This window comes from Coloeus monedula (genome assembly GCF_965178545.1).
Source record: "Coloeus monedula genome assembly, chromosome: 10".
Lineage (NCBI taxonomy): Eukaryota > Metazoa > Chordata > Aves > Passeriformes > Corvidae > Coloeus > Coloeus monedula.
Genome location: NC_138790.1, coordinates 22,516,805 through 22,588,893, shown reverse-complemented (window position 1 = coordinate 22,588,893; position 72,089 = coordinate 22,516,805). Strand labels below are relative to the sequence as shown.

General features: G+C 42.5%; 3 protein-coding genes across 3 annotated transcripts; 1 reads left to right on the top strand and 2 right to left on the bottom strand.

Moving 5' to 3' along the window:
* Positions 1-19,536: 19,536 nt before the first annotated feature.
* On the top strand, positions 19,537-31,525 carry MYNN (myoneurin). The gene is made up of 8 exons (XM_082288445.1): positions 19,537-19,585; positions 20,248-20,543; positions 22,404-23,218; positions 24,855-25,014; positions 25,661-25,839; positions 26,068-26,151; positions 26,579-26,665; positions 27,814-31,525. Exons 2-8 carry the CDS (start codon positions 20,278-20,280, stop codon positions 28,080-28,082), a joined length of 1,860 nt encoding a protein of 619 aa, XP_082144571.1. The 5' UTR covers positions 19,537-19,585; positions 20,248-20,277; the 3' UTR covers positions 28,083-31,525.
* Positions 31,526-33,988: 2,463 nt separating this feature from the next.
* LRRC34 (leucine rich repeat containing 34) lies at positions 33,989-42,210 on the bottom strand (the record flags this gene model as incomplete). The annotated part of the gene is made up of 10 exons (XM_082287702.1): positions 33,989-34,192; positions 34,459-34,585; positions 35,728-35,883; positions 35,988-36,142; positions 37,528-37,623; positions 38,882-39,010; positions 40,027-40,110; positions 40,870-40,934; positions 41,093-41,214; positions 42,095-42,210. The coding sequence occupies 10 exons, from the start codon at positions 42,208-42,210 to the stop codon at positions 33,989-33,991; spliced, it is 1,254 nt and encodes a 417-aa protein (XP_082143828.1).
* A 5,845-nt stretch (positions 42,211-48,055) lies between these two features.
* Positions 48,056-58,788, bottom strand: LRRC31 (leucine rich repeat containing 31; the record flags this gene model as incomplete). The annotated part of the gene is made up of 10 exons (XM_082288042.1): positions 48,056-48,375; positions 49,537-49,704; positions 50,844-51,011; positions 52,068-52,235; positions 52,989-53,156; positions 54,022-54,189; positions 56,628-56,795; positions 57,175-57,324; positions 58,176-58,430; positions 58,776-58,788. 10 exons carry the CDS (start codon positions 58,786-58,788, stop codon positions 48,056-48,058), a joined length of 1,746 nt encoding a protein of 581 aa, XP_082144168.1.
* Between the last annotated feature and the right edge of the window lie 13,301 nt (positions 58,789-72,089).

The following is a 72,089-nucleotide window of genomic DNA, read 5'->3' as shown; positions in this document are numbered from 1 at the left end:
TGAACTGGGCAAGGCTGGAAAATCCCTGTAGAGGATGAAAGGGGATTTTCCAGTATGTCCCATAACCTTCCACTTCCTCCCTGGCCTCCCCAGTGGCTTCCCAGAAGGACAGAGCTGGGGACCAGTGAGATCTGGGCTTTGAGGAGCTGTTGTCCCCTTTGGCCAAAGCAAAGATGAACAACAGGGGCTGCTTAGCTCTAGCAAGTCAGTAAAACACTCTGGTGAAGTACATTTCCTTTGGCTGAAGCCACATTCTCAAACAGGCCATGAAGGCTGGGGAAAAAATTGGATATTAAGCTGTTTAAAGATAATACCAAAAAATATGAGGAGTACAATTGTAATGGGGTGATGGCAGACAGGCTCCCAGAGCTCGTAGTGCTGAAATAAATGGAATTTTGAAACGAAAAAATCAAATCATCTCTTCATGCGGTAAAAGCTGTGTCATGACCAAGGATTGTCATCACAAACGTGGGGCTCCCCTTTGTTCAGGGCATTATCTGCCTTCACTCACGGTGTCACTCCCAGGCAAGAGTGGGCTTCTTGCTGCTTGTCTTTAAAGGAACCACAAAGGCAGGTTAACACATCAGCCTTTATAAAATCCACAGCCCCATTTTTCCCTTTAAAGCATAAGGAACACATTCATATTTCACTCTCATTTCTCTCCAGTACAAAAGCACGGGGTCGGAATTAATGAGCAAAGTATTTGTGTGACGTTTTATATTGTATTGGCATTTATATAGTGCTTTTCACAGGCTTCGTGTCAAAACCCTTTACAGGGCAATAAATCATATACCTTTCCTGATGAAATTGTATGTAGGCAATTGGGCACCTATCCTGCCCTCAGCAATGTCCCACGTGTGAGACACGGGGAGTGTGATGAAACCTGCAGAAGTGGGTCTGAAAAAAATGGATGTAGGTCAAACCTTCCCCCCTTAATATCCTGCAACATGTTAAAAAGTCTTTAGAGCCCACTTGAACAGCCACAGGAAAGACCTAACCTTAACATGACAAAGCTTCTATTACAGTCTGAATTACTCAACATGCAAATCGAATTGTGGGTCTTACACTTAACCCCAGGTTTTTTTGCCTCTGAATTTAAACAAGTTGTCCATTTACATGGAAAATAAGGATTTTTCAATTGAATTCATTTCTAAAAATAGTGTCCATTCACAAGGCTGAACCCAAGCGCAGAATTTTGGATGTTAGGCTTTCTGTTAGCATTCACAACTATCCCTCCTAACACGAAAGTCTGCAATGTCACAATGCATCTCTGCCCTGCTGGCGTTTCCCTTCTTATGTGCAGTTTTTCAGATAACGAAGAGTAATGAAGTTCTGAGAACTGTATGCCCGATTAGACTGACTCTTTTACACGTTTATTTGCATTCCTGCCGTGTTTCCAAAGCCACTTCGGGGTAAGAAAAAAATGGAAAGTCACTTAAAGTCTTTTGGGGGTTGGGAAGCAGGAGCCGAAGTTCTGCTCCCCTGTCTGTCTGGGGGAATCACAGCACTTTGCCCAGTTAAGGGATTTTGGATTCCATTGGTGCCAAAGGAAGCTCTGTGGAGAGTCCCTCCTGGCAGATCGTAGCCCCTCCCTTTCAACCCAATCGTTCTGAGACGGCACAAAGGCAATGGCTCAGAAGCAAATGGAAAATCTTCGCAGTAGCTAACACCATTTGAAAACCACTTTTCCACCTCCCCTATCTGTAACACAAGAAAACTGATAACATTCTGCACATACTGGCTGATAGTTCAAATACATTAGAAGCAACCTAGTTATGATTTATGAGCCGGAAGAGCTGTTAGAATAATTTATAAATGTGAAAGAATACAAAAAAAAAAAAAAAGTGCTGTTCTCCACCAAACAGACATTTAGATTACTTAATCTAAAATCAAAGTAACGCAGAACTAGAACAAAAGGTAAAGGCACATCGCCCGGCTCCATTAACTGCCGTGGGCTGGGTTAGAACTGGAGGGTTCTTGCATCTTTGCAGAGGTGATTAATGCCCTGTGAGACCTGAGCACTCACTGTGCAGATGCACAGCCAAGGAACAAACTAACCTGGCCTCTGCTTTCTTTTGAGTTTTGTGTCAGGAGCTCTGCACCCACAGGACCTCAAATTCACACACTGTTGTTGTGCTCTAATGGTAGCAGAGCCTAATTTTATCTCTTGTTCCCATCTGGGTGTATATCTTATTTAGCAGTTTAAAGAATGATCTGTAAATAATACACATGCACGGACTTCACTGAGATGGATGACAACAATAATTAAAATGGTCTTTGCAGTGGGAGACACAACCAGCACCAGTAGCTAAAGCCGAAGTTCAAGAGTAACCAACACATTACAGCCTGAAAGTTCTATTCTTTCTGGCAGTAATACATTTGAAGATTAAATTAGATAAAATGTTGTTACAACAAACAGACTTCTGTTAGCATTCGGGATTATGCTCCCAGTCAATGTTTATTATGCTTTTGGTCCTATATGTTCTAAAGGTCTCAATTTCCTACTTCCATAATTTTTTGATCAGTTTTGTTTAAACTGGGAGCCTTTTACTTTTCGCTTTAAAAATTACTGCTTCTTCTTAAAACTTCTAACAGGTTATGGTATCTGGAATGAGTACTAAGGAAAAGGAAACAAGCTAAAATAAATTACTATCTAATCTAACCCATCTGACTACTTCTAAGGTACCTATTATTGTGGTATCAAAGTACTGGATCTCTGATAGCATGTGATCTTTGATCTTAAATTGGACCTCCAATAACATTTTTAATTAAACATCTTATTTGATGCCTGCTGGAGCTAAAATGCAAATAGTGTCACATAAAGAATGAAAGTTAAGAGAGCAGGGAACAGAAAACGATGGCTGCTTATAGTGTTGTTACTGTGCCAAAGCAAAGGACCCCATCCTCCAGACCCTGTGGAATTAAAACAATCACCCTCAAGGCTCAAAGACTGAGTAGAAACTACCTAGAAATGAAAAATGCTTTCAATTTATTAAAATTAATAGTGAATAAAACAGTTTGTCAGAAGCAAATTTGAGGTACACACAAGAATAATTTAGAAAAATTGTAAAATTTTTTGGCTTCCTTTGCCCTTCAGCACCCAGCAAATATTCCATTCTGTTGCAATCCTTCACTAGGAATTTTGTGGGACTTCCACACTGGATGAGACAAACCGTGTTTGTCCTCTTTGAAAGGTGTTTCCAAATCACTTTGTGCACAGAAATCACTGGTATTAAAGCACGAATTCACTGCCAGACTTTATTCAACTACATTCAGAGATGATTTGGAAGTGATTTCTAAGAGACATGAAGAAGGAAAGCATCCTCAGAGCACTGCTCTGTCAGTCTGTGGAGGCTTTTATGAGGGCACACATCGACCCACACCTTCTATCACTGCAGGGCACACACAGACAGAGCCTGCAGCTGACAGCAGCCCAGGGTGTTCAGTTCCTCCCACAGCAGATCAGAATTACTCCCTCGTATGTTATGTGCTACTACTTCTGCTTGGGACATAAGTACAGATAGCACTGCTCAGAACTTTCTGCTAGATATGGAATCCCCAAAGAATTCCATGGCACTTAAACCCAGCGTATATTAAAAGCCCATCAAGTGCAGTGTCACAATACTTTGATTACAGAGTAATTCTTTTTTTTAAATGTATTTGTAAGTTTTTCTAAAATATTCCCGTTTCTTTCTTTCATTCTGCACTCATCACCATAATAAGAGCACACTAAACAGCTCTTAGAACATTTTTTTTCCTGAGAGGAGGATGAGTATATGTGAAGTGATTTATAAGATTCAAACTTTTCACTTTGATACAGCTATGTGTGAAGATATGACTACTCTGAGAGCCCTGAAGCCTGGAGGAGCAGCCTCTTGGCATCTGCTGCCTGGAAGACGGCAGAGTATAAGCACTGGTTGTCCACACTTATCTGAGGTCAAAATTCAGCTCTTTTCTTTTAACTGTCACACAGATAACAACAAAAAAAATTACAGCCACGACCACAGCAAGCAGTAAGTAACAATAGATATCAGATTCCAGAAAGAACAGTGATGGAATTTACATTTATTTTACAATGCAGGTAGCATTCCTAACTGCAGGAACCGAAAAAGCCCATGAAGGTGAAGAGCCAATTTGTGATTTCCTTCATATGAAGCATCAGGGCTGGTGTTGATGACGGGATCAGTTCCAGCAGAGCCATGCCACTGCCTGCCAGTCCCCCGAGATCCCAGCAGACCCTCTCTGATCACACAGCAATGCCCCACCCACATCTCGTTTGAGCAGGAGCAGCCAGTTCTGCACAGGAGAATCTGCCTGAAGAACAGGTGACAAAACCCTACAGAAGAGGCAGGAGAGCGAAGATTGCATTTTTCTCCTTCTTCACATTTCATAAGGTAATTGTGGTTTAGTCTTTTGGCTTTCATTTTCCAGGGAAGTCCTTAAGCTTAGTTCACAGCAGTCTTTATGGCTGAGAGCTCATTCATCAAGAGCAAAATCTCAGATGCAAAGTTCATGACGGAGTGGTGAGGTGCAACGTTGAAAGAGAAGGAAAATATTTTTTCCCATCCCAGAAATCCTTTCAGTATTTGAGAAGCACTTTCAATGACAACAAGATGACCTCAGAAGTGGGATTTGCTTGTTGTTGGGGGGTTTTGTTTGTTTTTACAGAAGACTAGGAAAACAAAGCACCCTAACATCCTCATAACCAAGAATTTGGACTCTCTTGGAATGTGAAGACTTTGGGGGTTAAATCCTTCTTCTCAGAGAGTCAGATCAGGGTTAGAGCACACCCCCCTCTAGATCCTATCCTGAAAACAAAGTTCTATTACAGAAGTTTCACTGAAACTGGCGTGTTCCCACAAAATGTTTCAGTGGTGAGAAATAAAGAGTTCCCAAGTGCAAAGCACTGCCAAAAAATTCCCAATCATTTCCAGCCAGTGAGCAAGGAAATGTGTTGTTTTGCCATCAGTGGAGAAGGAAGCCCCTGTCCCAGTGGTGCTGTAAGGTCACGCTTCATCTTGTCCCCAGCAATTTGTGTGGGCACCCACAATTGCAGGTACCTGGAATAATGTAGGGCCATTTTCTAATGCATGTCGGCAGTTTGTATTGCAAATGCCTGTATAAAAACAATAAACATGGCTAAAGAAGACAGGTAGAAAGGTACAGCGACCTCTTTTCTATCCTTTTACAGCAATCTCTCTTCCCTGCATATACACATACACACCCCTTCATGATGTATGAAGAGACTTTGGAAATAAATCTTCCAAAAATATTTACTCTTCAAACCTATATGCTTTCAAAAGAGAGGTGGGATCCAGGTTTCACCTCTGGCACTTAGCACTTGCCTCTTGCCCACATATGGGGAAAGGCTGGGAAAGAGAAGCCCTTACACTGCCTGAAACTGAGTGCAAGGTGATACCTCCCTGATTTGTCAGAACTCAAACTCTTTCTGGAGAACAAACTAATCAACCCATGCTAGCTCCATCTTTTCCCAAGTTTCCTTTGCTATCCCCAAACAGGCAACACAACACCTGCTGTTACCCGAACAAAGCAAGTGCTACCAGAGAGGAAAGGCACTTTATGTCACAAGCAAAGAACTCCTCCACTGGCTGCTCTCAAACAAAATCCAGCTGAGAAAAAGAAATCCTGCTTTCTCACTGAAGAAGTCCTCATGTGCTCAAAACAACCCTGAAAGAAGTCAAATGCTTCATAACATTTTTAATTAATACTATCTAGACACACAGCAGTCTGAGAAGCTGTAGTGTTATATATATAACCTCCTTATGTTTCACTGTTTACATTGTGTTATTCTCTGGCTATTTCCCAACTTTATTCACTCACCCTAGAGATCAATTTAGGCACCAAAATAAAATATGATCTTATCTTTGCACTGCACAGAAAAGCGAAACAAAATTTCTCACGGGAGACAGGGGTTAAGGCACTGGACTGGGTGTCAGAGAAGTGGTGTTCTATTCTTGGCTCTACCACTCACTTGCTGTGGGAGCTTGTAGAGCAAGATACAGAGCAGGAATGGAGACTCCAGCCAAGAAATTTCTCCTCTGTAACTTTTCCTCTTTCATTATGCATGAGAGTGAGTTTTGCCAGTGTTCAAGCATACATCTGAAAGCTGGGGAAACACGATTCTAGCAAAATACAGAACCAGCAGAGAAAGAAAGTGAGTGGAAAACATCAATTACAAAGTTTCCTTGGGCACCTCTGAAGAACTGAAACAGAATATCTACTGACGCAGCAAAGATAGAGAAGAAATTCAGCCCCAGTTTCAGCAGGCAGTGCTCCAAGGACTGCACTGGACCTGCACGTGGGCTGACTTTGGTCTGTTGTACTGCTACTCCTTGATCTATTTGCTGCTTCAGACAAGTTTTCTGAGACAGTGAACAACAAAGAATCAGGCCAGGGTGGGAGAGGGTTTGCTTTGGGATGTTTTTTTACAAAAATAGGAATCTACACTTTGCTTTTGAAATAAGCAATCTGACTTTTAAAAACTAAATATAGACTTTATTGAGACAATTTTTGTTCTAAAGCCACAGCCAGGACTATATCCAGACCTGGAGTAACTAACTAACTGCCTAAATTAAGAATGACAAACTCCCAGTTAACTCCTGCTGGAAGCAGTATTTCCTTCCATAGGAACAGGGCGGGCTGTACTTCTTGCTTTAGGGAATAGCTGTGGTCTGATACACAAAATTGAAACATTTCTAATCATGTTGGGAGAACTGAAGAAACAGTTAACATGTAGGTCCTCACTTGGCATGGCTGCATCCTGTTCTACCCTGCCAGCTGATGAGTGAAGGGAGAGATTTTTGCATCTGCTCTGTTCTGTGTGTAAAATGTATCACGCAGCTGATTTACCCTGGCCATATACCGCCTACCCAGAGAATCTGCACCACATTCTGCTTTGAGCCATGTTCAAGATGTTCACTGCACACTCAACTCATTTGCTGACAGTTTTACAGCTGGGTCTCAGACCCTTTAGGTTCACAGAAACAGAAAACTAATCCAGTCATAGAATATTCTTCAATATTAACCTTTTTCTTAAACTTTGTATAAGATATATGGTAATAGTATATACCTTGTTTTAACATTTTAAGAGTCATATGAAATCAAAGGCTGACCAATAACCTCACAAACGCAGCTGCTGTGTAGTGTCAGTTCTCAAACACAGGTGACCCTGGTTCTACTGTATAATAAAATAGAATGTCTTGGCCAACAAGAAGAAAATTTCTTATTCAGCCAATACCTCAAAATGCCAGGTTCTCAGAAACTTTTGGTCTGAGAGTCAGGCACACCTGGACTCCTTTAAGGAGTCCAAATATAGAATATATCCACTCATAAGTGATTTATTTAAAATGTTAGCAGGGAATATTGGTCTCCTTACATACAAAGTGTTTCTTCCCTCTTCTTTGTTTGATGTCAAACCTCTAATATTTCTGATTTTTCAGGGCATGTAACAAACTGTCCCAGGCAGTTCCTCAGGAAAGTGAACTAGCTCCTTGATACATGAGAAAAATCCTTCCAAATTCCCACTTTTTAAAATTTTCTATATTTTAATTGCTGAAATATTAGGTAACCACAGCCTTTAATCTTTAATCTAAGTGCAAGCCACACTTGATATATAACAATTATTTCTTAATAAAATGTAATTATAAAAAATTCAAGGCAGTCTCAGGGAATGTGCAACTGAATCTGTTAATACACCTGGGGGATTATTTCCACACTTATGTATATGAGGCACTATATAAAACATAGGATTTCTTGGGACATTATCAACAAAGGAGAACATTTTTTTTAAAACCTGCTTCTTACTGATTGCATTATCGAGTTCAATTTTATTAGCTTGAATCTTCTGGGAAGGATATGATTTTAATAATGTACAAAAGGTTTGCCTGGTAGTTGGCTGTTGGCTTTTACTGGGTACTTAATGTAATCTGTAATTACTGTAGCAGCTCCTATGTTGGCCAGTGTGTTAAGGTCACTGGAAAGCTCTGCTGGGTTGCACTTGGTGTACAAGAACATCCCCCTGCTGATTGATGGCTGCACGCTATGGAAATGTTTTCATTTTGTCCTTGAAGCATTCCTTGGAGGAACACTGACGGTATATATTCCTCCTTGTCAAGCAGCGACCTGGGGACAGCCCAAGATCTGCCTCTCTACCAATGAGCACTCAGTAACATCTCCTTTGGCTTTCACTCTGGTTCCCAAATCTTCAACCAATGATGTACATATCTCTTAAATATTAGAAAGGGCTCATTTAAAAAGCACAATTTGCCTTGCACAAACATGAAGATGGAAAACACTTGAAGCCCTCACTATACTGTTTTTAAAAAGGAAAATAAAGTGTTGCAGGACTTGTCTTAGAGAAAGTAGATTTTCACCTTTTTAAACACTGTTCCTTCTTGCATATTTTTTCTTTAAGCTGAAAAATCCTGAAATGTCTGACACAATTGGCCAGAACTTGGAGTTGAGATACACACTTAAAACATGATGTGAACGGGTTTTATTACAATGCTAAACTGAATTTTAAAGTGTAACATTGCCAAGCCAGCGAGTCACCTGTGGCTTCATGTGTCACCTGCTTTGGTGGTACTACCAAGATAAACCTGGAAATAGAAGTAAAATACTGGAAATACTCCAGAACTACTGTATCCCTGAGCTTATTAAGATTGAACTTTCTACTCACAAGATTTCCATTAAATAGGTTGACCACTAAACCACTGTATTAATCACAGAATCAGCAATTTAACTATTAGTCCACAAGTGTTTATGATCCTCACTGGATGTAAACCAACTTTTCATCCTGGTGGTGTAAGTTTGCTAAATTAAAAATGGCATTTCTGAGGAAAAAAATCCTTACAGGAAGTTCTTGTGATTGGAGAAGGAAAAATCAACTTGGTAGAAAAACGGATGATATCAAAAAGCTTATTAGTGGGTAATTTTTTTTCTGTATTACATAACAATTTTTGTACTGCCTAACACTACCTATAGATTCTATACATTTATTTCTGGGAAATTGTTCACATAAAGGTTCCTGTGCTTTCACAAGGAAAATCAGGAGAAAGAGTGTACTGTCATTTTTCAGAAATTACCATTTATTTAGTTTCAAATTCATGGTGGTTGCTCTCTCTGAAGACAAATAGAACATGGACTCATAAGCCATAGGAATAGAAAGCTCTAAAATACTTTATCAATAGTATTTTGGTATTAAAAACACCAATAAAGAATCATTATCTTAATTTCCAATAAAACAAACAAAGGCTCCCTGAAATGGGTTTTAAAGATTTTTTCAGTATAGAACGTCATGTTTTAGTGAGTTTGTTACCTGTTTTCTCAGGGAAATTCTTTCATTTCATCTTCACAAAACAACCTGCTGCTCATCTCCAGTTCTAGCCTGTAGTTTTTCTGCATCTCACAGCTCACAGGACAAGGGTTTCCTCTCAGGACAAGATCAATTTAAACTGTAGATAAGAGCCAAATGGATTTTTTTTCCTTATACCAAATCTACTTAGCTCTTATTGCAAGTTTAAACCTGCTGCAAGATCAACACAGGTGGAAACTAAACATATTGTCCTTCATGTCTAATGAAAGAACAGAGAACTTGAAACATCATTCTCTGTAACTGCTAAATCGTTCACATACACACACCAACAGATCTCTGCCTTTGGACAAGTCTTGTGATAGTTCACTGAAAATTAGTTTTGTTTTACTCACCAGCTGAGTTGCATCATTCTTATTATCAGAAGAAAAAAAAACAACCAACAAACAAACACAACCAACTGGGTGACAAACCAGCCAATATTTCTGTATCCTGCCTGGCTAAGTCTGTGGGCTTATCTTCTTGCTATAAATAAAAACAATTTAAAATCAACATTAATAGAGAAGAAAGCTGCTATTCAAGACATCAGTCAGAACCCCTGTTACCTGTAAGGCCACTACTGTAATCCCTGATAATTTCTTGGGACCACAATCAAAGGACTACAGCATGCAACTTCAATTAAAAAATCCAGCCAGAATAACTTGAGAAAACATGAAAACAGTGATTTTTCTGGCACTCCGTTTGAAAGGAAGAGTTAAATTAATACATGAAAAGATCCTATCAGCTCTGACTTGTCTGAGTTATTAATTGAACACCTTCTTGGAAACGCATAGATAAAGACGTGTACCTTAGAGAATATGAGATAAGAGTGAAAGGAAAGGGAGAGAAATTAGCAGTTTTGCCAGTTCACTCCCTTAATTGTCAAGCTAAGGCTGTTCAAAGCTGCCTGGAGCAGCGCAATATGAAATGGTAACGAAAGTGTGGGCTGGTGATGCAGAAGATAAAAACTTCAGGATTATCCTTAAACGTACTTATCTTTAGACACAGAAGAGGCTGTAAAGCCAGCTGAACGATATAAAGCTGTTCTAAAACAAGACAAATATCTGCTCCATGTGTTATAAGCAGTTCAAGCTGCTTCCTGTGATGAAAAACATGGGCTGTATGGTAGACATACTACAGCTAAGTACAATAGATCCCATGATACAGTTGTTTAAAGGAATATTAGAGTGATGAAAGAAGCGATGGAATTCTGCTCTTTAGGAGGCTCAGAGGCTGAACCGGAGAGAAAAAAAAAAGTTGAAGCATGCTGATTTGGTAAATGTTGCTGATGCTGGAAGTTTGAGAGCGAGAGGACAGTTTTATGCCCGGGTTTTCCGGAAACAATAGAGCTCGATGGGTCTCTTGCCCCGGGCAGGGGGAGAGCAGGAGAGCGCAGCTCAGCACTTCCATCCTCAGCCTCCAAAGGGCGGCGGGATCCTTCCCACAGTGCTACACAGGACGAATCCAAGCAGCTCAGAAGGGCACATCTGGAGTCAGTAGCAGTCCTGGGACCAAACCGCCCTCATCACTTCGTTTCAGTCCGTTCTCATTCTTTCTGCCTTGTTTTGTCCCCCGTGGAGCGCAGTGAAGCGCCCAAGTGTACAATTCAGATAATACCAAATACAGTAATAAGAAACAACCTTATTAAAATACTAATTGCCACTCTAAAATGTTTCATATGAAATTATCATAGCTGCCAATATCCCATCATTAATGTACAAAAGTCTGATTATCTTTTCAATAAAAACAGAGAAATTCCAGCCTTTAAACTCGTTATCGTGGCAAACCAGAATGCTATGACAATGCATGAGAACTTCGGTTTGCAGCTGTAAAATTCCCAGAAGTCCTGTGACTTGGTTATAACTTTGTTATAGATGATTACCTTCCTCACTCACACAACTCCCACGTTTGCTTTTGGGAAACAGAGTGTATATTCCACAAAAGCAAGCAGTATATTTATTTAAATAAACGAGAAATATGGAAAGCAATTTACCCTACAACATATTGCTATGTACTGGAAAGCCTGACGTCTGCACATCTAGTTTCAAATCATACAATGCATCCTTAGAGGCAAAAGTAAAATCGAAGATTTGCAAATGCTGATCTCTGACACTATTTTCAATGGAGTCAAATTGTCAAAATGCTTCACCAAGGTGAATCCTAAACAGGATAGACAGGAAATAAAATTCTTTAATTTTTGCAAAAATATGTTTTAATTATTTTCTCAACCAAATGCAAACTGAAAATTAGAAGTGTTTTGAGAAAACTCGAAAGGGAATAAAAATCTAGTGTAAATCAACATTTCTTAATCGGTTTATCAGAATATACATTGAAAAGTGCATTTTTAAATACCTTTTCACATAGCGATGACAGTTCATTTTAGTACCTTCCTGCGAGGCTTAAATAACATTTTTAAAATTTTTGCTTTGAATTGGATTCCATAAGAAGAATTTATTTAAATTGCAAACGTTTCCATTTAATGGCAGTTTGTCTGTACTTTAAAAAAAAAAAAAAAAACAAACACAAAAAAACCCCCCCAAAACAACCAACTATTTGCACATAGTTTCACTTAAATTCCCCTCTTTGCACATTAGACTGTGTAATGCACCGAGTTCCACTCCGGTGTTTTACAAATGAATGGCTGTTGCCATCTACCGTTGGAAAAATAGGATCAACAGCAAGAGATAACAGCACAGATAAGACGTGCGAAACAAAGGCTTCAGCAGCCACAGAGGATAAGCTCTCCCTAGTGAAATCTTTGAAATACAAAATTCAAGTGACCAAAGAGAGGTAGAAAAAAGTCCCTTCCACTCATAAGCCACTGTGACTCTTAGGTCTGATCCAGCTGGGAAGTAAACACGAATCCAAACATGGACAACTTCTTTATGTACAGATCTGAGGGTTTGGAAGGCTTCACCCAGAACTTCAGCTAGAGTACACACAAATTTTAAAAAATTAACTAATAAAGCGTTATTTTAAAATTAGGCCCAAGCTCCAATCGTGCCTCTGCAGCCTGAAAAGTGTAAATACGGGAGGTAGAAGCTGTGCCCCGGCTGCCGGAGCACAGCCAGGCAACGCAGAGCCTTGGCTTGAAAATGGACCTGACCTGACCCATGGAGCAGGGCAGAGCCACCAAGCACAGCACCAGGACCCAGAGCAGTTCTCCCAGGCTCTCGTGCCAGAGGTTTAGCACTGCCTGGGGTTGGTTTTTCCAAACTTCTGTTGGATAAAACAACTTCCCAGCTGAGCTGAATGCAGAGAACTGGGCAAAGAAAGGCAAAGAAAATTATTATATTCTTGCACCATCTTTAGTCCGCGGTTTTTAGCATTTACAAAGATTTGATTGCATGTCTTCACCATTAAATTACTTATGTAAAAATGATTGAGACTTATGCTTCTTCCGTTCCCTTTCCTGATAAATATCCTTAGATACCACATCCAACCACATTTTGAAGGTACCCCTTGTCTAGGCAATCTACAAACAGAATTAGGGTAGGGTTCTATTAATGTTTGCCAGACCTGTCGGAGGTTAAACAGCCTTTGAATTAAACCATTCTTTACTCTTTGATAATTATTATTTTTCCTTAAGACACTTTTTGTTGCCTCATAAGCAAGGTCAACTTGAACTGTTTTCTTAGACTCAATATCTCAGTACAACGTTAACTCTGCTCGTGCTGTTCTTACAAACTCTGCGTGTGCTGTCACCTCTGCCAACAACTTTGGGAAGTGTTTAGCAGAACTCTCAGTAACTGAAAAAACTCCAGCTTTTCTCTTGGTCATTTCAAGGGCATTGCTAAGTGGACTTTAAATTTGCACACAAAGTCACACCAACATGTGAATTTATACTTGTCCATCTTTGCATATAAACCTCTTGCACTGGTTTAAATCTTCCTTGGTTTTTTTGTTGTGCCCTGACACATCTCATCCAACCCAAACAACCATGATTAGCTTTCTCGCGTTAGTTTGAAAACAAAACCTAAACTGGGAACAGATTAATGAAAGCAGTGTAAGATAAAATCCTGCTGCTTTCATGTACAGGGAGTGAAAAAGGGCAACGACATTGAGAGGTGACTGAAAGCAGAGGCCAAGGTAGAGCCAGGAGTGGAGAACAGCTCAGGACCGTGCCTGCTGCACAGCACCACAGCTGGAATCAACCCGGCTGAGACCTCATCCTGAGAAATGTGCGCTTGGAAATGTGGTAATGGGGGAGGTGTGCTCGTCCCCTCAGGGGCCCCAGGTCTGTCGGCTCCCAAAACACCCTCAGAGCTGTTTGCACAAGCACTGTAATGTTACCCCTCCTGCTATCCCGCCAGTTCTATGGCATCTCCTAAGGGATTTCATCCGTGGCCTGCTGGTTTTTTTTCCTAGGTTCTCCACAGAAGAGGATCAATTTTCCCACAGGGACAGAAAGCTCTGGGGTGTTCATAAACAGCACACGAGAAGATGACCGTGCAAAAGGAAGGCAACCCCAGGCACAAAGGGGTGCAGTGAAGCCACTTCATCCTGCTGGGAGGGCAGACAGGTCTGGGTCACCTTTGGCCAGAGCACTGTCCCCGTACCCAGCCTGATACAGCAAATATCGTGTGACTGACCTCAAACAGCCACAATGCTCACCTTAAACAGAGCTGAACCACCCGTCCTTCAAAGCTCAGCCTAAACATCTGCTACAGAAGCTCCTGAGCACTCGGTGTTAGCTCCTGAGCATCTGGTGCTCCACAAGTCACCCAGGATGTGCAACCCTAAATCCCAAGCTAACAGAACGTCAGCCCAGAGTGTGAACCTCAATAACACCCTATCATAACTACTGAGCACAAGTGCTCCTCTCCTCCCAAACATAATCATAAACAGGATTTTTAAAAGATTTATAAATCAAACAAATCTGGAGACATTAAGATGAGCACTTAGGTCCTGAGGGAAGAAAATTGACTTCATGCCGAATGATACAAGAAGGAGCTGCTGACTGGGGCAGGTAACTACTGCTGGATGCCGGGTGACTTTATTTTCCTATCTTCTCCTAGGAGAGACATTGAATACAATTCCTTTGATACACTTGCAAATGGTTTTAAACACTTCAGGGGTGAAGTAGCTGAGAGCTTCTGTTTGCATTCCTAAAAAGCCACATTAGCACGTTTTTTGGCCTGTTTCACTGGGGCAGGTAGGGCAGCTTGCAGGCTGTTCGGAAACAGTAGCAAGCTGTACCTACAGCTCCGTTTGTTGTCCTCTCTGCAACAATACCACGTTGCACAGTTTTCCTTGTTTCCATAAATAAATAGAAACAAAAGTAGACCACGTTCTGAGCATTTTCGCTCTGACATGGGGATCTGCAGAGTACATACTTTTTTATGACTACAGAAACGTGGCAGTTTAAGCTTATCACTTCTTTCAGAAGGGACAGCTTTAAAAAATCATTTAAAATGCCACCAAACCAGGTATATTTGGGAGACTTTTTTTCAGAGAGACAATTTAAGTCGAGTTTCATTCGAAAAACAATGTCCTAAGCACATGAAATATCTTGGCTCTGCACGTTTAGTTGAGTTTGAAATGAAGTATTTGATGCTAAAGTGAAAGCTGTTGCTTGGAAACAAGATAAAACAGTGAAAACACAATTGTTTGAACCAAGAAAGAACATTACTATCAGCAGAGCCAGCACTAGTTTTAGCTGGATCAGATTTATTGAGCAAGTTCAGATTCCAGTACCACGAAGGCCCTACATATCTTCAAGTGTGTGCGGTCAGCCTCTCCTGTTTCTGTTTATTCTGGCTGCAGAAGGTTTCTTTCAAACAGAATCAAAAAATTATGTACCCAAGTTCACTCCCATCCTCTGTGCAAAGGAAAAAAACAGAAGGCCACAAGATGGCACTGGTCAAACGCTCAGGATATTAAAGTTGGTAAATGAGCACTGATGATGCCCAAGCGCAGTTTGTAGGGCTGTGTCTGTGTTCCACACGTGCACCCGCAGGTCTGGTGAACCTTCTGTAAATGGTTGATGCCAGATACAGAAATATCAAAGAGGTTTGGCAATGGTCAGAACTGACAGCAGAGGTAATCAAACAGCCAGTTCCTGTGATGGTGATGGCACAGGATGGGCCCTGGGCATTCCTCCCTCAGGCGGGCAGGGCTGGGGCTCAGCACATCACTGCAGGTTTGGTGCTGTACCCCTGGCACAAAATAGGCAGGTTTGGTGCTGTGCCCTGGCACGCATTGGAGAGTTTCTCTTCATGGCAGTGCCAAAGCCTGAGCACAGGGAGAGGAATTGCTAAGGGAAGACAAGCTACAACACCTTCCCCTCACAACCTTTGCTCCACACTGCAGCGAAGTATCTGTCCCCAGCTTCCCGTGCTCCATCTCTCACGTTTTCACAAATTCAGCTCTTTGCCGCCAAAATCGATGAGTGAAACTCAACATTTCTTGAACTCGATGAATAAAATTCAGCATTTGTGAGCTTCCATCACCGCAGGGCTCTCCTAGATAAGATCTCGGCGGCGGCGAGCGCATCCGTCCCACCGCCCGCACTCCGAGGGGAGCACACGACAAATCTCGGCGGGGACCGACGCTTCGGGAGCTCTGTTCGGGGTCCCCGGCCGGCCCAGCAGCGCCGGGGGCCGCCTGGACACCCCGACCCCGAGAGGCCGTGTCCTCCCGGCGGGGATGGGGGTTTGGGGGGTGTCGGGGCGGCGCCGGCCGCGCACCCCACGTCTGAGGGAGCCGCGGCTGCTCAGCGCCCGGCGGCGCCGCGCCCGTTTTGTTCTGTTGGGGTCCCCCGGCTGCCCAAGGTGGGCGGGCCGGCCCTCCGGTCCCAGCCGCCGCCGAGGCTGACAGAGACGAGCTCTTCGCGGCGGTAGTGGCGCTGAGCCTGCCGACCGCGGCCTCCACGAGGGGCGACGGCGAGAGCATCCCCGGTTGCGGAGGAGAGATAGGGACCCCAGAGTGGGCCGGGGTGTGGATCCCCCTCGCTGGCTTTTTTTGAGGCCGTACCTCTTTCCCCCCCACCCCCCCTTTGCTTAGGCCGCTCCCTTTGCCCGCTGAAAGTCAGCGAGTAAAACAGCGGGCGGGCGTGAGGGGCGCAGCCGCCATTAGGGTTAGTTGGCCGCAGGACCTGCCCACCCCGGCACGGGGCGCGGGCGCGCCGTGCCTTGCGTATTATAACCCGTGGCCACGCCCCCCGCGTCCCCATTGGTCAGAGAGGCGACCCCCTCCGCTTCTATTGGCTGCGGCGGGGTGAGGGGGCGGGGCGCGGCAGGTGGCGGGAGTTTGGAACGCTCCGCGTGCTCTCGGGAGCGCGCCTGGGAGGGAGCGCGCCTTCCGTGCCCCGCGGCCGCGGTCCGGGAGATGCGGCCTGGGTCTAGGACGGGGACCGGCGACCCGGAGCCCGGCCTGGGGCTTGCAGCGGGATTTGGGGGCTGGTGCCTGGGGTTTGGAAATCAGTGCCTACGGTTTGGGGGCGGGTACCGGGATTTGGGGGCTGGTATCAGGATTTGGGAGCTGGTGCCCGGGATTTGGGGGCTGGTACCAGGATTTGGGAGCTGGTGCCTGGGATTTGGGGGCTGGTATCAGGATTTGGGGGCTGGTGCCTGGGATTTGGGGGCTGGTATCAGGATTTGGGAGCTGGTGCCTGGGGCTTAGGGCCGTGACCCGGTGTTTGTGAGCTGGATTGAGGGAGCCTGAGCCTGCGTTCAGGTCCATCCCGTCCCAGGTGAGGATCCCTGGATGAGGAACCAGGCCATCCCTCTCCCACCGTTCCCCCAAGGCAGGGCTGTGCCAACCCCAGCAGCCCCCTCCTCCCCCTCCCATGCTGTGTTGGATGATGGTTTTTATTCATCTCTGCTGTGACCTCTCTTTGTGCAAGGCGGATGCTCCCTGCGGTGCTCCCTGGAGCATTCACCTCGGACCCCTCTGCTGCCTCATGTTCCCCAGAGAGGCTTTTGTGCTTTTCAACGCTGAGATTTCCATGGAAAAGCAAGGCGTTCTGCAAGTGCAAAGGAGTGTGAAACAATAGTGTAGAGCTCTTGGTCTTCCCAACTTTAGTCGTACGTATGCTGTGCAGGGTTGTTCTGGTGAAGAGCCTCTCAAAAAAAGTATTTTATACCTATTCAGAAAGATGTACTCACAGACTAAGAAGGAATAAATTGTGTGAGATATTATGATTTTTACTGGTGTGCTACAGACACAGACTTCTCCCTGATTGCTCCCAGGTAGCTGTAATCTTGGGTTCTTTTACATGAAGTGCCAAGGAAAATCTGTTGTAAGAACATGTGTTTTAGAAACATTTTCTGTGCACTGTGTTAGGCTCAGCCTCCCTGTGCTCTGTCACAGTAATCTATATGGGCTGGAAGGCACCCAGGGAAGCAAGGAGCCTTCTGTCCAAACTGAAATCTTATTAGCAGAAGCTTTGACTTTCGCCTCAACACCTGGGACAATGTATTGAGCTTAATTCCAGGGAAGAGGCCACCAGAAAACATAAGAAAGGAATTAAGTGGAAGCCCTTATGCCAACATGGTGATGATTTATTCATGACAGAATTGGAGCAGAACTTGCCACTCCCTGCTTACTGTGCCAAAATCAGGAGGGTGAAAGAGGCTTTTAAGACAATTAAACCCTTGATACTGAACTGTAATGTCATGGAATGTGGAAAGTTTTTTCCACGTGGGGTTTTTAGCCATCCCTTCCCTAAGCCTGAGGCACACATAACATTGTATTTCTTTAATGCCTTGTGCAAGCAGCTTCTCAGCTCCAGTGACTTGTGAAGTGCCACTTTCAGAATCCATGTTACATGAATTGTAAGCTCACAGCTGTCCAGGTCAAACTGGAAAATACCAGGGGGAAAGCAGCAGCCTTTAGAGATTGCTGTCACTGATTGTCACTGTGGGTGACACCGTGATTGGAGTCTGTCACACAGCCTGTGCTGAGACTGGAGCCAGAGTGAGAGCACAGCCTGGACTGACACACAGAGCTGGCACAGCAGCCTGCTCAGGGGAGATCTCTGCCATTTCTTCCCACAGCCTCCCATCTCCCCAGGACATGACAATCCCATGCTTTTATTGATAAGTACAGGAATCAAACAAAATGCAGTGGTATTGGATAAGCACTTTGCCACGTCTCTGTGGCAACACCAGCATCTCTGGCATCTCACCAGCATCTTTGGTCAAGGTATTTTGGGGATGTCCCAGGTAAAGGACATTGGGAATGTGTACACTTCAATTATGTGTTTTGTTTTGAAAAGAATACTGGGAATGCATTTGACCTGTCACAATCGAGACAACTTCAGCATCTTGGAAAATGTTATAGGTTGTATCTTTCCACTGGTTGGAGTTTGGCTCATGTTTCCCTTTGCAAAGAGTGGCAAAACCACATTCCCTTCTGTGGCTCCTGCCAAGATATGTTATTTTAGCTCCTAGTGCGCTAGAAAATCCAGGAGGATTAGTCACTTCCCCATTCTCCAACTCCGGCTGTAGCGAGAGGCCTGCGGAGCAGACGCTGACGGGCGTCACACGCTCCGTGTCCAGCTCCCAGCTCTCCTGTGCGCTGCTTCATCCCTGCCCTGCCCTGTCAGCAGTGCCAAACATTCCCTTTCTCCTTGAAGTTTCTCGTTCCCACCGACGCTGTCATTCCTGGTGCGCGTGGGGAGCGCATGGCGCCCCTGGAGAGACCCGCACTCGGGGGTGACCTGCCGGCGCTGCAAGGGGACAGGAGGCAGGGGGAGGATGCGGGCTCCGGGGGCGTTCGGCGGTGTCCGTGGGGTGCAGGTCCCGCCCGAGCGCGGGATGCGGGCGCGGTGCGGGGCAGGAGGGGACGCGGAGGTCGCGGAAGGGACAGCGGGGACAGGCAGGGCCGGACAGCGGGGACAGACGGGGTAGGAGGGCATTAGGGAAGTAGCTGGAGAAGGCCGCCGCAGCGGTGTTTCCGTAGTGTAGTGGTTATCACGTTCGCCTAACACGCGAAAGGTCCCCGGTTCGAAACCGGGCGGAAACACGAGCCAGGCTGGCTTTTTATTTCGCTTTCTGCCGGGCCGCGGCACCATTCTCAGTTTTTCAACCCCCTTGCCCGAGTTATTTTAATGAAAGCCGTGGTCCGGCAGGAACATTAAACCCGTTTTATTCCCCAATTTCCCAAGCCGCCCCCGGCGCGGAGGCCGGAACTCGCGTCCCGGAAGCGGCGGCGGCGTCACCGGGACATGGCGGCCTGAGCGCAGCGCTCGCCTCTCTCTCCCCTCCGCAGGTGCGCGGGGGCCGCGGCGCTCGGGCCGGGCCGGGGCGGGCTGGCGGCGCCGGGGGGGCGCGGGGGGACGAGGGGCGGCGGGGCCCCGGCGGGGCCGGGCCGGGAGCGGCGGGGCGGGGAGGGCGCTGCGGGCTCCGTCCCGTCCGGCGTCAGGGCTGGGCCGGGGGCGCCGCGGGGCTGCGGCTTCCGCGCCCCGTTCGCTGCCGAGGCGGCCCAAACCCCGGGCCCGGAGGCCGCGCCCGCACCGAGTGGCGACCGCGCCCGACCCCCGGTGCCGGTGCCCAGGAGCGGCCGCCCCGCGGGCTGAGCGCTGCCCGGTTCGAGACGCGCGTTCCGAGCCTCGGGCCGCTCCCTGAGCCCGGGTTTGACACCGTGTGACAGGTCCCGGGCTTAGCCGGGCTAATCCCGGGGGCCCGGGAGCGCACGGCCTCCGCCCGCGCCCCCGCGCTCCGCCGCTGCATCGCAGCGCCCCGGGTCGAGCAGCAGCCAGCATCGCGCTGTCCCTCGCACCGCTGCCAGACTGTCCTGAGTGAGCACGGGCAGGGTCGGACTTCGACTGCTCTGTAATCATTAACTCTGTTAAGGAGAGAAAAAAAGTAAAACGTTGCATGTAAATTGATTTTTTGTTTTGGTTTGGTTTTTTTTTTTTTTTGCTTTCGCAGATCAGAAAGCGGCTGCAGCGCGTTCTCAAAATGCAGTATTCCCATCACTGTGAGCACCTGCTGGAGAGGCTGAACAAGCAGCGAGAGGCCGGATTCCTCTGCGACTGTACCGTGGTCATCGGGGAATTCCAGTTCAAAGCACACAGGAATGTGCTTGCCTCCTTCAGCGAGTACTTCGGGGCCTTTTACAGAGATGCATCTGACAACAACGTTGTGTTGGATCAGACTCAAGTGAAAGCTGATGGATTCCAAAAGCTCCTGGAATTTATTTATACAGGAAACTTAAACCTTGACAGGTAACGCACTATTAAAGGGGGAAAGGGAATAGGGAAATAAACTTTGTGGTAAGGCAGAACTGGATCTTTCATAATAAGCTGTGGAGAAACAAGTAGCACTGGATGTGATACATATTGACAACTTGAAGTTCATCTGTACGCTTTAAGATACCCCGGGACATGTGAGTGCGAAAATAAAGATGTGCTGTCTGATATTTCACTGATTGATAGTTTCAGTCTCCTGCTGTTTCTGTGTGGGTTGGGAGAGATTAAACGTCGTGCATGATTACCAGGAGAGGGAAGGACAAGTGTGTGTCTGGGGGTGAATTACAGTAGTTCTTTTTTTCAAAAGCACCCAGGAACTGTGAATGTGGTAGAGACTAAAGTCTGAGGGATGGATGAGGATAGGCACGATTTTTAAATTTGCATGATCTATTACTTAAAATTTTATATTACATTGCCCAAAAGGAGTCACAGAAAAGTGTGTCCCATCATTACTGCATTGGTTTTGTGCCTGTTGTGCTGCTTCACATACAGTGAGGGTGTTTTTTTCTTTGCAGTGCTTTTTTCTCAGTGAAAGAGATTTTATCTCTCATTAGGGAAGTGTGGCTACTTAGAAGTACCAAGTCCAGGATTTTTACTTCTTTCTCAATGTCCGATGTCAAATGCAGGCTTAAACACTCTTCATTTCTACTGAAGTGTGGAAACTCATGCTCAATAATTTTAAGTGCATAGATGCTGAGTATTTTTTTTTTAATTAGCTACAAACTGTATCAGCAGCAGAGCTGAAGTTAGTGATTGGTGCTTTGCCAATTACAAAAGAGCAGAATTGTGCAGAGTTCTTGATGTCCATCTGGAACTGCAGCAGGAGAGTTTCTGGATTTTCTGAGCAGGTGGATCTCTGCAGGAGGAGGAAGGTGAAAGTACCGTTCTTGCCCAGAGAGAACTATTTGGCTACAGGTGACACCTGTCATGTTGTCCTGTGTCCCTTTGGGGCTGCTGCAGCTGCCTGCAAGGTGTGTTATCCTCAGAGGCAGTGGGTGCATGGGTACCCCAGGAGGGTACTTTGAACCCAGCACTCCCATGGTACAAGATACTGAAACAGTTGCATTCATATGGAGAGTAACTGTGGCAAGTTGTTTATTGTTCAATTACATTTACTGTGTAATAGATTGTTAGAATGAGTTTGTTTACCATTAATTTCTCTTCAAAGTGCTGTAAATCCATAAATGCACTCATGGTATGTGTTGCCACCTTTTCCATATCATTTTTTCCTAAACCATCCTGCCTGTGTGGCAGGAACTGAAAAATAGAGTGTAGTGGTTTAAATGAGGACTTCCTTGGTGTTAGTGATGTCTGTGTGCAGCTAATACAGAATTAAGACTGTTTACAAATCGTTTTATAAAACAAGATTAATACCTGCTGCAGAAGTGCTGAGGTGAATGCACTGCTAGGGAATTACCTGAGACTTTGGCCAGATGTTTATGAAATGGTATTTTATGTATTTTATTTTCCAGTGTTTTATCTCTTCATGCTGTTATTTCTGAGCTGTTTGGACCAACAAGCCCACATCTGGCTTCATCACCTTACAAGTTGACTTTTAACTTAAAATTCTACAAGAGGCATGTGACTAAAATAAAATCCTCAGTTTGAGGGTCTGCAGACCTCACTAGACACGGACCTTCAGTTCAGAAATAATTGACATTCTAGAGCCTTGTGGCACTACAGCACGGAGAAATTAAATGTTGCTGTATGTTCTCAAAGTTACATTTTCTGGCAGTATAACTCTTCTGTAGCTCTGTGTCCATGTGTGATACAGTCGGTGCAGAGCAAATGTTTGCTTTGTCCAGAATGTTTCACCCAAGTTCTGTTTCTTTGCAGCTGGAATGTTAAAGAGATTCACCAGGCTGCTGACTATCTCAAAGTAGAAGAAGTGGTCACTAAATGCAAGATCAAGATGGAGGACTTTGCTTTCATTGCTAATCCCTCTTCCACAGAGACATCCAGTATCACTGGGAATGTTGAAATGAATCAGCAGACTTGCCTCCTGACTCTCCGAGATTACAATAATCGGGAGGAGAAGGAAGATGCTGCTGCTGCTGCTGCTGCAGAGCTGGTTCAACCACAGGCAAAGAAGGCAGCTCTAGAAAAGAAATCACCTCAACCCAAAAAGCGAAAGAAGAATTTCAGCCCCCCCAAAAGCATGGAGAATAAATCCCTACAATATGAGAACGAAGTGGCCGGGAACACATCCTTTGAGATGTTTTTAGATGCCAATAAGCTGGCCACCCACATAACAGAACAGGCTGCCCAGGGCAGTGATAACTCTGAGCTGCAGCTGGCAGCAGTGGTGGAGAGCGAAACACTGGCGGCACAGGATATCCTGGCCCAGACCATGGCAGTCAAACAGAAACGGGGAAAGCCTCAGCAGAGCTGTGCCCTGAAGGAGCACTGCATGTCCAACATAGCCACTGACAAGGGCACTTACCAGCTGGAGAGCTCGGGAGAGGAGCTGGACCAGAAGTTCTCCAAGGCCAAGCCAGTGTGCAACACCTGTGGGAAGGTGTTCTCCGAAGCGAGCAGCCTCCGTCGGCACATGAGGATACACAAGGGGGTGAAGCCCTACGTGTGCCAGCTCTGTGGGAAGGCCTTCACCCAGTGCAATCAGCTGAAAACGCATGTAAGAACTCACACAGGTAAGCCACTGGCTTCAGTGTCTCGTGGGCTGTGGAGGCTTGGGGTCACACACAGCCTGGGAGTGCAGAACTGGAAAGACTCTGACTTCTTCCTCTTGAAATGTTGTCTGCTGTCGCTGTGCATGCAGGGGTAGTGCCAGTATCCTGATAACATGAAACGTTTCAGCATTTTTCAGTACAAAATCATAGTTTGTACTTTCAATAGCTAGAGAGGACTGTATTAGTCTGAGCATTTTGATTTGTCTGAGCATCTCAGTTTCTGGAAAGACTCAGGAGAGCTGGCTGTCCTTCAGCTCTGTGGAGTGGCCAAAAACTACTGTCAGTAGAGCATGAAAAGCAAGCTGTACTTGATACTAGAATTCCTGTTGCTTTTTTTTAAACTTCAAAACATAGTATATGAGAACAAGAGTGGGGAAAAAAATCAGCCTTATAACTTATCCTATAGGGTCTTCAAAAAAAGGTAGGAAGGTTGGCTGAATTACTACAACGTTTGGGATTTTATTTAGTAGATGTGCAGCTGAAAAGTGCGATGGTGTTACGATCTCTGCATTCAGTAACATTACCAGGAGCTTGGGTCATATCAAGCATCCAAGAGAAATCACTTAGGAACACTGAAACAATTTAATCCAGCGTGTCTGACTTAAAATGATGATGAGCAACAAATTGCTGGAGCCTGGGAAGATGCAGGGGAGAAGTCCTGTGCTTGTCTTTCCATACATTCTGTATGTTGCAAAGCTCTGAGCAGAGGTCACAGTGGAGCTTTTTCCCAGGAAGCTGTGAAGAGGTAGGAGATGTGGAACAGCTGCAGGAGAACACCTTGCTCTTCCTGTGACCTAGGGAGAGAGTTTCAAATACTGTCAGCCAGGGTCTAACCAAAGATTTGCACATGAGGTGGAGCTTGACTGCAGAATTCAGGGACAGTGCTGGGAGGAATGTCAGCTGTACTTTGTACCTTTGAGGGTATTGTCCTGGGAATTTTTGCAAGAGTGGGGAGGAAATTCCATGGTGTTGGTTGCTAAATGGCATGCTAGATGTCTAATACTTTTACTTTTGAAGTTCTTATGCACATTATTTATTCATGAGGTTTGATTGTGCACTGCCACAGAGTGGCAGAGAAAGGCATTTTTATACTTCATAGAAATGCAGAGTTGCACAAGCCCTTACAGGAGAGAGTTCACCACTAAGAGAACATGGATAGTCAGAGAAGTACTTGTAACATTCTGCAGCAGACACTGATGAGAAATTAGGGAGCACTAGACTGTATGTTGAAGACCTGTTGCTGTTAGACAAGCAAGAAAATGCAGATGATTTGTTCATTTTAAATATTCAGAATGGTGAACAGACATAGCTAGCAACGAGTCTGAAACTGAAGTAGCAGCATTCTTAAAATAATGTGGAGAAGGTGGCACTATTAAAAACATTATTACTTTTGCTTTTTACCCAAACATAATGTGTTAAAAAATAGTCCTGTTATGGTCTGTGTTCTGTCACGTTCCTCTTCAGTGGACTGATTACAGGATGTTCCAAGATGTTATTTGTAAGAAGCATTAGAACAGACGCCTGATCTTTGGTCAGGTCATGGATTGCAAAGCTTTCTTATGTAAATAGAGAGCACAAGGGTGTTGTCTTTCACCAGGGGAGAAGCCATACAAGTGTGAACTGTGCGACAAAGGCTTTGCCCAGAAGTGCCAGCTGGTGTTCCACAGCCGGATGCACCATGGAGAGGAGAAGCCTTACAAATGTGATGTCTGCAACCTGCAGTTTGCAACCTCGAGCAACCTGAAGATCCATGCCAGGTAGGCACAAGTGAGACCCTGCAAATGCTTATCCTTGGCTTTATTTAAATAGAAACGTTTACTACGGTGCGAGCAAGAGTTACACATTCACGTGATTGTGGCATTGCTACTCCTTTTCCCATGGGACTTCTCTCACAATGCCTAATGGAAAAATTGCATGGATGTACTTGCTCATTAGGGAGAAGACTTGTGCTGGGTGTATGGTACAGGCTGGGTCTGGTGTCCTTGTTTTAAACTGCTTGTAGCACCAGAGAGGAGAGAGTTCCATGGTGGGAAGTGAGAGACGTTCTCACTTCTGTCTGTGTGGGGCTTTTGGCATTTTTGGCAGGAGCAGGAATGCTATTCCCATGCTAGGAATCATCATCTTATATTTCAGTACCCTAGAGTGCAAAGCACACTGAGTTCCCATGGTGCACGTCACCTGTGCAGGGCCTGTGGTTCGGCTCAGCTGCCCTGGAAATCACGGATGTGCCGATCCCAGAGGGACCAGGCCGCGAGTTTCCCACCAGACTCAGCAGTAACCTCTTTGCTGTACCCCAGAGCAGTAGCAGGAGGAGCTCTGGGAATCCAGCGCTCCCTGAGTCCGGTTCCTCAGCCGTGGCTGCTGCTGCCCGTGCCCGAGGGTGACTGGGGCGCGTTGTTGCAGGAAGCACAGCGGGGAGAAGCCGTACGTGTGCGACCGCTGCGGGCAGCGCTTCGCCCAGGCCAGCACGCTGACCTACCACGTGCGGCGGCACACGGGCGAGAAGCCCTACGTGTGCGACAGCTGCGGCAAAGCCTTCGCCGTGTCCAGCTCGCTCATCACGCACTCCCGCAAGCACACAGGTACGGGGCACGGAGCGCTGCGGGCGCTGGCGGGGCTGCAGAGGGGGAACGTCTCGGGAATCCGCGTTGGGAGTTGTCGTCCAGCTCCCTGCTCGTGTTTTTGTGTCTTTGATTCCTGTTTAGGGAGCGCTTTCTCGCGGTGGGTGTTATCTCGGTTTCGTTTTAGTTGTTCTTGGTGTGTATTCTGGTTTGTATATTGAAATAACAGCGTGCTCTTGTTTCCTTTAGGAGAGAAGCCATATATCTGTGGCATTTGTGAAAAGAGTTTTATTTCCTCTGGAGAGCTCAATAAACATTTTCGGTCCCATACAGGTCAGTTTTCAGACAAGCTGCTTCCTGCACTATAAATTATAATCTACTTTTACTCTTTTGCCTTTGAAATACACTGTATTGGGCTGTACTTGAAAGTAGAACAGTTTCTTAATTTATGTATCTCTGGGTTAACATAATATAAAGAAAATATTCATTAATTTTGTTTAATTGCCTTTTTCAGAGTAGTATCTGTGCCACAGCGTAGGTATTGATGTATGATGGAGGTTTTACTTAAAATGTTTGGGTCTTGTTGCTTTGTTTTAAACTATTATTCTGGAAATAATTTTATTCGGAATAGAGAGACAGACAAAATAAGAGTTACAAAGTTGTATTTCAAAATAGAACATTGAAATCTGTTATCCTATGTCTCTAACTGTATTTTTTTCAACACCAAGATTGTTCTCACTGCCAAACCAATTTTTTTCAGGTGAAAGACCATTTATCTGTGAAATGTGTGGAAATTCTTACACAGATATAAAAAATCTTAAGAAGCACAAAACGAAAGTTCACACAGGTGAGTTCCTTGTGCAAAGAAAGGTTAAGAAACCACATCAGCTCTTTTGCTTGCCACGCTGAATAAATCTTCTTGCTCATCCAGGCCTGAAATTAGAAAACAAAAGAATTTTGGATAGTAGTTGTTTTTAGGGCCAAAAGCATCTGTATCCAGCCTTGTTCAACACTGGCTCCATACTCCTTGTCCTCTGTCCATCCTTGTGTATTGACCATAAATCCCTTGCTCCTGTCATATGAAAAAGGGAATAATTGGTGTCTGTGTACATCTGGATCAGGAGGGAGAGGGTGAGAAAATGAGCCACATGCAGAGACAGCTTTGAATTTAGAAAGGCCCCAGTGCAGCAGGAAGGCAGTGGTGAGGGCAGAGCAGCACTGAGTGTGGAGAGCACCTGGCAGAGCTGGAGGGGTGAGCTGGGAGAGCTGCCAAGGCAGGCCAGCTCTCATGGAGAGACAGCAGGCAGCCACAAGTCCCTCAGCACTGAAGTAGTAGGCTTTGGAGCATGCTTTGGTCGAGGAAGGGTCAGATACCCAATGTGGCTTTATCAGAGAGCCATCCAAGAGCAGTGGCCGGCTGCATTCCAGCAGGAAGGCAGCAAGGAACCTGCTAACAGGCATTTCAGTTCTGAATAGAAAGTAATTTTTCAAGTGACTGGGTAAAATCTGGCTGGCTGGAATGAAGTTAACAAATGTTGTCTTCCAAAGAAGTTTACAGACAGATGATACTTCGTACACTGCTATCTCAGTTAAAGGAGATGCTTGGGTGTGGCTCTGCTTCTGAGACTTTCTGGGGTGGAAAATCTCAAGGAAACTTTCATGATTCCAAAGATCCTTTGTTCACTGTGATGTTAAGGGTTTGTTATCTTCTGTACCATGCCAAGTAGAGATCAGGTTGGAATGCATCATCCTTCCAGTTGTCACACTACAAGCAGCAGCAGATGTGATTCCCAGTGCTGACATTGTACTTACAGCTGGTCTGGCTTTGCAGCACATGGAAGCACCAATATCCCAGCTGCCCAGGCAGCCTGTGACACACCAGGTGTTGGCTCTGACAGTCTTTGGAAAGGGAATTTGCAGAATTTGTGCACAAGCTTTTGAACATTTCTTTCTGGGGTTTTGTTGGTTTTTTTTTTTTTTTTTTTGTTTCCACAGGACCTGAAACTCCCCCTGATTCTACTGCACTTGATAATTCTTTCAATGAACAAGAATCCATTCAGAGTCAGAAAAGTCCATTATCAGAGTCCATAGATGTGAAACCCTCTGAGATGTCTTTAGCTCTTCCTCTCCCCATTGGGACTGAAGACCATCAGATGCTGCTCCCTGTGACAGGGAGCCAGTCCCCTTCATCAGAAACATTACTGAGATCTGCTGTGACTGGATATTCAGAACCTCAGTTTATTTTCCTGCAGCAGTTGTACTGACAGAGCAGTGCAGAGCTATCCAGGTAGTTTGGTAGTGAACTTGGAAATGTTTGGTAAGATGAACACAATCAAACAACCAGTCATGCTCTCTGAATTGGACTTGTTCTTTGTTTTCCTCTGTGTAAAGACACCTGTAAGGCATTTCCATTGTGCAGTGCTGAATTGTGCTAATCTACAATCAAATTTCTGTTTGTGATTAACACTGATTTCCAGGAGATGATTCCTTTCCAGCAACACCTGCCTTAAGAATTCTCTGTTACATATGTTAATGTATTTTGGAGTTCTCTTCCCATGTTCCTGCTGATTTGATGTGTCACAATGCCATTTGAGAACAGATGTTTTAAGCCATATTTGATAGTTTAGGAAGATCAACCCAGAGGTGTAGGGGGAAATCATAATTTGGATGTATTAGTAAGCCTGCACTCCAAGGTGTTCGAATGGTGCATGATGAGTGGTCAGTGCTCTGCTGAGGTGCTTGCATAGGTTTGCTGCTGGCTGCCAGAAGTGCCATCTTCAGGGGAAGCCTGACCAGAGGGAAAGAAAGGTTTGGGTGTATTTTCCTGACAAGGAAAGTAAAGGAGCATTAATTTTTGTCTGTAGTGTGGCAAGTTGGAGGGTCCTAATGGCATAGATACTACTGGGTCTTCTTTCCAACAAGTTGCCTTTGTTTGTTTGTTTAAGTGAATCCAGCATTGTTGTATCTTGTCCCACAGTTATTTTTCACATCCCTGAAACATCCTGGGTTTGGCACAAATAGCAACAAAAGGGGAGCTGGGACATGCATGCTGTAGATGAGACGGAAAGATGCAGTGAGTTAATTAGTGAGGCATGAATCAGAGCTTTGTAATCCTTTCTTTGCTGTAGTGCTGCTTCTTGTGCTAGAGAGGAAGTACAAAAGAGGAAATAAACCCTGCCCTTCACTGTGAAAATAATAAGTGAACACTACATGAGGGGGCATTAAAGAATAATACAACAGAGCAGATTGATGTTCTTCCAGGCAAGGATTTGTTAGAGTTTAACTGATTTGTTCTAACTGAAGTTTTTGTGTATTGCTTTACCTCTCATGTCACTTGTCCACAGTAACTGCACAAAACTGGTACCTAGCGAGGCCCATGTAAAGATAGGTTTTATTACTAGCAACAGACATATTTAAAAAGCAACATTTTAATGTCTTGATAGGGTCATAAAAGACTAGATGACAATAGAAGTACTTTTCTACTCCATTGTGCCAGTTTGTGCCATTAACAGTTGTAAGCATTATTTATGTAATCATCAAACAATAATGAAACAGTCATGATACTGTACCAACAATGCATTTAAAGCTGTCCTTTGTTGGTTATTTACTTGGTGCTAGCATTTATTTCCACTGATGCCTTGTGTCCAGACACTGATAAATAGAAGAGCATAGAAGATACCTCTTAACTGATTCTGTTCTACATGGAGTAATAATTAATCTGCACCTTAATTAAACAGACTTGTGAAAAATTTCCTGGAGGATTTCATTTAAAGAGTCTGAAAATGGTCCCTTGACTCCTGAGTGTGACTATAATTTTTTTTTTTCTCTTCTTACATGTTTGTATTTGTCAAGTAATAGACCTTTTGCTGCTGTGTGTTGATCATTTTAGTATTTGGTACATCTCTAACCTGTTGCTTGGTCACATTTTATGCTTTAATATATGGTAGATTTGCTGATGAAGCCTACCATGGACAGCAGGAGTACAGCCATGTTCAACAGGAACATCCCTAATGCAGGAATCTCTCACACTGTCCCCACTGGAGCTAATTATTGCTGGGCCTTTAATTTCTGTGCTTGTCTATCCCGCTATGCTTATGAACAGCTGATGTTCATAAAGCTGGCAAAAGACAAAGGATTAAGTTCTCTGCTATTTTTTTTTTTTTGGCATTTCCCTTTGTCTCCCCTCTTGTCTCTTTCAGCTTCTGTTGTTGGTGTAGCCCCCAAGGGATTCCTCAGCCTTGCCATTTAAGACTGAAGAACCACAAAATCAGGATCTTGACTGTGTGTAGCTTGTACTAAGCTTCCTCTTTACTGTCTCTCTCTGAAAGTAGAGCAGAAATCTTGGGATAGACATAGGTTTAGTCATGAATACTGAGAAAGAAAACATCATACAACTTCCATATTTGAGCAGCTTTGGAAGACAAACTGATGATATGCTGCTGGTACCCGAGGAAAAGCAGCTCAAGGTAAACATAGCCAGGATAAACGACCAGGAGAGAGAACTAGCTCTGGAAAGAAACCTAAACAATAAGTACATTCCTACATAGAAAATGCATTCCATAGCAGTGTTTGTTTGGACTGTTTTTATATTTCTAAAATTATAGCTTATTACTGTATTCTTAGATTTCAGACTTTTTTAAAAAATACAGTGCTTAGATTTATACAGGATTTGTTTAGATACTTATAACAGTAACAGTTGCTTTATTAGTCATTTAGTTTTCTTTATAGACAAGAAGATATTCATTATTTTTTACAAGACAACAATTTTAACCTTTCTTAATAGAATACACAGGCTTGTAGTTTTGTCTTGGAGCAATAATTTAGTGACCTGCACTCTTGAGTCCCCATCTGAGAATCTTGATTTTTATCCTCATCTTTCATGAAGATATCTCAGCTGCTGAGGTATGATCTCTGCCAACTGTATTCATTTACTAGAATATAGATTTTAAATAAATAAATATATATATTTGTAGGTGTGTTCAGGCTGTAGGTCTGGACTGTACCTTTTGCCAATAGATGCATGGAAATCAGCTGCACATCTAAGTCCTAGGCTTAAGGATTCTGGATTCATTTTGAAGTACAAGGTTTATAACAGTACTGGTAATTTCTGTAAGGGATTAATATGGAACAGCATGGAATCTTTTTAGGCATACATGTCCTTTCAAAAGAAAAGAAAAGAAGGAATTTCAATAATTCTATTAAGAGTAATACAGAGAAAATGACGTGATTTGTCACACTGCTGTTTCAGTCAATTTTGCACTGAGGTTGGTGCAAGTTTTGTCTGAATAGCTTATCTGCATCTCTAAATCTCTGAATTGACTGTTTGGAAGTAGTTAGGTGAGATTAGCTCCTTGTATCACATTTACTTCTAAATTCATGCCTCTAAGTGGGCACAAAGCATGACAACCTTTCTGAAATCATGTGCTACAAAACAATTTTCAAGTACAGACAAGTTCCACATGAAGGATTTCAAGGCTGTGATCCTGGAGAGGCTCAATAAGCCTTGCAGAATTAAGTTCAGATAAGGACTAATAACTGATTTTTTTGGTTAAATTATTTTTAAAGTATCTGTCATGTATATACAATTTTTTCTCTGTTATTTGTATATACCTCAACTCTCAATTTTATAATCCCTTGGGAAGGGAGGGAGTTGTACATATTTAGCCTGAAGTGTTTTATGTTAGACTTTAATAAACTTGTTTTATAATTTTCCCTCACCTTGTGTCTCCTGTTCATAACTGCAAGGGGTAGCAACAAAAGCAGGAGGGAACCAATCAGACACAACCCCTGTCACCACCCTGGCACGAGGACATGGTAGGATTTGGGGGATCTGCTGCACCCCTGCCCTGCTGGATCAGTCATTTGCCTCTCCTCTAAAATTGGGGCAAAAATGCTGCCTTTCAGCAAGGTACAGTGAGGTCTAAAAGCTGAAAAAAATGGTTTTCAGGGCAGGATTATGCTTGCTTTAGCTACTAGAATAACTCAGAAGGACATGGCAAAAAATTTCTAGCCTATGTAAATTCTCTCATTCCAAAGAACACAAGATGCATCTTCTAAGAATTTCAAGGTCAGAAAAAGGAAGCAGTAAAAGTCTGGCACAGGCCTCTTTAAGCAATACAGGGTTTTGCACAAATAATTGTCTTAGTTTTCAGGAAGCTGTTTATACAGAATTTGGTAGGAATTGCTCTGCAATCCTTTCTTAAAAAGGAGTATCAGAGAAAACTGTAACACATGAACTGTTTCTATGGATATTGTCAATAATGGAGAGTGCTTTATGGGCTGAACAAGTAGCTGTTAAACAGGGGTTCAGGTAGAGTGCAAGTACTTCAAACACATACACCAGCACTCTTTAAAGTAGATGCCATTTATCCTTGATCTATATGATAGTGCTGCCATCTTACCACATCACTAAAAACAAAATACTGCTGTTGGTAAAGTTGGGTACCTGTGACCACCTCAGATTAACAAATGTCATTCCTACAAGTAAATTAAGACTTAATTTGAGCATTGAATTAGCCTGAACTTCATATACCTGACAAGGGAAAGAAAGATACACTGAAAAAATACCTGTCTGAATCTTGCAGTGGTTTTTCTGGCAAGAAATTCTGTCACCAGTGTGTCAGTACTGAGACTATCAGAGTGTAGCCTGCAGTGATCCAGAGCAGCAGCACTCAGAAAAGCACCAACACAGGCTTACCTAATTATTTCAAAATTTAGGAATGTTCATAGGGTGCAGATTCTTCTCAAACCACCACATTCAGTGTATCCCCAACTTTCATTTTCATTGCTCCATCCTTCCTGTTGAGCAAGAGTTAAAATATAAGCTCCTCTCTAGAGCTGGGTGTTCACAGGGTGATGTATGGACTTTGTGCTCAACACAGTGACTGCAGGCTGGGAGGGCCCTGTGCAGGTGTGCAGAACAAACATACCTGCCCTGGGCTTAGCTCTAAGTCCTCTCAGGATACCAGGGGCTCTTGGAGCACCAGAGCCTGAATAAGTTGTGTTTGGGGGTGGGGACAATGACAGAAAAACAACGACAACCAAACAACAACAAACCTCCACCAGCTCTTGGAACTGCCCTGGTCATTTCAGCTGCAGAAGAGTTTCCAAATGTCTTCCTGTTCCTACACTACCACAGTGATAGTACAGAGTCAGAATAGCAGCAGTTACATTGCTGCTTCCCAGCTATTTTTACTGAAAAACATTCTTACCTTTTTCCCCTCATGCTTTGATCTGGTACATACAGTCACAGATCATTCTGGCACTTCATGCTAATATTTAACAGGCACATTTAGAGGGGCAGAGGATTGCATTAATGAAAGGCTTGGAGCAAACCTCTGCTGTCTAGTTTGGTGACTTTTTCTGTTTAGGAGCATAAATTAAGTCACTTCTGCAGGGATGAGCAGAGTGAATGGAAAAAGGAAACAAGCAGAGTGATTCCCAAACTTACACAAAGTCTGTATCCAAACCATTAAACAATGTTTAACTACCATTACATGCATATGTTGCCTTACTCGTGTGTAGGAATTGCCAGAGAGCTATCATTATAGAAATGTTTTTAGGCAGTTTTCATGAGATGAGAAGAAATGATGGCAGCAAGTTTGGTAGTGGTTTCCATTTGTACTACAAGAAACATGTGCTACAATTTAATCAAAATTCCATGTATATCCCAGCAAACTGGGGTCACCAGCTTTAAGTTCTAGCATGGCTGTGGCTTAATGCTTAAGTTCACTTATGTTGGTTTTAAAAAAGTCACTACTGGAAGAAGATCAAAAGGATGCAATTATTAAGGAAAAGGAGAGAGTACATGGAGAGCAGTGCTAACAAATGGATTTACCCAGAGCTCTCAACTTCAGCGGGAATCTGACTGCAGGATACCTGAACTGCTGCCCAGCAGCAGTCCTGGGTGTTGCTTTTGTCAGTGTGCTCTGCCTGGGTGTGAATCTTTTCATAGTTACAGACTCTTAATAGATGGGGCATTATTTAGTAATGAATTTCAAGGTCATTTTTTTCAGTATTTTCTCTCTGTTGCCATTTCAAGCTGGTTTCGATTCCTCTAGGCTCAAACCCCAAAGAAACAACGTGCAGCAAGTCTGATACTGATATAACCTATTTTACTAGAAACAGTAGGAAAGCTCAGGCACAGGAGTGCCCTGGGGTGCAGCCTCACTCACAAATACTCCGAGACAGCGACAATGTCCAGGCTGGCGTTGGCGGCGCCGGGGGCCACGGCGGAGCCGTGCGGGGCCCAGTAGCGGTGCTTGGCCAGCCCGTGGGACAGCTCTGCCAGGAAAACCTTCCCGTCCACCTTGTAGGGAGCCACGTCGGTGCAGCCCAGCTGCAGGCGGCCCGTCTCGATCAGCTCCGAGAATTCCTGGAACAAATAAAACCAGGAATATGACACGTGGTACTGCTTTGGACTGCGGTGAAGGCTCTGCAGGATACCACGTGGCACTCAGTCCCTTCAGGGTGCAGAGCTCCAGGGAGTCTCATTCCAACTCCATCATATTTTAACCACAATAAAAAAAGACCAGATAAATCAGGTGTCTTCTTATTGCTGTAGTCTTCCCAACAGTGGAAAGACAAATTAGAACAAGCAAACCCCAACCTTCTCAGGCGAGTTCAGAACCAAACACTTACCACACAGGTGCTTCTATCAAATTTGTTCCCCCAGATGTAAATATGGGAAAGTTGCGTGTTGAATTGCATTGTGTGTGCAAGAGCTACAAGTCCTTTGCCAGTTATATTGTTGCTTACTATGGACAACCTAGAAAACAGGGAAAATGTGTGCCAAACCATGGAACTCCCATCTCTTAGTTAAAAATAAGAATTTAACTATTATTTAGTCTTATTATTACATATATAATGTTAATAATATTTTATTATAATATACAATAATATTATATATAATTATATGTATTATATATTAATAATTATATATAATAGTAATAATATTTTTATTAATAACATTTATTTGTATCAAGGCCAGTCCTACTCTAATATCAGGTGGCCAAAGGCAGTTGGCCTATTCTGTTTCTCAAGGCATTTCCATGACTCATGCAGCCAGGTTGTTCACTACTGAGCTCTTCAGTGTCAGTGACTTTGCTGCATGGTGGCCAGGTCTCATCTCTAGTCTGCTTTGAAGCCCAAACCTTGGCGTTTATCCAGATTAAGCTTTGATCTTTGTGGAATGGCAGTTATTTTTATATTAGTGAATATAAAATATGAACCTGCAAGGCTTTTTCAGAGGCACCTCGCAGCCGCCACCTCCTCAGTCTGCTACTTAAAACTAATGGCTTCAGGTAACACCTTTGATCGGCTTTTACATCCTGCCGGCGGGGGTTTACCGCGGCTGCAAAAGACACCCTGATGAAGAGATTACAGCTCTTCTGGGTTCACCTGAAGCGAACTTAAACAGAGGATTTTCTTAAGTGTTGAAGATCAGAACCAACAAATATAGTGCCTTATCCCAGCGTGGAATCTGATTATCTCAAAATTCTGAAGACCTACAGCTCTTGTTTTCGTTTGTGCGCCACAGGGACCTGCACTTCAGAGACACGGAAAGAACTAACAGATCAATTTCCTTTCCCCTCACCCTCTTAGGGTGACTGTGAAAGCTGGGAGGGCTCTGAGCAGACCTGGCACTCACCTCCAGAACCCCAGGGTGTCTCACAGGTCTTGGGGCATCTCACATGGCAGCAGACACCTATGCTTAGTAAAGAAATCCCACCCAATCTCTCACTCATGGGTTTTTTTTCCCCAAGAAGGAAAAATTGGCCAAAACATTTGAAACTTCCTGACTTTCCTGTTTTGATCAACATCAAGGCTCAGAGCTTTGATGCCATTTCAGCCACTGCAAAGTCCAGGTTTCTTACCTGCAGTCTCTGGGGAATCTGTGCAAATACTTACGCCTGCAGAGTCCTGTTCCATGTAAGCAAGGCCTCACTCAGGTAAATGGCTCCAACATCTTCTATTCGGTTTGCATTAAGATCCAGGATCTCCAGGGTTTGGTTCCTTTTTAGTAGCTCTCCCAAAAATTTTACACCATCACAGGTTATGTTATTACTGAAAGAGAGATGCATATTTGTAATTTTTGGGGTTTTTTAAAGTTGCCAAGAAAATGAGTTACTAATGTTAGTCAGGGCTGTGTCACGTTTAATCACTCTCACCAGCTAAGGTCAAGGTATCTCAGGCTGGAGTTTTCATACAGGGCCTCACACAGTCGCTCCACACCAAAGTTTTTCATTTCATGCTTGCCCAAGTGTAGTTCCAGAAGAGAAGAGTTACTCCTCAACATCCGAGCTATATGAACTGTGGTCTCTTCCTAAAAACATACACTCCGTTTTACTAATCTGGTCTTTAGGATAAGATACAGTCTTGCTTCAGTAGAAGGCAGATACACAACTAACTGCAAGATCTAGTCATCAGTAGTGTTCTATTTTGTATAGTGTAGAAAAATAATCACAAAACAACATCTTATGATAAAGCTAAAAATGAAAAAAAAAAAAGAAAAATACTACAGAGATATTTGCAGATTTACAGTATTACCTACATCCCTGCAAATATCCGTGAAGCGTCAATGTTTAATTATGTCTAATCAGTTTCCCTCCCCATTACTGCTCTTAAAAAACTGAATGTTTGAGTCAGTCTTTGCTAACATTTGAAAGTATTTTGTCATGATGCTAATTCTTTCATACGAGAACGAATTGGTGAAAGTTTTTACTTGATCTTGGAGATCTTTTTCAACCTTAACGATTCTGTTAATTCTATGCAAAAGAAGCAGGACTGCTATAGGAAAAAATACGTCCAACCACTCTAAGGGAAAAGAAGTTTGTTTGAAGTTGTCATGTTTAGTTAAGAAAACAACTGAGTGAATACTGTGAGCCAAAAATAAAGAAAAAACCCAGAAGCCTCAGAAGATGATAGAGCTGAAGGTGGAAACAATGACAAATAGAGTCTCTGGCAGGTCCAGACCAGGTCCTTACTGCATTATCAATAGCAGTAGTTTAAACTGACTTCCAAGGCTGGGGTTAGGCAGATCAAGCCCTGCCTTGAAAGAGAAACAACTAAAATCTGTACAAACTGTTAAATTTACCTTTGGGAATTGAGGAGGATCTGGCCTTCATGACAGTTTAATTTCATTCCTGCCATCAGGAAAACACTGATCCTGTCCCAGACACCTGAGAACTACTGCCAGGCAGGTGAATCCACCTCCACCCAGCTCTGCAGCCAAGACCTGAGCAGCACCAGCCATGCACAGGGTGAGACAGCAAAACCACCCAGCCCAGAGAATGTGGGGTACTGCTGCAGGGTCTTTCTTCTGTAGGCTCAGGCAAACAGCATCCTTTGTGCTCCCTCTCATTTCCTGCTACACAGTATTGCTCCCTCAGTTTGCTGAACAATGCAGGAGACTCCATGTTGTAACAACAGAAGGAATACTTGATTCTCCAATACCAATCCCTCTTCACTAGCCCATTATTTAATGAATGTACCAACAAAGAAATTTTTAAAAATGTAACCTTCTAGTTAAACAGGGGCAGTCAGTGACTGCACAAAACTTGGAAAGAGAAAAATAATATTCCTGCAAATCATTTTCTCCAGTTTGTAAGGAAATCTGGAGAGTTGTGTAGTTCAGATGTCCATAAATACATCAGTACTGACTTGACTTATGCCCCTCTCTCTGAGCTGACTGCACAGTCACTCACATACCTGTTGGTTGGACAGCAAAGGACGATTTAGGTTTATTGCTTTGAGAGATTTGTTCTGAGTCAGGGCTATGGCTATTGCTATCAGACACTGCAGGCCCTGGGAACAAAAAAGAAATAAACTATTTAGAGAAACCTGTTCAGTGTATAAATTAAGCCACCAAATTACCATTACTATTATTTCTGCCTTCATGTACTCTGGGGGATGAGAGTACAGTAGGCAACTGCTTACAGACATGTAACAGATTTTCTGATAATACCAATGCCAACTGCCTGTGGAATAGCAGAGTGAAATTAGACTAAGTAGTACAAATGACATGGCAACTCAGAAAATAAAAAGCAAGAATAATGGATCTCAAAAATACTTGTACATTCATTTGATCCTGTATTTTGATTTCCCTGGTTTATGAGGCAAAATCAGCTTATGTGAGTTCCCCTAACATTTATCCACTAGGTGAATTCATATTTAGTATGAATCAGGCAAATCTAGACTTTTTTTAAAAAAATTCCTCTTAATTTGCCCTCTGTTTTATATTTGTGCTACTTTTCAATTAGGCTGGTCTGTACCCAAAGCCATTTCATTTTAAACCAACTCTCTATCAACTCCCTACCAAGCACACACATGCTAAGCTTTTGAATAAATCCTACACTGCCTACACTTTCCTTGTTCATGTATTCCTAACACCATCACATTTTCTGAGGGGTGTTCCCCTTCTGGCTTAGAAGCAAATTCCGAATTTCCAGGAGGCAAATGTAGCCTTCTAAAAGTGATGCACAGCTTCCCAAGTCTCCCTGTGCTCTGTGTAAGAAGTTTCAGTGCCCAGCTCTAGGAGGAATCACATTGTCCAAGAGTAAATGGGTGCTTTTCTACTCAATTCAGCACTGCTGTGCTTATGCCCTTCGTGGGTCAAGCTCTGAGAGGCACAGCAGAGCAATGGCATGGGTGACCTTCAGGTGTTACAGGCACTGCACACTTTAGAAGGAAAAGATTCTCTGGGGAATGAGAAGTCCATTCTTCAACATGAATTATACAGGACTTAGCTTAACAGAAAGGAACAGCAGAAAAAGCTTAACAGAAAGGAACAGCAGAAAAACAACTCAGAAAATGTGCAAGCCAAGCACTCGAATTCCTGGAGAGACACAGTGGCTCTAAAATATCCCCAGTTCTGACTTCACAGGTGCTTTATGCAATGTGTCTTTCCAAGCACATGTTGCAAAATTATATATAGTGTTACCTCTGGCTGTCACAAAATCAATGACAACAGATGGCATTTCCCCCTAATTAAGCACTGCAAGACCCTTGTAATACCCTTGAAAGACTTATGTCTTATTGCTGATAATTTTACTGGGTTACTCACCACATCACAGTCTCCAAGATCCAACTTCTCTAAGCTTGAGTTAATTTTTAGCATTGAAGCAAAGAACATTCCACCTTGGTTTCCTATTTTGTTTCCAGTCATTCTCAGGTGCACAAGACTTTCATTCCTCTAGACAAAATTAAAAAAAGAAAAAAATTCCTTTAAGATGGCCTGAAAAACAACACTATCTTTTTTTCTTTTTTTTTTTTTTTTTATGTGAATTCTGCTGGTTGTCACACAGAGACAAAACAAACTTCCAGAAGAATTGTATCTAAGTGGTAATACTAGCTCAGCTCTTGGCTCAGGTTCCCCTCAGTGGCATCAAACACAGGAGAGTCTGCAAGCAAAACTCCAGTATTTGAAAACTTTTGATTCTTCCAAATTCATTAATTTCATCACACTCATGAAAATAATCCAGGCAAATATTTCTGCCTAAATTGGCATCTGAGATGCAAATAGCATCAATACTGATTTAAATCTGGTAAGCCTTGTATGAGCCCAGCCCTGTACATCTACTGCGCAGCCTTAGTGTTTTGGGGGCCTGTCAATTTCAGTTGAAATCAGTTCAGGGTTCAAAGATGTGAAGGAGGAAGAAAGAGCTCATGTGAGTCTCCCTTCACAAACACAACAAATCTTACACACAAGCTTCATTTCCTTGGGAAACCACATTAAAAATAACAAACTTGGTTTTGTGGTGCTGCCGTAAGGCAAAGTTTTGAAAACATGTCTCAGACATCTTGAATCAAGACAAATATTGATGTCAAAGTACAAGCAAATTTAATCTAATTTTTTGGGGAAAAAAAAAAAAGGAAAAAATGATGTCATCATATATCCTACAGCATAGCATTTTTCACACAGAAAAACCCAGCTGCAATAGTTGTGCTTTTTATAGACAATTACGTGTTTTTATAGATAGTTAAGTGTTAATGGCAGCACAGTGCAACTTTCTCTTGTGTGAAATCTGATTTCTGAAGTGTGCCTTGGGAAAACAGGCAATCCCTGTGACACAGCAACATGCTGAATGGAGCAAAGACAGAGGCCCCTTTCAGCCAGCTCTGATGTTGGCAGGACAGCCAGTACTGGTCATCAAAAGCAGAAAGATCAAAGGAGATGCCATTGTCTAAATCTCCCAGGCAAATACTCACATGGAGTGCTCCTGCTATCAGCTCTGCTCCACTTGCACCAATGTCATTGAACATCAGGTTCAGGTACCTCAGAGTGGACTTTTCCTTGGGAACAAACAAAGCAGAAAGCAATGAGAGTTTTTTCTAAAGCACAGCTTATTTTCCAAAAACGAGATCCAAAACTCTGCCCTTTGCAGCATTTCAGGCAGCTCATGACTTGGAGAAGTGATTAAAGAATGCCAAATTATGTCAGGTCATGAGGGCAAGGCACAAAGCCTGTTGTGGGGAGGGCCCTCACAGGGCCTCAGAAACCACCCAGGAATCCTGTGCTCAGCATGACCAAACAAGGCAGATGGTCAAGCTCAGATACACAAATTCAGGCATTTTGTGAACGTAACAGTGCCCCTCACACTCTAGGAACACAGGCACAGGGTGACAACTCACTATTTTCCACCTGTACCCCAGTGCTTACAGTGACAAAAAGGCTGCATTATTGTTCCCTATGTTTAAGCCTATAAAAAGGTTAACAGAGATTATAAAATAGCTGAAACAAAGGCCCTGGCACGCTTGACACAACCATCACCCCCTTTGTTGAATTGAACTGTGAGCCTAAAAGCCTCATAGTTTATTACATCATTCTTTTCTCAGGACACCCCAGCCAAATATCCAAAGGTCTTCAACCAGAAATTAAAAATCTCCACAGAGAATACAATCTGAGGTTCTAGTAGGATGGATTGGGATGTGACAATCAAAATTATTGGAATTTTGCCAAGCCAGCTCATTCTTGTCCCCAGTACACCACATATAAATATTACTACAGACAAATGAATTCCAAGTTGCTGAAAGATGAATATCTCTTGGCACCTGGAGGAATGTTGCCATGGTCTTTGCTCCAGCATCAGTCAGTACATTATAGGCAAGATCCAAACCTGAAAAAAATGAAGAGTAAGGAATGTGACAGATGCATATCTACATTGAACTGATCTCTGAACAAAAAGAAATAAAGATGAACTAAGGCTGAAATCAAGACTGATCATGTTTTCTTATATTAACACAGCAATGGCAAACACACAGGGAAAAACCTTACCTGTGACAAAGGCAGCTTGGCCTAAGACAGAGACAAGAACTCCAAGATCATCATCTGTAACTCTCGGCACAGGCACCAGATGATTATTTCCAGCTAATTTTAATGTGATTCCTTTTGAACTTCTGCAGTAACATAAAAATGTAAGCACATGGGAGAAGTAAAATGATAGAGAGAAATAAATTCTCTCTCCAGGTAAGAGGTGTGCCCGCGGCTGCCTGCACTAGTGCACTTGCCACTGGTTTTGGTAACACCGTGACAGAGAAGGAGATTGAAGCTGTAGCTCAGCACTGCCCTTTCTGAAAGCACTGCTCAGCTGCAAGGCCACACTTGCACAGAAAGCAGAAATAACCAAGATGAGGGGATGGCAGATGGAAATAAAGATTATCTCAGAGGTTACCTCATCATCTTCCTTTTACTTGCACCCTTTCCTTTATTTACTTTATCCTGCCCTCGGGATCAAAACCTAACACAAACAATTTCATTTTCTCACGTTTTTTCCCCCAAAGGACAATTAACTTTGACCCCAGCACCATCCAGTACCTTCCAGAGGAAGCAGTACCTAGCCCCTTAATGAGAGAGAATTTGTGTGGTTAATAGCTTGGCAGGATCCAGAGACAGCTCAGGGAAGCATGACCATCTGGAAGGCAACTGGATGCAGCTGAGGCTTTTTAAACAGGAGTGAGGAACAAAGAAGGGAGTTAGGATGACTAGACACTGGGTTTGGCTTCTTTAAGGGACAGAAAGGCACCATCCTGTACATTTTTCACTTTTTTCTTTTTTATTTCACTGCTTGTAAAGCTGCCCAGAAAGGATATATAGCTACAAACTTCTGCCAAGATGATGTCAAGATGAGTCAAACCAGAACTTCAGCAGTAAACGTTAAATTTGATTTGTGTTTAAGCCTGAAACTGCATGAACTTTCTCATTTTTCAATTCCTCATCCCACTACCCCGTTTAAGGCTTTCAAAAGCATCTGAAACACAGCGTTTGTTATCTCCTTACATGTCATCATTTTTATTAGCTTCTTGAAGCACGCGAGCAATGAAGGGGTTTTCAGGCTGGCTCAAATTTTGACAGGCCTGCACATAGTGCAGGTGAAGATCTTGAAGAACCGACATGACCTGCAGGAAAACAAAACCAAGTGTGTTACTGCATCGTTGTGGTAGCCTAGCAACAGCACCAGGAGGGATCTGCATAACAATATAAATGGGCTTGGTATGGAAAGAGTTACAGCTCCCGGTTTGGAGTAATAGATACAGGAAAAGCATGAGGAAAAGGGTGGGCGTGTTTCTGATGTGCTGTAGTTGGTTGAGGACGGTGCTAATAATACCGAGGTGGGCCGTTCACTTCAGAGTTGAACTTGGTGGTCCTCGTGAGTCCCTTCCAGCTCAGGATATTCTGTAATACACTCAGAGACAAAAGGATCTGAGCTAACAGGGAAGTGATCGCTGTGGCAGCTGAGCCCCCCAGCCCCACAGGCCTTACCTGAGCGATGACCACCTGTCCCCTGTCCCCAGCCCAGCCCGCGGTGGGCTCGGTAACGGAGCCCGTTCCCAACGAGGGTGTCCCGGGCCCGCAGCAGGAGCTGCCAGGAGCCCCCCGGTGTCCCTGCTCGGGGCTGAGCCCCCGGTGCTGCCCAGACCCTGCAGGCGGGGCAGGGCAGGGCAGGGCAGGGCAGGGCAGGGCAGGCTCCTTTCCGCGCCCCCAGAGCACGGATTTGTCTGCCCGCGGTCTCCGAGGAGCCTTTGCAAAACTGTCCATGGTTACACGGATCAGCTGCTCCTTCAAAGATTCCTGTGCTGGCCCTTTCCAGCAAATAAATCCCTCTGGTGATTTCACCACTGCCCTCCTAGGCAGGAGGGGGTGGGCTCCGTTTTCTTGCACGGCAGCGCTGCCAGGAGCTGGCTGTGCTGCATCTGGCTCGAAATCTCCTGCACGAACTTCCCCCAGGTTTGGAGAATCCCCCTGACACGAGAGCACTCAGACTGTCTGGACAGCCTGGAGAAGATCCCGCACCAGCTCTGCTGCTGGCCTTCTCTTTCGCGTGTTTGCGTGAGGAATACCACATTACACATTGTACCTGCGTCCTCCGCCAGGTTACTCAGCGTCAGGATACTAGATCTGAGTGAAAAACGCTTCGATGCTATTCCTAAAGGGATACGCACTATGAAAAAAATGTATCTGTTCCTTTGTTTTAATTTTTATTTTATTGATACCTCCATTTTGCACAATCTAAGTTCTCCATTACAAACAAGTGCCACTTTTCCCTACCACAGGGAGAAGGGACATTCCACTGGTGCACACCCGAGCCTGGGTTCCTCATTAACGCTGGCATCTCAGCATTCATGCAGGGAGAAAAAAAAGCAAGAATGTGGAAACACTGACCTCTGTGTTGAATCATAATGATGGAATCCTGACTGGAGGGACTGCTGCAGGTTTTTTTGCACCTTTTTTTTTTTCTTTTCTTTTCTTTTTTTTTTTTGTGTACACTGGAAAATAAGAGCTGCATTTGCACAGAATCAATATGTCATAAAGTGAGCAAAGGGCAATATAAAAATGGATGTGATATTGTTAATGTCTTTAACTCCATGAACATTTGCTGTTCATTTGATAATGAACAATTATGCACCCTTGGGCTATGGTAAGTGTAAGAGTATTCATAGACATCCTCATTTTAGGGCTCAGAATACACTTTCCTTTCTATATAATGCAATGCTTTTCCCCCAAGGATTTTTTCACTGATGCAGTTTTCTTCTTGAAGGTTACATTTACAGAAGTAGTAGTTTATGCAAAAGACTCCCTTTCAGATTTCATTAATTTAAATTGCTTTCCCCTGCACTGTGCATACAAAGGAAATGAAGAAGCAGACTAATGTTTCTGCTAAGAAATAAACCCATAAGAAATCTTTCTAGCACAGGAAACAACATAGATGTCTTTGCCAAAATTTCCACCATACTGTGAGGTATAATGGGACATTAACGAGCAGAATATTCTGTGTTCATCTATCAACAGTAATGCAGCTCCACAGAATTTTCTTAGGAGATTTCTTCCCTAAAAACAAAATCCCAAAGATTACTATTTAATTGACATAATATATCTTTTTAATGACTGTGTCTAGATACCTGAAGAGGTGAAGGAACTGAAAATTTTAAATGCCTTAGCCTGTCTGAAAATCAATTTGCTATCTTTCCAAAAGGAGGTCTTTCTCCTGAAGTCATTGGAAAGATTATAGCTGGGACAAGATAAAGGAATTAAATGTCTGCCAGAAGACATAAGCAAATTGGAGGGTGGAGCAATAGAAGGGGGAAGATCTCTGCAACACGGAAATTCCATGGACTTCAGCTGCTCCCAAATGCAGGACTGGAGGGACTCTTAATCTCTTTAGGTACATGACACAGCATCAGGCCAGAGCTGTCACAACAGGGATAATATCAAAGCTCAGTGTTTAAAACTCATGTTCACTCTCTATGCTTAGTAATGATTCCAATGATATCACAGGTTATAAACCTTACTTATGCACTTTACCTCCAGAGACAATCAGTACCTTGTTTAGAAATATGGAGTAGGATTCCAGACAGGCAGAACACAGACTTCTACCAGGACCTGCATTACCATCCTGTGGGAACCCAGAGTGCAGAGAATATTTCTCTGCTTGTTTTGAAGGGTTCTACCCCCTTGGACAACACTGGTTTTGACCTTTGTCCATGGAGAAAGTTGCCTACCCTCTGGGAAGAATTAGAATCTACACTGGTGTGAACTAAGTGATAGAATATCATGTAAGATTGTCACAGGGTGAAAAATTTAGAGGTTTTGGGTTTGTTAATATAGTAAATAGATAAAAGCAAAAAACATCAAAGTAGAGGATTGCTGTTGTTCTCCAGACCTTCTTCTTCTACTACTCCATATTCTGCAGTAGAAGTAGTTGATGGTTAGACAAAGAATTCCACAGTTCCTGATTGTGTGACTAGATAATTAGTAGAAAAATAAAAATAGTGTACACTTTTAGTGACCATTGGTTAGTTTACCTTTAAAAAGCCTTGAGCTTTCCTGCAACTTGCCTTTTGTATTTTGCTCTGCTTCGTGCTATGCTGTCGGCATGTGAATTATTGATAAGATATAATAAACAACCTGAAGACAGAGAAAATACAGAAATCCCATTCATCTCCCTGACTCCTAGCAAGGACTCTAAAAAGCCTCTCCGATCAAGAGAGATACAATTAAGGCGCTGGTCTGTGTCAATCCTGTCTTACAGAGGTGTAAAAAGCTGTTTGAAAGTATCTGCACACTTTCGCAAAACTGTTCACGGATGTTTTGACAATCTGCAGTTACAGCACTTTGAATGACTGCAAGCTGTCACGTCCTTAGTGGTACTGCTCCTCTCTAAGATGCCTTGGTGACAGTTTGTGATGTGTCTGTGTATGACAGGCTTATTTGAAAGCAGTGGGTCTGTAGGATGCAATTTCTGCCATGATTCTGGTTCTGACACGTCATAACACCTTTGTCATTAAGAAGAACCATGACAAACATAATATTATCTAATTCTTGCATGCCAAGTTTATATGCAACCATGTCTTTCCACTGTGCTTGACAGGCAGGCAGCTGCTTGTCCTAGACACATAATGTCCTTGTCTAGTTTTTATTCTGTATTGCTCAGCTACCCCTTAAGTCCCTCAGAGTTTTATTTGCAGTGTACATAGAGCACAGAGCTGGACTGGGGCCAGCCACTGTGCAGGTTCAAAATGCAGAGTGGGTGGGAGCAGAACCCTTTGTTTAGTTTAACTGGCTGGTCAGAACTGCAGTCCTGCTCTCCCTCCCCTTGTCTCACCTCAGGGAAGGTGGTGCATCCTGAGGGAGTTGATGAAGGCAGGGCCACTGAGACAGCTATTCACGGAGTTCCATCCCCAGGCAGTGCTCTCTGAATCTGCATGCAGGGTATGGAACTCATTTCTGTTTGGCTCTTGATTGATACTGAAATCTCATTAATATGCTTGTTGGCAGGAGAGAGCTGGGACTCCAGGAAAGTGGGACAGCTCTGTTCTGATTTTCCATTTCATTGGGTAACTGAGGCTGTTTTGATTGTTTGGAAATGTCTAATGAAATTTTTTCACCCTAAGTAAAGGCAAAGAGGAACAGATCGCAGGATGAATCAGAAACTGCCAAGGAGGAAATCGTTGGAAGAGAAATTTCTGGGAAGACTGGCAGATTGACAGGACATTTAGTAGAGGTGATAAAAGGAACAAGACGTTTTCAGTAGCATAATAGGTATGACAGAATAGTAAGAGGGCAAAGGACTGAGCAGGGGGATCAGGCCCAGGGGAGAGTTTGCCAGCAGTGGGTCTGTACTGTGCTCTGGAGATGAGAATGAGGAGCCCAGCTATGAAAGAACAAGAAACCCCAACACTGAAGTTGAGTTCAGTTAGGAAGCCTTCAACAGAATGTAGACATTAAAGGTGAACTGGAGAGAGAGGTTCAAGTGGGAAAGGATTAATCCAGAGAAATTATCACAGAGCAGAAGAAAGATCAGTTTCCCAGTTGGATCAAAGGCAGATTTGAGCAGGAAAGTCACATGAAGACAAGTGATAAAAAGAACAGGTTGGTGTGCTGCTGCTAAACAGACATGATGGTATTTCCCCGTTAGAACAACTGTCCTGGCTTAAGTCAAAATCTCTTGTTAGCCCTGTATGAAGCGGGGGCTCTTTTCTTTATTTCAGAGGTTTAGGATCCCACACAGCAATTGCCTACTGCCTCTGACCAAGGGACTCCAGTTCAACCCATTTCTCAAGCTGGGGAGCCAGGTGCACTTTTCAAGTGGAACTGCAAGTGGAACCAGGAAGTCCAGGGTGACTCCTACATGAAATCATGGATTAAATGATCAATAGGTATCAGCTGCTGGTTATAGCCCTGAACAGGCAAAAGGTGATGTTGGAAGGGTCGCATGGACTGAAAGCTGAATGTTGATCAGCATCTGCAGGAGGGAACTTGCTGAGGGGGGCCTTAGCAAGTTAGGAAAGTGCCACTGAATGATCCTGTTGTGCTTCTCCTCCAGGAGATTGCTGCAGTGTGTAGAGATGCTCAGAGCTAATTGAGCAGTACTTTATCCCTCAAGCTGCCTCAGGATTTCTCTAAGACTCCTCACTCAGTGGACACATCTAATATCTTTACTTCCTAAAATACCTTACCGATGAATAATCCCGCTGCAGTCCTGGAGCTCACGTGTTAACATGCTCCATGACACAAGTGACTGTGCCAGAATTTGGCACTTATTGATTGCTTTGTGTCCAAAATTCTTGTTAAAGTAGCAGGACATATCTCTGATTTAATCACAGCTTTTTCCTTGCCCCTGAGACTTGCAAAGACACCAAGTAATGTTTTCTTACCTTGATTTTATTCTGATCCTCTACGCAGGACTCACCTACACTATGAGATGGCATCAAGGGCCAGAGCAGAGGCAGACCAGCTCCTTCTGTATTCTCCTTACTGGACTAATCTGTAAAGTTGAGTTGTTGGGATGGTTGCCAAATCTCCCAATTATGATTTAATCAATTCACAAAGAGGCAAAAGTTTGGGGGGAAAATAAACTAAAATTAAAACATGGAGGTTTCAGGTATTTTCACATTAGAGGTATTTTTCCGAGGCCACATTCACACTGCCCACCCACTTGCACTAACACACACCCCAGCCCTTCCCTCCATGGCCAAACCTGCAGTGCATCCCCTCTGAATCCAGCACTGCTCTGCGGGCAGTGACCCTGAAGATAAAGTAGTGTAAGCATGGCCCAGAGAACCTGAAAGAATATGTTATTAAATGGAATGATCTATGGTGCAGAAGGTTAAATAACAGTTTTCTATAATTGTGAAATTATTTCAAGAGATTATTAAAAACTGCAGTCTTCTAAGTCAGAGACACATAATGCTTGGTTCATGTGCTGCTCTCAAAAGGCCTTCCAGACACCTCCGACCTTCATCAACAGTCAAAACGAATGTTTCTTTTGTTGTCTTGATTAAAGCTTTCCATTTGCTTCCTCTGGGACTCTGAAAGGGCCCATCTTTGCATGCCCAGCTCTGCCAAGGCTGGCAGCTGTGTCAGTGCTGCCAACAATTCCCCGAACCATGGCCCGCAGTCCCGGCAGGATGAAGGCCGGAGGCTCACATCCAGCTCCGAGAGTTCCTTGAATGCTCCTAAACCTTGGCAGAAGACAGCCCAGCCTTCATCAGAGATGTTGTTATTATAACTCAAATCCAGCTTCTGCAATCTGGCTAAATGGCCATCTTGCCTCAGGGATGCTGCAAGAGATGACAGACACAAACACAACTAATAAATCCTGGCAACTGCTTTAAAAGCTTCTCAGAAAGGAGAATGGTATTTTAATACCTCATTTCAGCAGCCAAACAGCAAGATTTAACTCCTCAGCAGCATAAAACCACTTGCTGCTGATCTCAGAAAGACAGTTTTATAACAGCTGAAGGAGTGTACAACACTTAAAGCACAGGCAGTTCAAGAAGAACAAAGTATTGAGTTAAAAGTGTATGGCAACCCAAAAACCTCGGAGTCAGTTGGAAGGAGGCTATATCAAGTGCCAATTATAAGAGGCAGACAGGCTTTACAGGGAGATTTAGAAAGAGGAAAGCAAAACTAGGTGAGACTGCATGACTACAACAGCCACCTCTCACTGTGGGAGGGTCTAATACACCCTAAAGGGATCCTTAACATATGATTGGCAAAGGAAACACCCATCAATGGTGATGGTTTTTAAAGTAAAAAATATTCAGGCTTCATCTCACCAGATTTCACATTCCAGGGCCTCACAGTTGTCACACACCTATTGCCAATCTCAGACACTCAAACCCCTGAGTCAGGCCCACAGAATCACAAGGATGAGCATAAAATAAGAAAGTTTTAAAAGAATCCTAGAATTTAGTCCTTTATCAGGTCCCTGTTTTCCAGTACTTCTTAGCAGCTGCTAAGAGGTGGGTGAAAACATTTCTGGTTTAATTCTCCCCAAGTAGTCTGACTCCAGAAACCCACCTAATGGATTGGGAGCTGCTAGTGCCTGTATTACTGGCTGTCAGCACAGGCATTTTTTTCTAAAGTACTGAGACCTAAAACAGCATCCGAGCGAAATAAAACTCCTCAGAGGCAGCTTTAAATATTTGATATAAAAAACAGATGCAAACCCTACATTTTCTAAATGATGCTTTTTTTTTGTATTAATACATAAAAGTGCTAAAAGATTCTTTGCATTTTAGCCTTTTAGGCTTTTCCACTGGGCATGTCCAGGACACACAGAAAAATGAAACCCCTTTCTGGGAAAAACACTCCTGTATTTTCCATGTTTTCATTTGATTTATGCAAAAGCATGCTCAGCCCATGGAACAAGCCCCTTCTGAATTGTGGTCTAAATGCCCTGCCTCCTTGAGTGCTAGTAAATACCATGTTATACGTACTTAGAAGTGCCAAATCTTCAGCCACCAAGTTACAGCTGCTCAGTCTTAACACTTGAATCTCCGTTGCAAGCTTTAGTGCTCCCAAAAGCAGCTTTAGGTTCCCACCAACGCACTTATTCCAAGAAAGGTCTAATATCTCCAGTTCAGGAAGGTGAAGGGCAGCCTCAGCTGAAAAGATTAAGACCAGCAACTTCTGCTTACTAAGAGAAAACAACATGGCCTCAACAGACACCTCACCTGCAATTCACCCGTAAATAGGATCCTAACAGGCTGAGTACCTGTGCTTAGAGTGAATTCTTTTATCCCAATAAAAGTCAGACAAAAGATAATAAGAAGGGTCTGCCTATAGAATCTATGAGGACTCTAAGGAGAGGTTTTTTTGTCTTTCTATTCACATTATTGCCTTGGCCTTGTTGCACTGAATTAATTTAATAACTTGCTTTTAAACCATTTTATATTAATTTAAAAACAGCAAGTTTTTTGCTGTGAACTCACTATTTAGGGTGTAAAGCTCTCTGTCTTTTGACAGCTCTGATTTCCATGGTGTCACTCTTATATTTATATCACTACAATTATGTAATACTCTTTCTGCAAGGACCTCTGACCAGCTTAGCTTGCTACTGCTTCTGCTGGAGGCAGTCAAGTCTTACTCCAGGTTTAATGTCACTGTAAACAGTACAAAATACAAGTGCACAAGACACAGTAACTGAGAGGTCCCTCTGTACTAAGATTTCATGTGCCATATGGAACACCTATCAAAGGCCACTAATCCACAGAGATTTGCAATAAGTAGGCAAAAGAGGCTGAATTTACATGTCCTGTGTTAGATTGGACTTTTCTTCATGGCTATGCAATATCTGTTCCACCACTGCAGTCATTTCCTCCATTTCCCCATGCTGAACTCTAACCCAGAAAGTTTCTACTGAAATTTTCACCTGCAGTGAGGTGAAAAACCGTCAGTCAAAACTTTAGCCCAGTGAGTAAATTGTTACACCCAGACTATGATTACAACGTAACATAAAAGCATGTTTTTCTTTTTTTCCCCCAAAATTAGGGAATATCTAAAAGCTCACAATCAGACAAAGGACTAAGTGAACTCCACCCCCTCAGGTATAGCAGAGGAAGCCACACAATTCTCTTCCCTTGAAACCTGGTCCTACAAAGCACTGGTTTCATCACAGGCATTTCCACTCGGGACCTGAGGTATAATGTAACCATGATCCTTGGAGTTCAGCCAAAGGAGAAGGGAATGCTTTGTCCTACAGGGATACACAGAGAGCAGGCACACTTTAAAGAAACACTCCTACCTAGTGATGAAAGGGACTCTTCACCTAAGCCACAATTGCTGATGCTCACAGATCTCAGCTTCGGTAAAAACCTGAGCCTGCCCAGAAGAGGATCAGATGAGAGTCCTACATTTTTATTTGAGGATAAGTTCAGGTCTTGAAGACTGGAGAGTAAAGGTATCACCTGGCCTATGAAAACATGAAATATTTATTAGACAGTCACTAATCCATAAAAAATGTGTAGTTGTATATTTGCCTGACATAATTTCTTTTCTTTATAAATCAATTCAAAAGTCAAGACCAAGTTTTTACAGTCAAGTTCACGGTGAGTAATGCTTTAGACCATAAATAGCCTTGTCATTTTCAGTAAAACTGTTTCAGAAATTAAGTCTTCCATGCTGTGTGGAGCGTTGTCAGAATATGGCTTCCTGGAAATTTTAGGTGAAGTAGGGAATTTCCAAATGCATTCATTGCTAACTGAAACTTCTTTCTTGTCTTAATGCTATTATTCTCTATTATTCAATAAATTAAATCATGATTGATATCACTAATACTGAATATTTCGTAAAGCTTCATCATCATCATGTCTTCAAGTTATTTGTTTGTCATGGAAAATAGGACGTGGGCAATATAGGCTTTGAGTCATGGGATTTTTTTTTTGTGGTTGTTAAGAGTAAAGACAAAGTTTGGTAACAGAGAAAAACAGACTGCCTCACAAACTGATTGTGAAATGCCTTTTTCTTCATAGTGGTTTCTAGGTGCATCAATTCAACTTGGAGAAAGCACACAGCAGCAGCAATGCAAGACCTCCTAAAATACCCTCTACTCAGTGTGCAGTTCATCAAGGGAGTTTTAGGCAGTTATATTTCCATGCACATACACACCATGGATCCATCCAGCTTATACCACTGGGGCACTGTCCCTGGATATTTCCTAAATCACTGATTATCAGAAAAAGCACTGCTTGGTGGCAGTTCCCACATTCCCATTGTGGGTCTGAATCATGGCAGATTCAGGTCCTTAGTTCCACATGGGATAAGACACTCCGAGATTTCCTTTGGTTCAGCAAAAAAACCCCATTCCATATTGACCAAGAAAGCTCTCCCCCACAGTGTACTTTCAGAGGTGCCTGATGAAAAAAGTCCTGAGATCAGTTGTTCTGCCAGGCAGAATCTTTTATGTCTTTCAGATATTTTCAGAAGGCAAAACTGAGATCCTTAATGGATTTCCTCAACATGTCCTTACACAAAACGGTCATGTCCTCTTCTGTGACACAGCACTGGTGAAGATCAAGGACTTCCAGATTTTTCAAGCTGGCCAAATGAGCTGCTGAGTCTTTAAAGCCACCACCAATCTCTCTGTTGCACGAGATGTCTAACTTCCTTAACTCCGCAAGGTGCTGTAAAGCAGTGTCTGAAATGAAAAAGGGAACAGGCTGGTCACTGGCTGCCACAAGAGCCCAGGTCAGGGCTTTGGCATCTATTTACTTCAACGTCAAAGTTTGCCCAAGGTATTGCAGGCAAAGCTCCTGGGCTAAGCTTCAGTGTATAATCACAGCAGACACACAGTAATACAGCAAAGCCTCCCTGTCCATGCAGCTCCATTCTTCTCTGGGAGAGCAGGTGAAGGTGAGGCCAGCTCAACCCCCAGGTCCAGTCAATCCTCAGCCTTTTGCAGAAATTACTGCTGGATGTGCTAATTAATGCCAGTTGTTTTGCCACATCCACTAGGGAGGGGCACATATAACAATCCCATTTCATGGGGCTCCACTGGACACTCTTTAAGTGATAATGGAAAATTTGGATTTCCTTTGGAAAGTAGGATTAGCTTGTTAAAAGTTAGCTGACCTGTTTGTGTCTTTGTCTGTGTTCTGTCTGGGGAAAGAGGAAGCACATCCAGGGAGCCACAGCCCTGAGATGTGTCTCAGATAAATGGTGTGGAGGGTGACTCTCCCCACTGACTTTCACAAGCTTGAGCTCAGGGCAGATAAATTCCACTCCTGCTGAAAGGCCCTGTAGAGTCTTTTATCAGTCCTCAAACAGCAAATAATGATTGCCCATTAATATTGCCAAACCATCAGCAAAATCCCACCTCATTGCCTTTCTTAAATGGTTTTCAGATGTACAATTTATTCAGAATGAAAGTCTTCTGAACATAAAGTCTAACCTAAGCCCTGGAGGCTGTCTTGCTTTAATCCACACATGTGCAAGTTTAACTCTTTCAAGCCTGGCACATTTTTCAGATCCTGAGCAATAACCTTCATGCTGCAGCCAATGTTTTTGTTGATAGAGAGATCTAATACTTCGAGGTTTGGGATCACATTTAGAATTTCAGCTGGGGAGAAAAAAAGAAAAGAAAACTAGAATTGGTAATTGTCTGTAAAACATACAGATGAACTCTAGAAAAGTACAGCACCATGATAAACAGGAAGAGGTGGCCTGGGTTTGCCTGTAAGTGTGGTTTAGACTTGCTAAATTCCTGTTCTACCTAAACAACACAGTAACATAAAGATTGGATAGGAATCAAGAAATCTGTGAAAAACATTTATAAAAATAAAAGTGAAAAAATACAAGGACTGTTAGAAAAATACAGGGGAATAAAAAGCAGAAATACAAAGAGAAAGAAAATTTTCTACTGAAAATACATAGGAATGTGTGTTACATATGGGGCTCCTCCTACAGTGGAGATGAGAGCCATGAGGCTTCTCTTTACTGAGCAAACACCTTTTAAAACACACAATGAGATAAAAAGACCACACAGGATTAAGCTGCTATGGTGAGAGGACAGAAGGAAAGGGTGGTCAGTGGTTGCCAACTCAGCCTAAATTCCCAATCCTCAGACCTTCTTTCCAATCCCATGGCCAACTACATATTCAGTTGCTTAATTTTAAGCAATCAGTGGTGGAAATTCTGGCACATGTTTTTTGCTCAAGGTCTCAAAGAATCCAGAAACCCTGGACCACTGAGGCAGCCAAACTGTGGTTTAGATCTTCTCAACCCTCCCTCATACGATTAGAGCGAATAATTTCCTTCTTTGGAAGAAAGTGCACTAAATCCCCACATGATAAATACTGTTATAATGCAGAGCTTGAAATAAATTAACTTTTCACTAATACTGAGCTCAATACAACCATCATCTAAGTCAAAAAAGTTCCATTTTTATGAAGCCAGTCTCAGCCCAGCTCAATGGACACACATACCAAGGGATTCTCCATCCTTTGCTGTCAGGTTACAGTCTGTAATTTTCAGACATTTTAATTTGCATCCGTCCTGGAGTTTTTTTGTCAGCAGTGATAGTTTTCCACCTATGTTACTGTTCCATGATAAATCCAGTTCTTCAAGCTGAGAAACAATTTCAAATGCCTCTCCTGTAATGGAAGTCTAGGATGATTCATTCTATGTATCAATTTCAGTGCAAACAAAAATACAGGTTTGGAATATATTAAAGAGGAAGGTTAGATGCTTAATACTCAGTTTACTTTATATTGAATGTCTTGTCGGGAAAATTGTTAAATAAATGAATTATTGCTTCTGCAGCAGTGTTGTATAAAATCTCACACTGTCTAAGGAGCAATATAGATCACAAGTCATTGTCACAGTGCACACAAACATGAAATTTATTTGGATTCCCAAACCCTCATCAGGCTGTTTGGCCTGTGCTGGGACCAGAAAGTCCAGTCTAGAGGGAAATCAGTAGAGATGACAAGTCTGAATTTACTGTCATGTAGAATTCTGCTCTGTTTTATTTGGCAAATTTCCAACATCCTCTGTACTGTGTCCACAGATCATTTTGGAGGGAATGAAAGAAGTCCTCTCACAACTACTTCTGAAATGGGAAAATTTCATTTCTGACAGGAATTTCTGACTCACTTCGTAAGAAACCAAGATGAGCATTGTTTTGACTCAAACTAACTTTCCCTTGATTTCAAGGCAGGCAGAACTGACTTTTACTACATTCAGAAAAATCAGCCTTCTCCAGGCTTGACATACCTGCCAATCTGAACTGTGTTAGGGTTTATTTGAAATACTAACATCCCACGGTAAAATCCAGCTTCCTAGCTTCCTTTGTAGAGGAGGGAGGCAGAGCATATTTGCATAAACTCATTCCCACAAAAGATCAATTAATCAGACCATATGCAAATACAATTTCAAAGCGTCATACACAATTTTCTTGATCTAAAATCCAATAACTGAGAATTGTATTTTAACAGTAACATTCTTTCATGTCTGGGTGGTTTTCATAATTAATTTTTCACAAAAGATTTATAATAGAAAAATAATTATTTCTGTAAGTGAATATCTGGGTTTGAGAGGAAAGGACATGTCTTAATTTTTATTTTTGCATTTATTTTAAAATATTGCCTCAGTATTGAACACTGAGCAATGCTCTACAGTTGAGAAGTGCAGCATAGCCTGTTTCTGTTCGACATGAGGACTATAGAATTCCAGACACATTTTCCTCCCAGAAGATAAATAAAGGAATATAACTCCAGGAATGGTTTCCTATCACCTCTCACAGTCAAGCTCTGAGCAATCACATAGAATAGGTTGATATTATGGTTATATTTCAGACATTGATTTCTAAGCAGGATGTGCTGAGTCCACAAGAGGCCACATTTCTTCAGAGAGATGTGGACAAGGTCACACAGCCAGGATTGGCCTAAATATACAAGTTGTTTTCAAAATCACAGGCAAAATCAATGCAAACTGACTGTTGCTATTCCACATGTCAAGGGCATCACATTTTGACTGGAAATTCAAGTCCTGCAATCAATTTTGCATCTGTCCCAGAAGAAGCTAAACCAAACTGGGAAGGAAACGGCACTGGAGAACCTGGCAGAATAAAGTAATTGTAAAAATAACCAATAAAAATCAAAAGGCAAAAAATATGAGAAAAGGGTTGGAAAGAGAATGAAATAATTTTGAAAAGTTGTTAGAAAATTAAATACACAGATTTTACACTCATCAGAAACAGAGCAGTTATTTTCACCAGCTTTTGTAGAGATGCTTATTTCCTCCCCAAGAGATAGCATGACCCACTTTTTATCTGCCACCATACATGTTGTATTATTTCTGAACCTTTCCTGGAAAAGGCTTGGATATGGATGACATAAACAAACCCCAGCTTTATGACACAGACCCATTTTAGAACTTACAAAATAAGCAGTAACTTCTATCATTTCTAATTTATTGTGTTTGCCCTTCTTTTAAATACAAACCACAGATCCACCCCAGAGTAAACTCCAAGCCCAGAGGTGACTCCATGTCAGAACCTGAGTGTGTAACACCACATTTAAAACCTTTACATCTCATGCTTTGCAGAAAGCCGGGTGCAGGCACTCCAAGCAAAGAAGTAAACAGAGGAATAAGCTTCTCCCAGACTTGGAAAACACCAAGCCATAAAGCTCTGAAGCAGCACTTCTGGTTTTAAGTCTCCTCCCAAAAGACCACTTGGGTTCTCATGATGAGCACTCACCTGTCCTGCAGCTCCAAGACCTAAGCTGGCCCTATTGCAACTGACTCTGCTTCTAGCCAAAAAAATCCTAATCCAAATTGAAAACATTCTTTCCTGCAAATAGGACTGAATTCTGTTCCCTTCTGAGTGTGAGAGCTTCACACCCTGAGGAATGACTCTGCAGAGCTACCTAAAGGTGTAAGGTCACCCACAAGCCCAAGTTTCTACTGTTTTGCAGCAGGAGTTTACTTTGCTCAGTGTGGAAGCAGCAGGAGCAGGACATAGGAAGAGACGAGATGGATTACATTAGCCCCAAGCTGTCTGGAAGTAAATGTAAATGAAATCCTGTACCTAAGGAGATGACATCCTCAGCTGTCAGCCTGCAGCTGTTAAGTCGGAGGACTTTTAACAGGTTCACATGATGAAGATGGACAGTGAGAGCCTTCAAAGTCCCTCCAACACAACCATTCCAGGACAGACTGATCTCTTCCAGCTCTGGGAGAAAGGGCAGTAAAGAAGCTGTAAGGAAAGAAAAGAAAAACTTTTCTGTTTGCATGTTTCTGCACACCCTGGATATCGACGTATATTGAGATGTTTTCTACAACCAATACAAAATTATAAAGCCATGACAATTTGTACCTCACTTTTCTTATCTGTACCTGAATGAAGGACATTCATCTGCTTCACAGATCTGGATGATTTTTATATTTATATATATATTACATAATTTATATAATTTGTAAACTAATATTTCTCAGGGACCTGGGACTATTAGATGAAATGTCAATACGGCCTGTATAAAAGAAAGGGAAGGGAAAAGAGGAGAGGGAACAATTGAACAGGCAAATAAAATGAAAGGAATATATGAAGCGATTAGTTGAATAAAATGTGCATTTACCCAGCTCTGTTATATCTGCTGCATTTAATGCACAATTATTTAGATCCAGATTCTTGCTGTTGGGTTTCTTTCCCAGCTTCTCCATGAACTGGTTAAATCTCTGCTCACCAGATGGTGACTCCACTTCAGAAGTGAGATGTGAAAGTCCATCTGAGCAACAAAGAAAACAGGGCCCTGGTTACCTCTGCTACGAAACACCACTGTAAATCCTGCCTGAGGCTGGCAGGTGAAGGCTTTAGGAAATGAATCAAATCTGTCAATAAACCAGGCTCTATTTTTCATCAATGTGGACAACAACCCAACTGATAAGATCACTATAGATCAAATCAGTACAAAGTTCCTGCTGCATTTTCATACATCTGTGTGAGGCAGTTCCTGATTTTCTGGGCTTTCAAAGAAAAAGTTACAGAAAATAGCAGTCCCACTCTCAGTAGCTGCCCTCTTATTGTTTCCCCAAACTGACCCAAGCCCCTTAGGACAAAGGATGGGGTACTAAGCCTGCTTTTGAAAAATAGTTCCATTTTCTCTGGAGTGGATGTAAAGAGTATTCTTGTGTGTGCAAAATAACATAAATGATGGATTCCCATTCCCTTCCCCTCCCCCTGCCCAGTGTCAAGGGATAGGAAACATCTGCTCCTGTTGTCTTCAGACTGCTTTAGCAGAACAGAGACCCATCTTAAATACAACAAGCCAAGCTACTGCTCAAAGCCTGGCTCTGAAACCAAATAAGCTCTGCAACAAATGAGTTGACTTCAACACTGACTCTCACATTGCAGACCAAGAGAGAAGTCATCCAAAAGCTTTATCCTTCCTCAGCAACACGGATCTAACTCCTTGCTTGGCCTCTATCAAATCAGAAAACATGCTTGATAATGTTCCAATCAGAAGTAAATCCTGGCTAGAGAATAAACTGTAGGCAGCAAATACAGGATTTTGGCTAGCAAAAAACCAGCTGATTTTCTATGAAATTAAAATATTTACTCATATTGTACCAGCATTACCTTCTACAGAGAGATCTTGCTTCTCACTCTGGTCATCAGCTCCAGCATGGCTTATTTCTGTTTCTTCAACTTCCCTTCTATCCTTGCCTTCAGATTTCCCAAAGTCAAAGCCCTTGAAGAATTGTTTGACAGCTGAAGGCTGCTCTTGCCTTTTTTCAGGAGCACACCTCTTTCCTTGGAACTGCTTTATAACAAAGTCAAATGGGGAACTCTTTGGGTTGTCCTCTTCATGCCTATCCTGGCAGTTCTGGTCATCTTTCAGGGGATCAGCAGACAGAATTCGATTTAGTAACGTTTACTCTTGCTTACCTTTTTTCAGATGCACTGACAATTTGCCACCATTACCTCCATCCAAACATATATCATAGCCATGATACAAGTGTTCAAGACCAGAGCACTTACAATTACAAAAAGCTGAAGCATTGTTTAAAGTCTGGGTCTTAATATGTTGTCACAGCTGTATTTCTTAGAAATACAAAAATGACACAAACCAGTGGACCTCCATGTACACTACAGCTCTACTGAGCTGTAGAGAAATCCTGCTTTTTCTGGTTGTGATTTCCTGCTGTGGAGAGATATTATTTTAAACAAAGAACATACCTGTCTTTTCCATGGGTACACCTGAGAATCCCTTTCACTCTTTTCAGTTTTTACAGCACTTTCAGGGTTTCCATGTAGTTTTCTCTCACAAGTTTCTCTCTTCATCAGTACGACAGCAGCAGCTCTGCACAAGTGGTTTGTGGGCTCTTTCCTGATGTCTCTATTCCTCTGTACTCTATCCCAAAGTCTGCCATTCCTGGGGCTGAGAAGTCCATTTAAATGTTTCGGTAATGTCCCAGCTTAGATCACTCTCAAGGCAGAAATCAGGAAGTGGCAGCAAAATCTTCGCTACTGCTTGCAAACCACTGCATGTCCCTGAGACAGCTGTTGTTAAAGAGGCTGAGTCACCGTAGAGATCAGATTACAAGACTACCTGAAGAAAAGCTCTTTGTTTTCCCACCCCTTTTGTCCATACTGGTCAGCAATAGTGCTGGAGGCTGAGCAGAGCCCTGCTGTCAGCAGGATGTTGCACAGCTCAGTAAGAAAAAGGGATACCGAGGAGTAGGATACTCCTGATCATTTTAGGGCCGCAGGAGACAGGAGAGGAGAGGTCACAATCATCTTCTGGGCAACACCATGATACAACATTACAATGCAATCATTGGACACACCTTATATATACCTCAAACTTCAGCACACCTTTTTTTTTTCTGTCTGCCCTAAAGTCTGATTTCCTCAGTAGTGAACATCACAATTTCTGTCCTAACCATACTTATGGCCATTTATGCTGAATCTCTTTAGGCTTGATAATCTTTTTCAGTTCTTTCCTTTTGTAGGCAAAACCAGCCAAACCCTTCTCATCTCCCCATGTGACAAACTCTCCATTTCCCTTATCATTTCCTGCTCACCTTTGTCTCCAGTTGCTGCAATATAATTTATACTCCCTTAGATACAAGGGACCATCCACAGATATTATACACTAAAGACATATGCAAACTGGAGTGATTTTAGTGGGGAATGATAAAGCTGGTAAACAAAACCAATAATTCCTTTGCAAGCAGGTGAGCAGACACCAGCCTGAGGACAGGCTTGGCTCAGTGTGAAAACAGACAAAGGATTCAGACAGGGTGGAATGAGGCACAGAGTGATGCAAAGAGTCAACAGGGTAAGATGAGGAGAAGAAAAACTTAAAGTGAACATCAGGAAAATCCTCTTGCCCATGAGAGGCGCCATGCTGGCAAACATTTACAGCAGCTAGAAATGCACAAAACCACTGGGATCAATCATCTTTCTCTGTAGGAAAGGAGGGCACACTTCTATTCCAGAAAGGATCTCCAAGCTGGCTTTAGGGTTTTCTGACACCAGGAGTGGTTGGCCTGCCCCAGTTTCTGAAATTAGCATCTCACTACAGACCTGTATCCACATCAGGAATTTGTGCTAAGTCACTTCATGTGTCCAGGCATCTCAGCTATGCAGATGATGGAAAATCCCAGCATTTCTGTTCGTAAACAACTGAATTTGACAGTTCTTTGCTCGTGCTTAACAACAGTGACCAGGAATGAAGCAGAGACCAAGGAACCCATGTTTGTGAACATGTCCCAAGACTTCTCAATGCCCACTGCAATTCAATGAGAACATGGAACAGAAATATTTGATAATCTCTATCCTGTGAAACTGGAGAAATCCTTAAGCATGTTAAGCACTAATTACAGTGGTTTGCCTGGGCTAACTCACATGCTCTGATATCAGTATTTCAGGTGATGTGCTGCCAATTGAGCAGTTCTTTCACCACTTGAGGCTGTTGAATGACAGTGACAATACCCCACAGAACCATGACAGCATCCCTGTAATCTGGTGAGAAGGGAAACACGGTGGTCTCCTCTTCCTAAAAAGCAAATCTTTACCTTTTTTCACATCAGCTATGAGGAAAGAGGTGACAACAGGGTTATCCCCCTAAAAAATCAGGATAATGAGGATGAGGTGGCTGCACTGGGCTGAAAACACGAGCATCACTCTGCAATAGGCCCAGGCTGTGCTGTGAACGTGTGATATATCACAGCAGCCAGGCCCAGCCGTGCCCTGTGAGCTGCTCTGTCCATCTCCTCCCTGCCACACTTCTGAACAGGTGTCCTGCTCCTGCCTGGCAGAGCCCTGTGTCTGCTTCCCGCAGGATGTCATGGACAGCACGGGGCAGGCTTAGCTTTTGGAGTTTAAAAATAATAGACGCCTTCCCCTTTCTATCCAGTTAAATGGCCTGTGACCATCTGCCAAGTGCTCAGTGTCACACTTGTTTACATCTACTCTTCCCTCTGTCTAGACCTGGGGCAAGGTTAGGAACAGAACCAATTTTGGAACAAAATAGTTTAAGTTGCATCCCACACAGCACCCACTGGGGAGAGATTAATGTGGATTTTTGTACTTTGCCTCATTGTGACTCCTTAATCCGGCATATATTCCAAAGAAATAATGCCATTAGAGGATTAGTGCCACAAGTTCATTTGAGAAAAAGGATTTGCAAACACTGAAATCCTATATTCTATGTGCTTAATCACTGAGTATCATTTTGGGGATTTCCTCTCCCTTTAGTAGTGTCTCTTTCAATGAAACCCAAACACATCAGCAACTCTGTTTTGGATGGCTCTTATTATCCACTAAAGGAAAACAAACCCCCAAGCATCTAGTTAAAATAATACAGAGTCTAAACACACTGGACTAAACCCATCCTTGCTGTTGTACAATCACAGTTATATCAGGGAGACACTTGGCCCAATATTTATATAGAATGTAATTATTTGGGTTATGTATCTGTTAGGGAGTTTTGATTATCTGAGTCCTGCAGCACTTAATAACATTGTGACCCTTGTTTGCTTCCATGGCCATTCCCTTCCCCAGCTTTGCCTCTGCAGGGTTCTCTTGCTTGGCCTGACTTGTTGCTGGCTGTGCTGATGAAATGGGGGCAGTTACATGGGGCAAGAAATTGGTGGGGTTGGAAAAACGTTTATTGCCCTGTGGCTAACTTTGCCAGTTCCAGGTGATGCACTCGTGGGCTGCACTGACTCAGAACACACATGCCAGGAGCTGCTGCCAAGGGAGGGTAAAGGAAGAGTGGCCTGGTCCAGTACCAGGTTTCCTGCCTTTATCTTTCCCAGCCACATGCTTCAAACCATGATCTCTACAGCTCTCTTCATCCTCTCTCTCCTGCTCTGTCCCTTCCACTCATCCTCTGACTTTGACCCCTCAAAACTGAGGCAGGAGAATTCAGTGTTGCCCACACAGCTGGGAATCCCTCAACTGGTACTGATGTTTTGTTGCTCATGCCAAGCATCTGTGTCACCCACTAATTTAGTGTTGACTTTCTTTATACCCAGGCAATCGACAGAGCAGGAGGGATGGGCTTCAGAAGAAACTGCACACAAAATGGCCTGGAAGGACCATTTCCCAAGGAATGCCTGCCTGACCTGAAGGGGTTGCACACTTGGCAGGACAAGGCCAGGTTCAAGGCCAGGTTGGACGGGGCTTGGAGCAACCTGGGATAGTGGAAGGTGTCCCTGCCCTTGGCAGGGGGTTGGAACTGGATGAGCTTTAAAGTCCCTTTGATATAAAACCATTCTGGGATCCTATGACAGTCTTGTAAGAGCATGTGCTGGATGAACTGGTTGTGTGCAGAGCTGTGTGACAGCCCCTGCTGTCACTGATTTTTAATAGCTGTAAGAATTCCAACCCTTGCATATTCCAGCATGATCAGCTAAACATGATCTATAGAATTCTGAAGCAATCTTTTTTTCAAAGCCAGAATTTACGTTACCTACTATTAAACAGTAGTGACAATAAGTAGATTTTTCCAACTAAGTCATACTGAATATACATTTTGAATTCCATAAAAAACAGGACTTACAGATCTATTGCAGCAAATGTATATTTATACACAGAATGCAGATACTTTTAACACTCAGATATCAAGTTACTCTTTTTTAAATGGAGCTACACAAATGCAAATTTAACTTTCAATCTCTATTACAATACACTAGATTGATAGAGAAGATTTTCAGTCTGGAAAATTCTTTTTGGTTGAACTTCTGCCAGGATTAATCCCCCTTCAGTTAATCATTTACATGAATAGGCAATCTGCAGAGTTCATGCAAGGCCTGCAAACTATATTAATTACTAGAAACCTAATTACAAATCAACAGAGTCACGGGATCAGTGTTACCTTCATACAGTACCATCTGGTACAATGGGGCTGGATAGTTCAGCAAAACTCCTCATTGCATTCTGTGGAACCTCAATCTGAACATGTGTTGCCAGAGAGAGCAAGTTGATGCAGATATAGGAGCTGGTTATAAAGCATTTTTAGGCTCATGCTAAATGACAGCATCCAAGCCCTGTATTCTAGCTGCTGTTTCAAAAGTTACTTCAAAAAAGAGTATTTATTCAACACTTTTCTTTTTGAATGTGATACCAATGCTGTCATAACTTGCCTTTCCACATCCAAAAATACCCTAAATCCATACAAAAGGTAATGAAAAAAATCACTAAACAAGCAAATATGAAAACATGTCTACCATAAAATGCTTTCATTAAAGGTATTGCATGTATTGTCATTCACTTCACTAATTATTACTCCAATTTAAAAGTTATGTCCAGAAATTCCATAAATGACAGGAACATGGCACAGTGCAGCTTCCATTAAAATGAAATGTTGCCAATACATTTGCTCTTTCAGAAAATGGCCAGTTTGAAAGTTTTGACCAAAACCTGTCAGTCTTGTTTTACACCATGTTAGCCAAACAACAATTCAGATATTTGAAACCTCAACTTGCATGGTTTTCAATCCAGACCTTCTAAACCATTTTGATTCAAGGTCACATAAAACACAGTATTCTTTCCACAAACAATGTTTGATCAATTGAATTTTGAAAGGAATTCAAAAGAATTTTCAAGGGTTAGCCATATTTCATCCCTGAGGTTCACTCATTGGCTTTTGGAATTGAGATCAGCCACACTAAGCACAATTCAGTAGCTTGAGTTTTGCTCAAAGTTCTCCCTGATTAATTCTAAGATTTCCATCAGGAATGAGACAGCTGTGTAATCCACCTAGTCTCTCCAAATTCTCTCAAGAACTGTAAAGTAAAGCTTTTCCACTGGGTTGCAACCTCTTCCCTTTTTTGACCTTGTCAGTGTGAATTTAGTACAGGAGAACACCAAAGTTGGGCACTTTTTAGTGTCCTGCAACTCAGGAAGGAGCAAAAGCACCTACCCTGCAACCAAGGGATTGGGAAAAAAATTAACTCCAGAGGAGTGTTCCAGCTTGAAGGACATTCTGCACAGCCAGTCCATTACAGTGATTCTCACACACAGGTTTGCCTGTTCCCTTCTCTGGTTGCTTTTCAATTTCTTGTGGACCAAGACCCCATTTCTAAGCCAGTGTATCACTGTAAAGTCTGATGTTTGTTTCTGATCCCAGGATTCGAGGACACAGCTTCTATTCAAGTTCATTCTTGAACTGGTCCCAGACTTCCTAAACCATCCATCAGACTACCTGCTCTTTACTTTGCTTGTGGCAATTGTGCTCTTCTATATTAGACCTTTCTGGGGAAAACATGAAAGGAAGCGAGGTTTAGCTAAATCTGAACACAGATTTCATGTTGGAAAAAGACAGGCTGACGTGTGATACATAAGCCTTTTCTCAAGTTCTGTATCAATTCATTTCATGATACGTCTCCATTAAAGGAGAGATAAGTAGATTTTTATCTCACTCCAGTAAACTTGATAAGAAGAAACAGGGATTATTACTCCTTCACAGATTCCTCACTTATGACAGACAGTGTTTAGAAACAATGGATTAAAACCTGCTCAGGCTCTAGTTTAGCAGGTTCTCTACTTCTACAAATCCATTCCAGCACCACATTTTGGTAACCAACATAATTCTTGAACTGGTAATAAAATTGTCCAATATAATTTTTACTTTCCATTTCTGAAGACCATAAATCCCATCAGTTGAGCTATGTCTGCCACTGATTTTGTCAAAAGAGAACAAGGAAAGTTCTGACCCAAATCAGTGCTAATAAAGTGTTTAGTGACAACGGTAAGACTGTATCTACCTTAGTGCATAGAGCTAATTGCACACTGATAACCTATCCTGGTACTTTGGGAATTGTGAAAGATGCAAAGCAGTTGACATTTCTTTTGAAATTAATTGAGAGAATCTCCTTGTTCTAAATTCAGCTTTAGAATAGTACCCAAACTGCCCAAAACTATTCATGAATTTCTTCTGTTCACAGCTAATTTCCTACGTGCCTCTCTCTCCCTCCTTTGGTGCTTTGCCATTTTTCCTAAGGTGAAGACAACCAGCAGGAACAGAAATGCTGAGGGGCACACAGACCAGTGTGCAATACAGAAGTGCACTCACTCCTGCCTGATGCCTGCAACATCCAGTCAAGAACAACTGGCTCTTCTCTGGAGAGGGACCACTGAAGGGTCTTTATGAACTGTGTTTGTCACAGTTCACTACAGCACACAGCAATCCTGCTTCTGTGCCAGAAACCAAGGGCTACGTGCCAGAGACCTTGCAAAGCAACATCTCTCTCTCCAAACTTCCCCCATTAGATAAAACAGGAAAAAATAAATATATAACCTGAGTATATTGCTGGGTTTATTTCTACCTAAGGACGTAATTTTTCCTGGTAATGAACTTTTTGTGGTTTTCCTGAAACGTGATTCACACAGACTAAAACATCTGATAGAAAATGGATGCTGATGCAAGGTTTTACTTTTATTTATTTGGACAATCCCACATCTTACACAGCATTTGCTCCAGCCTCACTCAGACAATCTTGAAAAAATCCCAGTAGAGGAACTTTTTTCAAGGCTATATCTACTCACTACATTTCAAGTCACGGGTTTCTGTAGGCAGCTACAGACTGAGTGGACTGAACTGAACACAAGGTGAAAATTATCTTTAAGCCTAGAATGCTCCTTTGCTCCCTTGTCTGCCTGCACTTGCAAAGATTTGGATAACCACATGAAAATTATTTTCAGTTTATTTGAACTGGTCTCTAAGAATTTAATTTTTTAAAAGGAGGACCTAAAATTATTTTTAAAACCCAGTAGTGGATTTTAAAGCAATATTTCTGGGTGTGATTTTCTTCTATATAAAGAAGGTCCAGGCAGCAACAAAATAGTCATTATGTGATTTACAACAAAAATATTTAGACTCACAGTCACTTAAAAAAAATTAAATAATCCCACATTAAAAACTATGTATTTTGTGTTATGATAATTTTTTTTTCTGTGAGGTTGAGAAGTATAGCAGAATTATACCCCTTTGCTAATGATAACACTTCCCTAAGAGTGATTTTCTATAGGAATGAGACCACTTGCCCCAGGTTTAGGCACTGTGTTAGTGTTCGAGAGAGCACAAGGGGCAATTTTTTGTTGTTGCAGAGAGCACCTGATGAATTTTAGGCAGGTGATTAAGGATTAACAAACATCAAGCCTGACATCCCATCAGCTGACACAGATATCGGAAGAAACTAAGCACTCCCTGACATTTCCAAACTTGCCATTTCTAGGCCTTGGTTCTGAGAGCCAACTCATGGCCAGTGAGAATTAAAGAGTAAACTGCCAGCTTGAGCAGTATAACCAACTGATCCCTGTGTTAGCCTCACAATATGCTTAACAGGATTTCCACCTTACAGCTCCCCCCAATCCCATTGGATACACAGCTCTGGGATATCACACTTCTGGGACAGCTGCTTGCCAAGTCAGAAGTGCACCTTTTCTGAAAATCAGTATAAATAGGTAACAACAGCAAAGAGCCAAGCAATTGCAAACCTTCTTTTGTATTTCTCGTTGGAACAGGAAGATTTTAAGTGAATGCATCAAGCATCTTAAAAGCTAACAACGGCTTAGCAGGTTAAATGTAAAATAGGTTTATCAGCTCAGTGTAGTGCTCTTCATGTAATTATGTTTTTACAGCCTGGTTAGGGGATGGTATTGGAGAAGAGCTTCTGATGTCAGAGTGGGGAGGGCTTAGGAGCAGGGATGAGGGCTAATCAAGACAAGTTCAGTTTGTATTTAAAGTAAAGTCAGCGTTAGTTAAGGCAGTTTTTGACACGTTAATCTTGATGTGTTTTAAAAGCTGACAAACACATTCCTGAGGCAGCCCAGAAGGACGACTCAAAGACGAGGGACACGCTCTTGGATGTTCATGGTGGCTTCATTGTACCCAAAACTAAGGTCTGCACAATAGATGTAAGTATACATGAAATAAAATGTGCTGGGTTTTTTAATGTAAATGGTGATGAAACACCCGTTAAGTAATATCAAAACATGTGCGATTTTTCAGATAAAATAGGAAAGATTTGTCTCACAGCAGAAATGGAGCAGATCAAAGCAAACTTGTTCTTGGTGACTATTTAAGAGCAGCACTTGAGTGCACAGAGTAAAGTTAGGAACAGGCAGGGTGATATAGAAAAAATAAAGTATATGATTATTCTGATTTCTCAGCAATCTGCTATAGGTATTCTTCTGGGTAAATAATTCTGCATATTCGGTACAAATGCTGTATTTCTTATGACGTAACTTGATCATTTTAGAAATATTTAAAGATCTGTTTCACAGACGGAGGATTTTACTTCAGGAAGGCTTGTCATTGCATATTCAGTATTTTTCTAGAAGGCTTTGGATTCAGATTGCGTTGCTTGTTACATATGCACAAACATTTCCCTCTCTTGTCTATCCATAACAAAATATGCTTAAAAGCTAAGTGGTTGTTAATACATATATCTTAATCTTTGTGCTAATTTATCTTTTAAAGTACAACAGAAAAATCTCAATATTTTATAGTTATTTCCTGGTGCAGTGGATTTTCCAAATCAGCATGCAGTCAGAGCTAATCAAGGTCATCATCACACAGATATATTTGGCTGCTTTAGTCTGATGTACCTACATTAGATTTACCCAGTGGAAATTTTGCCTATATGTGTACAGCCATCATAACAAACCCCAGTGCTGGCAGCTTTGTGGGACACCAATGTATACAGTGAGATAAAATTTTTTAAAATAATATCATAATGTAATGAGGATTCCTTACATTTTGTTATTATCTGAATATGTGGGCAGAATTAGCTATAGAACTGAGAAAGGCTTGGCCACTATTACATTGTCTTTGGAGTGAAAAATTCAAGTTCCTTAGTTAGAGAACCTGTGAATTTCCAGACCTCCACAGTGCACCAGAATATGGAAGGAATAAGAGAGGGAGGCAATCCTACCGCAAGTAATTCTATCTTGGTCTGATCCTTCAAACTGGAGCTGAAAATGTTCCGTCTGAGATGCTGAATTCTGAGCCTGTTCACAGGGTCAGGTGTGTAATTTCACATGCTTATCTCACAAGGGGAAAAAGTTTGTATTAAAACCTGTGACTTCATACATGAATTTGGATAATAATAGTGGGTTTAGTACCTGGCATCTGTGACATACATACATTTTAACAGACCTGTAAATATTTTTAAGATGTGTATGTGCTGTATTTCGCTTTGTAATAAAGAAAGCTGACCTGAAATGATTAATGTTAGAAATCCACATCATTTTGATTTACCTTAGTGGTGGAAGATTCATCAAATGTAGAATTTTGGAAAATCCGAGTGATACTGCTTCAGTATTTAATATTCTAACTGAAAAGCGCAGGTACTGAGGATTCAGTACAAATTTTCTACATTCAAACTCTTAGTTAGCCAGTTAAGTTAGAGAGTTACTATTTAAAAATAATTTTAAATAGCCTACCTAAAATTTATTCCTTTTCCACTACCTGGTTACTTTTGGCACTGTGAGAGTTATCATTTGCATTAATATTTCACGTAAAAGCAAGACACAAATCCCACTAAAATTCAACTGCATTTCATTTGGAAGTACTAGCCTGGCTCTCCAATGATCAGAAAGCTTTCTCTCCCACAGTTTCCATTCCCAGTACTCAAAAATAAAATAAAAAAGCAACACATTTCTTTTTAATGCTTTAAAAGTAATAATTATCAAAAAGTAAAAAAACCCAGAGTTTAGTTTTCTTTTAACTGATCCCACTTTTGCCATATTTTGCAATCTCTAAGCTTCTGAAAGTTAAAGAAAGAGGATAATGTTTCAAGTGTCATCCCTGATTATGAAATAAATCCACAAGGAAAACAAATGACATCATGCTTTTATCTCTGTGTATATAACTGGTGTAATAGAAAGACCCATCCCTTGTAAACATCTTCTCCTGTGCAGTGTGCCAGGATCCAGGGTGGGCGTACAGTGTTCTATGTGTGCACGCACACCTTCTCCACTGTTTTCATTAGTTCCTGCTTAGTTCTTGTACTTAGTTTTTTAGCAGGAGTTGTTAAAGCCCTCAGAGTGATCCCAGAGGAGCCCTTGGGTGCTGCCACAAACACAAACAGGTATCAGCCCTGTGGTTGTGCAGAGACCAGTCCCGTGGTCACAGCGCCGAGCTGAGAGGGAGAAGCACTCAGCACAATTCCCACCACAGCTGCTGACTGTCCTGGATCTCTGTGCCTCCCAATACCACATCAAACAGTAGGAATTCAGCTCCATTTTGCTCCACCACCTGTCTCTGTCACCTCATAGGTTTCGCAGGCCCTTGCTGTGTGTTTGTGCTCAGCACAAAGCATCTCTACCTGTGGGCATAGCCCATGCCTCAGGCTGACTGCTGCCTTAGTGGTACACAGGAATAAGTCTCCCCTTGTTTGCAGCCATTCCAAGGGGCACAAGATGAGCCTCTCTTATGAACCCAGCTTAGCTCCTGAAGGATTGAATTTGCCAACACTAAGCCTTGACTACTTCCTGAGAACAGTGTGTTCCAAAAACAGTGACTTGCTCCTCACAATTTTACCAATCAGGTGGCTCAAGAACAGGGAAACATCCAAGACAGTGTGAAGGCATGCAACACAAACTCTGCTGGCTGACACACACAGTATAAATATAGTTATTTTCCTTTCTTTAGGGAATGTATCGTTCTCAATCCAGTTTTAGGATTACACTCTAATCTCAGTCTCTGAGCAGTCTGTGCCCACGTATCTAGGATTAGAATTTAGCCCCACAGCCTCTCCAATGGCACCTTACTCCAATTAATAAGACGTATTTCATGCTCCTGGATGACATAATGTTAGTATAATTGCTTTTTTCCTTTCCAAAAGTTATTTATTTTGGCGACTCTGGATTCTGGAATAATTACAATCTATAGTTTTATGACTCTTAGCATAGATTCAGAGCAAGAACCCTTGATCCTACAACTAATAACATTAAGACTATTAATAATTTTGGAATATTTCTCTGTTTTTTAAAACAGTGCCTGATTTCTCAAGCAATCAGATGAGCTTTTTCTAAAAGAGAAGTCAATGGAAATGTAAATGAGACTATATATCTCATTATATATCTTCATTCATATGTTTAACTCATAAGCATGAATACACGTTCATATTATATGTTTGACTGATTTATCTGACACAAATTTACCTGAGCATTTTAAACAACATTCAGCTTCTTCCAAACAGTCTGTGGAGCCACTGCTGAAGTACACTAAACATTGACTTTTAAGAATGCTAATTCCATGTGTTTGATGTAAATAAAAGCAGTAATAGTTAATGAAATTTCAATGCATTTACCTAAAAAAACAGGTCTTCCAACAAGTCTATACTATATACAAGACTAAACTGTATCTTGCCAATGCAATTGATAACATCAACACCTAGAGTGCTATAGACATTTTGAAACTGTTGCATGATCAGATTTGCAAATGCTTCTGGTTCATGAAGTTCGTGTCTTGCCACTTCTCATCTAATAAATTGAGACAGAATTAGTCCTGGGTGAGTGGTTCTGCCTGCTGCCAAGAAGGGTTTGCTAAGGGTAAGACTCTAAAGGTAGAGATTAACTTGTCTTCATCCCTGTAATGTGCTGTACAGCCAGGATTTGTGCAATAGGATCAGAGCAGAGCCATATATGAATCTAACACTGGACAGCTGGTGTGTATGAATTTATATGAACCCTGATGCCAGATTTTGAGCTACTCTCAAATCCCAGCTAATAAATGTATCAGAAGCGTACTTTCCCTGTTCCCTCACAGATCCTCCTCTGCTGATGTGGTTTCTAATATGCAAGTTGTTATGAAAATAGTATGAACCTAAACTACCCTAAATTTGACCTGCAGGCCAGAACCCCAGCTAAGTAACTGAAAAAGGTGTTTTTCCAAATGGAATAACATGGATTAGTGAGGTTCAGCACCTCCTCCTGACAGAGTTACATACAAATCTTTATATTAGGTTACTAAGCTATTTATCCCACCTTATCATTTCAATACTTCACTAACAGGAAATCCAGGGAAATAAAGAAGCAATTTAAAACAGATAACACATACATACAAAACATGTCCTTTAAATTAAGTTTGGACCATACTGAGATTTTGCCATTCAACTTGGAGAAAGAGATTTGAATTCTGGTGGGAATAACATCTCAACTTTATATCACAAATACCAGAGTTATTCTTACACATCTGAGAAGAAATCCAAGATAAGTTAGATAGGATTGATTGGCACACCAATGAAAAAAACAGAATGATTTCATGAAGCAACTCCAGTGAAAACCTCATTAAGGAAGCAAACTCTCCTTTTGGCTCATGATGATTCAAAAACTGGGTCAGTGGAAGCAGTAAGCTACAGCTTTAGTGGAAGAAGACACCAAAGAACTTTTAAATCATATTATTCCATTATTTTTTCAATACTATATCTTTTCCATACTACATCTTTCTCTTCAAACCAACAGACCACATAGTCTGTCTTTGCAAGGATAAGTTGTTTAATGGATGCACGTTGTCTGAAATGGTGGTCTGTGAATCTTGGTCATCTGGTGGATAATAATTATCAGTAAATACGGATCACTTTGCTGTGGATGTTGCTGTAATCAGTACCCTACAATCAGGGAAAATACCAACATTTAAAAAAACCTCATATATAAAAGGAAGTTTTAAAGAAAGTTCTTACATAGTTTCTGCTTCAGCTCTGAAAGGAGGCAGTGTGAGACTGCCTGTCAACAGCCACTGTATCATCCTTCACATCCAACAAAAAATCCAGACTTATTTTGGGAATTGCACAGACTACACAGAGAATACCACAGTGATACTGGTGCTACTGGTTTCTAACCACTTACTTGCTTGCTTTTGGATAGATGTCTGTCAGAACAGGCAGGGTTTTGGGATCCCATATGAGGGATTTGGGCCAGAACAGATGGCTCTTTTCCTATTAGGTTTTCCATGATTCTACAGTTTAAAGCTGCATCATATCATTTCAGTCACCAGTGTGATTTTAGGGGGAAGCGTAGAAGTTCTAGGAA

Coding starts and splice junctions, on each gene's coding strand:
- MYNN (XM_082288445.1), top strand. CDS start 20,278: ATGCAGTATTCCCATCACTGTGAGCACCTGCTGGAGAGGCTGAACAAG. Junction 20,544..22,403: donor GGAAACTTAAACCTTGACAG/GTAACGCACTAT, acceptor GTTTCTTTGCAG/CTGGAATGTTAAAGAGATTC. Junction 25,840..26,067: donor GCACTCCCGCAAGCACACAG/GTACGGGGCACG, acceptor TGTTTCCTTTAG/GAGAGAAGCCATATATCTGT.